This window comes from Lolium rigidum, unplaced genomic scaffold (genome assembly GCF_022539505.1).
Source record: "Lolium rigidum isolate FL_2022 unplaced genomic scaffold, APGP_CSIRO_Lrig_0.1 contig_5526_1, whole genome shotgun sequence".
Lineage (NCBI taxonomy): Eukaryota > Viridiplantae > Streptophyta > Magnoliopsida > Poales > Poaceae > Lolium > Lolium rigidum.
In genome coordinates this window covers 189,174-261,262 of record NW_025900948.1, presented here as the reverse complement: position 1 = coordinate 261,262, position 72,089 = coordinate 189,174, and the positions used below count along the sequence as shown (strand labels likewise).

Below are 72,089 nucleotides of genomic sequence, written 5' to 3'. Positions count from 1 at the left end.
AACTACATCCTTAGACATAGCATCAATGTTTTATCCCTAGTGGCAACGAGCACAACACAACCTTAGAACTTTACGTCACTTGTCCCAGGTGTCAATGCGGGCATGAACCCACTATCGAGCATAAATACTCCCTCTTGGAGTTACAAGCATCTACTTGGCCAGAGCATCTACTAGTAACGGAGAGCATGCAAGATCATAAACAACACATAAATATAACTTTGATAATCAACATAACAAGTATTCTCTATTCATCGGATCCCAACAAACGCAACATATAGAATTACAGATAGATGATCTTGATCATGTTAGGCAGCTCACAAGATCCGACAATGATAGCACAATGGGGAGAAGACAACCATCTAGCTACTGCTATGGACCCATAGTCCGGGGGTAGACTACTCACACATCACTCCGGAGGCGACCATGGCGGCGTAGAGTCCTCCGGGAGATGATTCCCCTCTCCGGCGGGGTGCCGGAGGCGATCTCTGGATCCCCGAGATGGGATCGGCGGCGGCGGCGTCTCCGGAAGGTTTTCCGTATCGTGGCTCTCGGTGCGGGGGTTTCGCAACGGAGGCTTTAAGTAGGCGGAAGGGCAGGTCAGGAGGCGGCACGAGGGCCCCACACCACAGGGCCGCGCGGCCAAGTGGGGGCCGCGCCGCCCTAGGGTGTGGCCCCCTCGTGGCCCCTCTTCATCTCCTCTTCGGACTTCTGGAAGCTTCGTGGCAAAATAGGACCCTGGGCATTGATTTCGTCCAATTCCGAGAATATTTCGTTACTAGGATTTCGAAACCAAAAACAGCAGAAAACAGACAAGCGGCACTTCGGCATCTTGTTAATAGGTTAGTTCCGGAAAATGCACGAATATGACATAAAGTGTGCATAAAACATGTAGATAACATCAATAATGTGGCATGGAACATAAGAAATTATCGATACGTTGGAGACGTATCGGCATCCCCAAGCTTAGTTACTGCTCGTCCCGAGCGGGTAAAACGATAACACAGATAATTTCTGGAGTGACATGCCATCATAACCTTGATCATAGTATTTGTAAAGCATATGTAGTGAATGCAGCGATCAAAACAATGTATATGACATGAGTAAACAAGTGAATCATATAGCAAAGACCTTTCATGAATAGCACTTCAAGACAAGCATCAATAAGTCTTGCATAAGAGTTAACTCATAAAGCAATAATTCAAAGTAAAGGCATTGAAGCAACACAAAGGAAGATTAAGTTTCAGCGGTTGCTTTCAACTTATAACATGTATATCTCATTGATATTGTCAACATAGAGTAATATAATAAGTGCAATAAGCAAGTATGTAGGAATCAATGCACAGTTCACACAAGTGTTTGCTTCTTGAGGTGGAGAGAAATAGGTGAACTGACTCAACATTGAAAGTAAAAGAATGGTCCTTCAAAGAGGAAAAGCATCGATTGCTATATTTGTGCTAGAGCTTTGATTTTGAAAACATGAAACAATTTTTTCAACGGTAGAAATAAAGCATATGTATCATGTAAATTATATCTTACAAGTTGCAAGCCTCATGCATAGTATACTAATAGTGCCCGCACCTTGTCCTAATTAGCTTGGACTATCGGATCATCACAATGCACATGTTTTAACCAAGTGTCACAAAGGGGTACCTCTATGCCGCCTGTACAAAGGTCTAAGGAGAAAGCTCGCATTGGATTTCTCGCTATTGATTATTCTCAACTTAGACATCCATACCGGGACAACATAGACAACGAGATAATGGACTCCTCTTTTATGCATAAGCATGTAACAACAATTAATAATTTTCTCATTTGAGATTGAGGATATATGTCCAAAACTGAAACTTCCACCATGGATCATGGCTTTAGTTAGCGGCCCAATGTTCTTCTCTAACAATATGCATGCTTAATCATAAGGTGGTAGATCGCTCTTACTTCAGACAAGACGAACATGCATAGCAACTCACATGAAATTCAACAAAGAGTAGTTGATGGCGTCCCCAGTGAACATGGTTATCGCACAACAAGCAACTTAATAAGAGATAAAGTGCATAATTACATATTCAATACCACGATAGTTTTTAAGCTATTTGTCCCATGAGCTATATATTGTAAAGGTGAATGATGGAATTTTAAAGGTAGCACTCAAGCAATTTACTTTGGAATGGCGGAAAATACCATGTAATAGGTAGGTATGGTGGACACAAATGGCATAGTGGTTGGCTCAAGTATTTTGGATGCATGAGAAGTAATCCCTCTCGATACAAGGTTTAGGCTAGCAAGGCTTATTTGAAACAAACACAAGGATGAACCGGTGCAGCAAAACTCACATAAAAGACATATTGAAAACATTATAAGACTCTACACCGTCTTCCTTGTTGTTCAAACTCAATACTAGAAATTATCTAGACCTTAGAGAGACCAAATATGCAAACCAAATTTTAGCATGCTCTATGTATTTCTTCATTAATGGGTGCAAAGCATATGATGCAAGAGCTTAAACATGAGCACAACAATTGCCAAGTATCACATTACCCAAGACATTAATAGCAATTACTACATGTATCATTTTCCAATTCCAACCATATAACAATTTAACGAAGAAGAAACTTCGCCATGAATACTATGAGTAGAAACCAAGGACATACTTGTCCATATGCTACAGCGGAGCGTGTCTCTCTCCCACAAAGTGAATGCTAGGATCCATTTTATTCAAACAAAACAAAAAAAACAAAAACAAACCGACGCTCCAAGCAAAGTACATAAGATGTGATGGAATAAAAATATAGTTTCAGGGGAGGAACCTGATAATGTTGTCGATGAAGAAGGGGATGCCTTGTGCATCCCCAAGCTTAGACGCTTGAGTCTTCTTAGAATATGCAGGGGTGAACCACCGGGGCATCCCCAAGCTTAGAGCTTTCACTCTCCTTGATCATGTTGCATCATACTCCTCTCTTGATCCTTGAAAACTTCCTCCACACCAAACTTAGAACAACTCATTAGAGGGTTAGCGACAATAAAAATTAACATATTCAGAGGTGACACAATCATTCTTAATACTTCTGGACATTGCATAAAGCTACTGGACATTAATGGATCAAAGAAATTCATCCAACATAGCAAAAGAGGCAATGCGAAATAAAAGGCAGAATCTGTCAAAACAGAACAGTTCGTATTGACGAATTTTATCGAGGCACCAGACTTGCTCAAATGAAAATGCTCAAATTGAATGAAAGTTGCGTACATATCTGTGGATCACTCACGTAAATTGGCATAATTTTCTGAGTTACCTACAGGGAAAACAGCCCAGATTTGTGACAGCAAAGAAATCTGTTTCTGCGCAGTAATCCAAATCTAGTATGAACTTTTCTATCAATGACTTTACTTGGCACAACAAAACACTAAACTAAGATAAGGAGAGGTTGCTACAGTAGTAAACAACTTCCAAGACACAAAATAAAAACAAAGTACTGTAGGTAAAAACATGGGTTATCTCCCAAGAAGTTCTTTCTTTATAGCCATTAAGGTGGGCTCAGCAGTTTTGATGATGCACTCGCAAGAAATAGTATTTGAAGCAAAAGAGAGCTTCAAGAGGCAAATTCAAAACACATTTAAGTCTAACATGCTTCCTATGAAGAGGAATCTTGTAAATAAACAAGTTCAAGAAGCATAATGCAACAAGCGTAGAAAGATAAAACAAGTGTAGCTTCAAAAATTTCAGCACATAGAGAGGTGTTTTAGTAACATGAAAATTTCTACAACCATATTTTCCTCTCTCATAATAACTTTCAGTAGCATCATGAGCAAACTCAACAATATAACTATCACATAAAGCATTCTTATCATGAGTCTCATGCATAAAAAAATTATTACTCTCCACATAAGCATAATCAATTTTATTAGTTGTAGTGGGAGCAAATTCAACAAAGTGGCTATCATCATATATAGGAGGCATATTGTAATCATAAAAGAAAATTTTCTCCTCAATGCTTGGGGGACTAAAAAGATCATGCTCATCAAAGCCAGCTTCCCCAAGCTTAGAATTTTCCATAGCATTAGCAACAATGGTGTTCAAAGCATTCATAGTAATAACATTCCCATTAGCATGCATATAAAGTTCCATGGGTTTTTTAATTCTCTCTTCAAACACATCATGTTCTAATTCAAGATAAAGTTCATAAAGATCTCTCATATTTTTGTTGTTTTCCATTATGCTTAACTAGTGAAATAAAAACATGCATGATATTAAGTAAAGTAAAACAAGTAACTAATTTTTTTGTATTTTGATTTAGTGCAGCAAACAAAGTAGTAAATAAAACTAAGCAAGACAAAAACAAAGTAAAGAGATTGAGAAGTGGAGACTCCCCTTGCAGCGTGTCTTGATCTCCCCGGCAACGGCTCCAGAAAAAGAGCTTGATGGCGTGTAACTCACACGTTCGTTGGGAACCCCAAGAGGAAGGTATGATGCGCACAGCAGCAAGTTTTCCCTCGGAAAGAAACCAAGGTTTATCGAACCGGGAGGAGCCAAGAAGCACGTTGAAGGTTGATGGCGGCGGGATGTAGTGCGGCGCAACACCGGGGATTCCGGCGCCAACGTGGAACCTGCACAACACAACCAAAGTACTTTGCCCCAACGAAACGAGTGAGGTTGTCAATCTCACCAGCTTGCTGTAACAAAGGATTAACCGTATTGTGTGGAAGATGATTGTTTGCAGAAAACGAGTAGAACAAGTATTGCAGTAGATTGTATTTCGGTAAAGAGAATTGGACCGGGGTCCACAGTTCACTAGAGGTGTCTCTCCCATAAGATAAACGAGCATGTTGGGTGAACAAATTACAGTTGGGCAATTGACAAATAAAGAGGGCATGACCATGCACATACATATCATGATGAGTATAGTGAGATTTAATTGGGCATTACGACAAAGTACATAGACCGCCATCCAACCGCATCTATGCCTAAAAAGTCCACCTTCGAGGTTATCATCCGAACCCCTCCGAGTGTTAAGTTGCAAAGCAACGAGACAATTGCATTAAGTATGGTGCGTAATGTAATCAACAACTACATCCTTAGACATAGCATCAATATTTTATCCCTAGTGGCAACAACACAACACAACCTTAGAACTTTACGTCACTCGTCCCGGTGTCAATGCGGGCATGAACCCACTATCGAGCATAAATACTCCCTCTTGGAGTTACAAGCATCTACTTGGCCGGAGCATCTACTAGTAACGGAGAGCATGCAAGATCATAAACAACACATAGATATAACTTTGATAATCAACATAACAAGTATTCTCTATTCATCGGATCCCAACAAACGCAACATATAGAATTACAGATAGATGATCTTGATCATGTTAGGCAGCTCACAAGATCCGACAATGATAGCACAAATGGGGAGAAGACAACCATCTAGCTACTGCTATGGACCCATAGTCCAGGGGTAGACTACTCACACATCACTCCGGAGGCGACCATGGTGGCGTAGAGTCCTCCGGCAGATGATTCCCCTCTCCGGCAGGGTGCCGGAGGCGATCTCCTGGATCCCCCGAGATGGGATCGGCGGCCGCGGCGTCTCTGGAAGGTTTTCCGTATCGTGGCTCTCGGTACTGGGGGTTTCGCGACGGAGGCTTTAAGTAGGCGGAAGGGCAAGTCAGGAGGCGGCACGAGGGCCCCACACCACAGGGCCGCGCCGCCCTAGGGTGTGGCCCCCTCGTGGCCCCTCTTCGTCTCCTCTTCGGACTTCTGGAAGCTTCGTGGCAAAATAGGACCCTGGGCGTTGATTTCGTCCAATTCCGAGAATATTTCGTTACTAGGATTTCTGAAACCAAAAACAGCGAGAACAACGACAGCGGCACTTCGGCATCTTGTTAATAGGTTAGTTCCAGAAAATGCACGAATATGACATAAAGTGTGCATAAAACATGTAGATAACATCAATAATGTGGCATGGAACATAAGAAATTATCGATACGTTGGAGACGTATCACCTACTTAAGGTCTCCGTCGCGAAAACCCTATCACGTTCGACGAAACCAGAGAAAACCTTCCAGAGCCGCCGCCATCGCGAAGCCAAGATCTGGGGGACAGGAGTCTCTGTTCCGGCACGCCGCCGGGACGGGGAAGTGCCCCCGGAAGGCTTCTCCATCGACATCACCACCATCTTCATCAACGCTGCTGTCTCCCATGAGGAGGGAGTAGTTCTCCATCGAGGCTCGGGGCTGTACCGGTAGCTATGTGGTTCATCTCTCTCCTATGTGCTTCAATACAATAATCTCATGAGCTGCCTTACATGATTGAGATTCAGATGATGATGCTTGTAATCTAGATGTCATTGTGCTAGTCAAGTGGGTTTTACTTATGTGATCTCCGGAGACTCCTTGTCCCACGTGTGTAAAGGTGACAGTGTGTGCACCGTGTGGGTCTCTTAGGCTATATTTCATACTTATTCACTGTTATGAATGGCATAGTGAAGTGCTTATTTATATCTCTTTATGATTGCAATGTGTTTTGTATCACAATATATCTGTGTGCTACTCTAGTGATGTTATTGAAGTAGTTTATTCCTCCTGCACGGTGTAATGGTGACGAGTGTGTGCATCGTGTAGTACTTGGCGTAGGCTATGATTGTGATCTCTTGTAGATTATGAAGTTAACTATTGCTATGATAGTATTGATGTGATCTATTCCTCCTTTCGTAGTGTGAAGGTGACAGTGTGCATGCTATGTTAGTACTTGGTTTGGTTATGTTGATCTGTCATGCACTCTAAGGTTATTTAAATATGAACATTGAATATTGTGGAGCTTGTTAACTCCGGCATTGAGGGTTCGTGTAATCCTACACAGTTAGTGGTGTTCATCATCCAACAAGAGGGTGTAGAGTCTAGCATCTATCTATTTATTCTGTTATGTGATCAATGTTGAGGGTGTCCACTAGTGAAAGTATGATCCCTAGGCCTTGTTCCTAAATATCGCTATCGCTGCTTGTTTACTCGTTTCTATCGCATCTTTACTTCCTGCAATATTACTACCATCAACTCGCACGCCGACAAGCACTTTTACGGCGCCGTTACTACTGCTCATATTCATTCATACCACTTGTATTTCACTATCTCTTCGCCGAACTAGTGCACCTATTAGGTGTGTTGGGGACACAAGAGACTTCTTGCTTTGTGGTTGCAGGGTTGCATGAGAGGGATATCTTTGACCTCTTCCTCCCTGAGTTCGATAAACCTTGGGTAATCCACTGAAGGGAAACTTGCTGCTGTTCTACAAACCTCTGCTCTTGGAGGCCCAACACTGTCTACAAGAATAGAAGCACCCGTAGACATCAAGCTACTTTTCTGGCGCCGTTCCCGGGGAGGAAAGGTAAAAGGCACTCATACTCCGGTCCCAGGTAAAGTACTTTTCTGTTGCCGTTGTGTGTGTGCTCGAAGCTATTTCCTTTAGATCCTGCAATTGCATCTTTTTGTTTCTTGTTTACACTAGTTTGGCATAATGGACAACAATGAGCTTCTTATTCTATTTCCTGATTTAAGACATGGATGGTTTGATGCGAAAATTAAAAAACCTATGAAACATATTAGTATGAACGCTTTGAACACCATTGTTGCTAATGATATGGAAAATTCTAAGCTTGGGGAAGCTGGCTTTGATGAGCATGATATTTTTAGTCCTCCAAGCATTGAGGAGAAAATTTACTTTGACGATACTATGCCTCCTATATTTGATGATGAGAATAATAATGATAGCTACTTTGTTGAATTTGCTCCCACTACAACTAATAAAATTGATTATGCTTGTGTGGAGAGTAATGATACTTTTATGTATGTGAATAAAGATGTTTTATGTGATACTTATATTGTTGAGTTTGCTCATGATGCTACTGAAAGTTATTATGAGAGAGGAAAATATGGTTGTAGAAATTTTCATGTTACTAAAACACCTCTCTATATGCTGAAATTTTTGAAGTTACACTTGTTTTATCTTCCTATGCTTGTTGCATTATGCTTCATGAACTTGTTTATTTACAAGATTCCTATGCATAGGAAGCATGTTAGACTTAAATTTGTTTTGAATTTGCCTCTTGATGCTCTCTTTTGCTTCAACTACTATTTCTTGCGAGTGCATCATTAAAACGCCCATCTTAATGGCTATAAAGAAAGCACTTCTTGGGAGATAACCCATGTGTTTATTTTACTACAGCAATTTTTGTTTTGTTGAGTCTTGGAAGTTGTTTACTACTGTAGCAACCTCTCCTTATCATGTTTTTGTGCCAAGTAAAGTCTCTATGGTAAAGTTGATGCTAGATTTGGATTGCTGCGCAGAAACAGCATTGCTGTCTGTCACGAATTCGCGCAGAAGTCTCTGTAAAAAAATCAAAAAAATCTGCAAATTTACGTGTGTGATCCTCAGATATGTACGCAACTTTCATTAGTTTTGAGTTTTTCCGTTTGAGCAAGTTAAGTGCCCCTTCCAGGTTCGTCTTTACGGACTGTTCTGTTTTTTGACAGATTCTGCCTTTTATTTCACATTGCCGCTTTTGTTAAGTTGAATGAGTTTCTTTGTTCCATTAACTTTCAGAAGTTTTGTGCAATGTCCAGAAGTGTTAAGAATGATTGTGTTACCTCTGAACATGTGAATTTTTGATTGTGCACTAACCCTCTAATGAGTTTGCTTAAAGTTTGGTGTGGAGGAAGTTTTCAAGGGTCAAGAGAGGAGGATGATATACTATGATCAAGAAGAGTGAAAAGTCTAAGCTTGGGGATGCCCCGGTGGTTCATTGATACGTCTCCGACGTATCAAGAGAGGAGGATGATATACTATGATGGCATGTCACTCCAGAAATTATCTTTGTTATCGTTTACCTGCTCGGGACGAGCAGGAACTAAGCTTGGGGATGCTGATACGTCTCCGACGTATCGATAATTTCTTATGTTCCATGCCACATTATTGATGATATCTACATGTTTTATACACATTATATGTCGTATTTATGCATTTTCCGGCACTAACCTATTAACAAGATGCTGAAGAGCCGATTCGTTGTTTTCTCGCTGTTTTTGGTTTCGAAATCCTAGTAAAGAAATATTCTCGGAATTGGACGAAATCAACGCCCGGGGTCCTATTTTTGCACGAAGCTTCCGGAAGACCGAGGGGGAAAGGAAGTGGGGCCACGAGGCGCCGCCACAACGGGCGGCGCGGCCAAGGTCTTGGCCGCGCGGCCTCGGCGTGTGGGGCCCTCGTGTGGCCCCCGCGTTGCCCTTCCGCCTACTTAAAGCCTTCGTCGCGAAACCCCCGATACCGAGAGCCACGATACGGAAAACCTTACCGAGACGCCGCCGCCGCCAATCCCATCTCGGGGGATTCCGGAGATCACCTCCGGCACCCTGCCGGAGAGGGGAATCATCTCCCGGAGGACTCTTCACCGCCATGGTCGCCTCCGGAGTGATGAGTGAGTAGTTCACCCCTGAACTATGGGTCCATAGCAGTAGCTAGATGGTCGTCTTCTCCTTATGTGCTTCATTGTTGGATCTTGTGACCTGCCTAACATGATCAAGATCATCTATCTGTAATGCTATATGTTGTGTTTGTCGAGATCCGATGGATAGAGAATACTATGTTATGTTAATTATCAATCTATTACCTATGTGTTGTTTATGATCTTGCATGCTCTCCGTTATTAGTAGAGGCTCGGCCAAGTTTTTACTCTTAACTCCAAGAGGGAGTATTTATGCTCGATAGTGGGTTCATGCCTCCATTAAATGCGGGATAGTGACGGAAAGTTCTAAGGTTGTGGATGTGTTGTTGCCACTAGGGATAAAACATTGATGCTATGTCCGAGGATGTAGTTATTGATTACATTACGCACCATACTTAATGCAATTGTCCGTTGTTTTGCAACTTAATACTGGAAGGGGTTCGGATGATAACCTCGAAGGTGGACTTTTTAGGCATAGATGCATGCTGGATAGCGGTCTATGTACTTTGTCGTAATGCCCAATTAAATCTCACAATACTTATCATATCATGTATGTGCATTGTTATGCCCTCTCTATTTGTCAATTGCCCGACTGTAATTTGTTCACCCAACATGCTATTTATCTTATGGGAGGGACACCTCTAGTGAACTGTGGACCCCGGTCCTATTCTTTACATCGCATACAATCTACTGCAATACTTGTTCTACTATTTTCTGCAAACAATCATCTTCCACACAATACGGTTAATCCTTTGTTACAGCAAGCCGGTGAGATTGACAACCTCACTGTTTCGTTGGGGCAAAGTACTTTGGTTGTGTTGTGCAGGTTCCACGTTGGCGCCGGAATCCCTGGTGTTGCGCCGCACTACATCCCGCCGCCATCAACCTTCAACGTGCTTCTTGGCTCCTCCTGGTTCGATAAACCTTGGTTTCTTTCTGAGGGAAAACTTGCTGCTGTGCGCATCATACCTTCCTCTTGGGGTTCCCAACGAACGTGTGAGTTACACGCCATCAAACATATTTTCTGGCGCCGTTGCCGGGGACCTGAAGAAAAGTTACACCACAAAGATTTCTAACTCCCACGTCAACTGCACGCCAGCAACATATTTTCTGACGCCGTTGCCGGGGAAATCAAGACACGCTGCAAGGGGAGTCTCCACAATCCAATCTCTTTACTTTGTTTTTGTCTTGCTTTATTTTATTTACTTTCTTGTTTGCTGCATTATATCAAAACACAAAAAAAATTAGTTGCTAGCTTTACTTTATTTACTACCTTGTTCTCTATATCAAAAACACACAAAAATTAGTTACTTATATTTGCTTACTTATTTCAACATGTTTCCTTTTAATTTTACCGTAAAATACATACCGGTAGGACGTGGGTCTATAGTTGGGAGAAATAATATAGAAGAATTTTTCAATCATGTTAGTACCGTTGAAAATTTTGAAGATAGACACTTGGTAGAACTTGCTCCTACTTATGAAATTGCTGCGGCTGCTTTAGTTCGCATGTTGGAAACTAAATTTGTTAATCTCAATCCTATAATCCAACACATGTTTCTTACGCTCGGTGATATGGAAGAAGGGGAAAAGAAAGATTTTGTTTTAGAAACCCTTCTTAGAGAATTTGGTAGTATAGCAAGAGAGGCTAGAAAGGTCTTTATTAAATATAAGATGCTTGGTTCTTGCACCAATTTTGTTAGTATCCTTGAAAAGATGGACATGGAGAGAGTAAGGTACACTAATAATATTAATGATGGTGGGGAGATCAAAGCACCAATACCATGTAAGCTCCTAGCGATGAATGAAGCGCTAGAAAATAACTATGCTTGGCTTGTTCCCGAAAATTTGTTTGATGAGAGTAGCAAGCCCAAGACAAATGAAAAGGGAGCCGCTGAAACTTATGTATCCAATATACTATGCATGGTTGAGAAAACTCCAAACCCCGCTGAAGATGCATCATCTTTCGATAATACTTGATATACACTTTCTGCGTCTAGCTGAAAGGCGTTAAAGAAAAGCGCTTATGGGAGACAACCCATATTTTTACTACAGTAATTTTGTTTTATATTTGAGTCTTGGAAGTTGTTTACTACTGTAGCAACCTCTCCTTATCTTATTTTTGTTTTTTTTTGTTGTGCCAAGTAAAGTCTTTGATAATAAGGTTCATACTAGATTTGGATTACTGCGTAGTTACAGATTTCTTTGCTGTCACGAATTTCGACCTGCCTCTCTGTAGGTAGCTCAGAAAAATATGCCAATTTACGTGCGTGATCCTCAGATATGTACGCAACTTTCATTCAATTTGGGCATTTTCATTTGAGCAAGTCTGGTGCCATTTTAAAATTCGTCTTTACGAACTGTTCTGTTTTGACAGATTCTGCCTTTTATTTCGCATTGCCTCTTTTGCTATGTTGGATGAATTTCTTTGATCTATTAATGTCTAGTAGCTTTATGCAATGTCTAGAAGTGTTAAGAATGATTATGTCACCTCTGAACATGTTAATTTTTATTGTGCACTAACCCTCTAATGAGTTGTTTTGAAGTTTGGTGTGAAGGAAGTTTTCAAGGGTCAAGAGAGGAGTATGATATACTAAGATCAAGAGGAGTGAAAGCTCTAAGCTTGGGGATGCCCCGGTGGTTCACCCCTGCATATTCTAAGAAGACTCAAGCGTCTAAGCTTGGGGATGCCCAAGGCATCCCCTTCTTCATCGACAACATCATCAGGTTCCTCCCCTGAAACTATATTTTTATTCAGTCACATCTTATGTACTTTGCTTGGAGCGTCTGTTTGTTTTTGTTTTTTGTTTTGTTTGAATAAAATGGATCCTAGCATTCATTGTGTGGGAGAGAGACATGCTCCGCTGTTGCATATGGACAAATATGTCCTTAGGCTTTACTCATAGTATTCATGGCAAAGGTTGAATCTTCTTCGTTAAATTGTTATATGGTTGGAATCGGGAAATGCTACATGTAGTAATTCTAAAATGTCTTGAATAATTTGATACTTGGCAATTGTTGTGCTCATGTTTAAGCTCTTGCATCATATACTTTGCACCCATTAATGAAGAAATACATAGAGCTTGCTAAAATTTGGTTTGCATATTTGGTCTCTCTAAAGTCTAGACAATTTCTAGTATTGAGTTTTGAACAACAAGGAAGACGGTGTAGAGTCTTATAATGTTTACAATATGTCTTTTATGTGAGTTTTGCTGCACCGGTTCATCCTTGTGTTTGTTTCAAATAACCTTGCTAGCCTAAACCTTGTATCGAGAGGGAATACTTCTCATGCATCCAAAATCCTTGAGCCAACCACTATGCCATTTGTGTCCACCATACCTACCTACTACATGGTATTTCTCCGCCATTCCAAAGTAAATTGCTTGAGTGCTACCTTTAAAATTTCCATCATTCGTCTTTGCAATATATAGCTCATGGGACAAAATAGCCTTAAAAACTATTGTGGTATTGAATATGTACTTATGCACTTTATCTCTTATTAAGTTGCTTGTTGTGCGATAACCATGTTCCTGGGGACGCCATCAACTCTTTGTTGAATATCATGTGAGTTGCTATGCATGTCCGTCTTGTCTGAAGTAAGAGAGATCTACCACTTTAATGGTTAGAGCATGCATATTGTTAGAGAAGAACATTGGGCCGCTAACTAAAGCCATGAATCATGGTGGAAGTTTCAGTTTTGGACATATATCCTCAATCTCATATGAGAACACTAATTGTTGCTACATGCTTATGCATTAAAGAGGAGTCCATTATCCGTTGTCCATGTTGTCCCGGTATGGATGTCTAAGTTGAGAATAATCAAAAGCGAGAAATCCAAAATGCGAGCTTTCTCCTTAGACCTTTGTACAGTGCGGCATGGAGGTACCCCTTTGTGACATTTGGTTAAAACATGTGTATTGCGATGATCCGGTAGTCCAAGCTAATTAGGACAAGGTGCGGGCACTATTAGTATACTATGCATGAGGCTTGCAACTTGTAAGATATAACTTACATAATACATATGCTTTATTACTACCGTTGACAAAATTGTTTCATGTTTTCAAAATAAAAGCTCTAGCACAAATATAGCAATCGATGCTTTCCTCTTTGAAGGACCTTTCTTTTACTTTTATGTTGAGTCAGTTCACCTATCTCTCTCCACCTCAAGAAGCAAACACTTGTGTGAACTGTGCATTGATTCCTACATACTTGCATATTGCACTTGTTATATTACTCTATGTTGACAATTATCCATGAGATATACATGTTATAAGTTGAAAGCAACCGCTGAAACTTAATCTTCCTTTGTGTTGCTTCAATACCTTTACTTTGATTTATTGCTTTATGAGTTAACTCTTATGTAAGACTTATTGATGCTTGTCTTGAAGTACTATTCATGAAAAGTCTTTGCTTTATGATTCATTTGTTTACTCATGTCATTACCATTGTTTTGATCGCTGCATTCATTACATATGCTTACAATAGTATGATCAAGGTTATGATGGCATGTCACTCCGAAATTATCTTTGTTATCGTTTACCTGCTCGGGACGAGCAGGAACTAAGCTTGGGGATGTTGATACGTCTCCGACGTATCGATAATTTCTTATGTTCCATGCCACATTATTGATGATATCTACATGTTTTATACACATTATATGTCGTATTTATGCATTTTCCGGCACTAACCTATTAACAAGATGCCGAAGAGCCGATTCTGTCGTTTTCTGCTGTTTTTGGTTTCAGAAATCCTAGTAAAGAAATATTCTCGAAATTGGACGAAATCAACGCCCAGGGTCCTATTTTTGCACGAAGCTTCCAGAAGACCGAGGGGGAAAGGAAGTGGGACCACGAGGCGCCGCCACAACAGGGCGGCGTGGCCTAGGTCTTGGCTGCGCGGCCCTGGCGTGTGGGGCCCTCGTGTGGCCCCCCGCGTTGCCCTTCCGCCTACTTAAAGCCTTCGTCGCGAAACCCCCAGTACCGAGAGCCACGATACGGAAAACCTTACTGAGACGCCGCCGCCGCCAATCCCATCTCGGGGGATTCGGAGATCACCTCCGGCACCCTGCCGGAGAGGGGAATCATCTCCCGGAGGACTCTTCACCGCCATGGTCGCCTCCGGAGTGATGAGTGAGTAGTTCACCCCTGGACTATGGGTCCATAGCAGTAGCTAGATGGTCGTCTTCTCCTTATGTGCTTCATTGTTGGATCTTGTGAGCTGCCTAACATGATCAAGATCATCTATCCGTAATGCTATATGTTGTGTTTGTCGGGATCCGATGGATAGAGAATACTATGTTATGTTAATTATCAATCTATTACCTATGTGTTGTTTATGATCTTGCATGCTCTCCGTTATTAGTAGAGGCTCTGGCCAAGTTTTTACTCTTAACTCCAAGAGGGAGTATTTATGCTCGATAGTGGGTTCATGCCTCCATTAAATGCGGGACGAGTGACGGAAAGTTCTAAGGTTGTGGATGTGCTGTTGCCACTAGGGATAAAACATTGATGCTATGTCCGAGGATGTAGTTATTGATTACATTACGCACCATACTTAATGCAATTGTCTGTTGTTTTGCAACTTAATACTGGAAGGGGTTCGGATGATAACCAGAAGGTGGACTTTTTAGGCATAGATGCATGCTGGATAGCGGTCTATGTACTTTGTCGTAATGCCCAATTAAATCTCACAATACTTATCATATCATGTATGTGCATTGTTATGCCCTCTCTATTTGTCAATTGCCCGACTATAATTTGTTCACCCAACATGCTATTTATCTTATGGGAGAGACACCTCTAGTGAACTGTGGACCCCGGTCCTATTCTTTACATCGCATACAATCTACTGCAATACTTGTTCTCATCGTTTTCTCGCAAACAATCATCTTCCACACAATACGGTTAATCCTTTGTTACGGCAAGTCTGGTGAGATTGACAACCTCACTGTTTCGTTGGGGCAAAGTACTTTGGTTGTGTTGTGCAGGTTCCACGTTGGCGCCGGAATCCCTGGTGTTGCGCCGCACTACATCCCGCCGCCATCAACCTTCAACGTGCTTCTTGGCTCCTCCTGCTTCGATAAACCTTGGTTTCTTTCTGAGGGAAAACTTGCTGCTGTGCGCATCATACCTTCCTCTTGGGGTTCCCAACGAACGTGTGAGTTACACGCCATCAAGCATATTTTCTGGCGCCGTTGCCGGGGACCTGAAGAAAAGTTACACCACAAAGATTTCTAACTCCCACGTCAACTGCACGCCAGCATTCATCCCTGCATATTTCAAGAAGACTCAAGCGTCTAAGCTTGGGGTTGCCCAAGGCATCCCCTTCTTCATCGACAACTTATCAGGTTTCTTCTCTTGAAACTATATTTTTATTCGGTCACATCTTATGTACTTTACTTGGAGCGTCTGTTTGTTTTTGTTTTTGTTTTTGTTTTTGTTTTTGTTTGAATAAATGCTTGTGTGGGAGAGAGACACGCTCCGCTGGTTCATATGAACACATGTGTTCTTAGCTTTTAATGTTCATGGCAAAGGTTGAAACTGCTTCGTTAATTGTTATATGGATGGAAACGGGAAATGCTACATGTAGTAATTGATAAAATGTCTTGAATAATTTGATACTTGGCAATTGTTGTGCTCATGTTTAAGCTCTTGCATCATATACTTTGCACCTATTAATGAAGAAATGCATAGAGCTTGCTAAAATTTGGTTTGCATAATTGGTCTCTCTAAGGTCTAGATAATTTCTAGTAAAGAGTTTGAACAACAAGGAAGACGGTGTAGAGTCTTATAATGTTTACAATATGTCTTTTATGTGAGTTTTGCTGCACCGGTTCATCCTTGTGTTTGTTTCAAATAACCTTGCTAGCCTAAACCTTGTATCGAGAGGGAATACTTCTCATGCATCCAAAATCCTTGAGCCAACCACTATGCCATTTGTGTCCACCATACCTACCTACTACATGGTATTTCTCCGCCATTCCAAAGTAAATTGCTTGAGTGCTACCTTTAAATTTCCATCATTCGCCTTTGCAATATATAGCTCATGGGACAAAATAGCCTTAAAAACTATTGTGGTATTGAATATGTACTTATGCACTTTATCTCTTATTAAGTTGCTTGTTGTGCGATAACCATGTTCTCGGGGACGCCATCAACTCTTTGTTGAATATCATGTGAGTTGCTATGCATGTTCGTCTTGTCCGAAGTAAGGGCGGTTTTCACAATCAAATGGTTTGAGTATGCATACCGTTAGAGAAGAACATTGGGCCGCTAACTAAAGCCATGAATCATGGTGGAAGTTTCGGTTTGGACATAAAACCTCAATCTCTTATGAGAATATTATCTCGTTGTTGAATGCTTAAGCATTAAAAGAGGAGTCCATTATCCGTTGTCTATGTTGTCCCGGTATGGGTGTCTAAGTTGAAGAATGATCAAAAGCGAGAAATCCAATGCGAACCTTCTCCTTAGACCCTTGTACAGGCGGCATAGAGGTACCCCTTTGTGACACTTGGTTGAAACATATGTTATGCAATGATAATCCGTGTTAACCCAAGCTAATTAGGACAAGGTGCGGGCACTATTAGTACACTATGCATGAGGCTTGCAACTTGTAAGATATAATTTACATAACACATATGCTTTATTACTACCGTTGACAAAATTGTTTCATGTTTTCAAAATAAAAGCTCTAGCACAAATATAGCAATCGATGCTTTCCTCTCTGAAGGACCTTTCTTTTACTTTTATGTTGAGTCAGTTTACCCACTTCTCTCTACCTCAAGAAGCAAACACTTGTGTGAACTGTGCATTGATTCCTACATACTTGCATATTGCACTTGTTATATTACTTTACATTGACAATATCCATGAGATATACATGTTATAAGTTGAAAGCAACCGCTGAAACTCAATCTTCCTTTGTGTTGCTTCAATACCTTTACTATGAATTTATTGCTTTATGAGTTAACTCTTATGCAAGACTTATTGATGCTTGTCTTGAAAGTACTATTCATGAAAAGTCTTTGCTTTATGATTCATTTGTTTACTCATGTCATTACCATTGTTTTGATCGTTGCATTCATTACATATGCTTACAATAGTATGATCAAGGTTATGATGGCATGTCACTCCAGAAATTATTTTGTTATCGTTTACCTGCTCGGGACGAGCAGGAACTAAGCTTGGGGATGTGATGGCGTGTAACTCACACGTTCGTTGGGAACCCCAAGAGGAAGGTATGATGCGCACAGCAGCAAGTTTTCCCTCAGAAAGAAACCAAGGTTTATTGAACCAGGAGGAGCCAAGAAGCACGTTGAAGGTTGATGGCGGCAGGATGTAGTGCGGCGCAACACCAGGGATTCCGGCGCCAACGTGGAACCTGCACAACACAACCAAAGTACTTTGCCCCAACGAAACAGTGAGGTTGTCAATCTCACCGGCTTGCTGTAACAAAGGATTAACCGTATGGTGTGGAAGATGATTGTTTGCAGAAAACAGTAGAACAAGTATTGCAGTAGATTGTATGCGATGTAAAGAATAGGACCGGGGTCCACAGTTCACTAGAGGTGTCTCTCCCATAAGATAAAAGCATGTTGGGTGAACAAATTACAGTCGGGCAATTGACAAATAGAGAGGGCATAACAATGCACATACATGTCATGATAAATATAGTGAGATTTAATTGGGCATTACGACAAAGTACATAGACCGCTATCCAGCATGCATCTATGCCTAAAAAGTCTACCTTCAGGTTATCATCCGAACCCCTTCCAGTATTAAGTTGCAAAACAATAGACAATTGCATTAAGTATGGTGCGTAATGTAATCAATAACTACATCCTTAGACATAGCATCAATGTTTTATCCCTAGTGGCAACAGCACATCCATAATCTTAGAGGTTTCTGTCACTCCCCCCATTCACGGAGACATGAACCCACTATCGAGCATAAATACTCCCTCTTGGAGTTAAGAGCAAAAACTTGGCCAGAGCCTCTACTAATAACGGAGAGCATGCAAGATCATAAACAACACATAGGTAATAACTTGATAATCAACATAACAAGTATTCTCTATTCATCGGATCCCAACAAACACAACATATATAATTACAGATAGATGATCTTGATCATGTTAGGCAGCTCACAAGACCCGACAATTAAGCACAATGGGGAGAAGACAACCATCTAGCTACTGCTATGGACCCATAGTCCAGGGGTAGACTACTCACTCATCACTCCGGAGGCGACCATGGCGGCGTAGAGTCCTCCGGGAGATGAATCCCCTCTCCGGCAGGGTGCCGGAGGAGATCTCCAGAATCCCCCGAGATGGGATTGGCGGCGGCGGCGTCTCGCAAGGTTTTCCGTATCGTGGCTCTCGCATCGGGGGTTTCGCGACGGAGGCTATTTGTAGGCGGAAGGGCAGGTAAGGGGTTTCACGAGGGGCCCACACTATAGGTCGGCGCGGCCAGGGCTTGGGCCGCGCCGCCCTATAGTCCGGCCACCTCGTGGCCCCACTTCGTCTCCTCTTCGGTCTTCCGGAAGCTTCGTGGCAAAATAGGACCCCGGGCGTTGATTTCGTCCAATTCCGAGAATATTTCTTTACTAGGATTTCTGAAACCAAAAACAGCAGAAAACGACAGTGGCACTTCAGACATCTTGTTAATAGGTTAGTTCCGGAAAATGCACGAATATGACATAAAGTGTGCATAAAACATGTAGATATCATCAATAATGTGGCATGGAACACAAGAAATTATCGATACGTCGGAGACGTATCAGCATCCCCAAGCTTAGTTCTGCTCGTCCCGAGCAGGTAAAACGATAACAAAGATAATTTCTGGAGTGACATGCCATCATAACCTTGATCATACTATTTGTAAACATATGTAATGAATGCAACGATCAAAACAATGGAAATGACATGAGTAAACAAGTGAATCATAAATCAAAGACTTTTCATGAATAGTACTTCAAGACAAGCATCAATAAGTATTGCATAAGAGTTAACTCATAAAGCAATAAATCAAAGTAAAGGTATTGAAGCAACACAAAGGAAGATTAAGTTTCAGCGGTTGCTTTCAACTTATAACATGCATATCTCATGGATAATTGTCAACATAGAGTAATATAATAAGTGCAATATGCAAGTATGTAGGAATCAATGCACAGTTCACACAAGTGTTTGCTTCTTGAGGTGGAGAGAAATAGGTGAACTGACTCAACATAAAAGTAAAAAGAATGGTCCTTCAAAGAGGAAAACATCGATTGCTATATTTGTGTTAGAGCTTTTTATTTTGAAAACATGAAACAATTTTGTCAACGGTAGTAATAAAGCATATGAGTTATGTAAATTATATCTTACAAGTTGCAAGCCTCATGCATAGTATACTAATAGTGCCCGCACCTTGTCCTAATTAGCTTGGACTACCGGATCATTGCAATACACATGTTTTAACTAAGTGTCACAATGGGGTACCTCCATGCCGCCTCTACAAAGGTCTAAGGAGAAAGCTCGCATTTTGGATTTCTCGCTTTTGATTATTCTCAACTTAGACATTCATACCGGGACAACATGGACAACAGATAATGGACTCCTCTTTAATGCATAAGCATGTGGCAACAATTATTATTCTCATATGAGATTGAGGATATATGTCCAAAACTGAAACTTCCACCATGAATCATGGCTTTAGTTAGCGGCCCAATGTTCTTCTCTAACAATATGTATGCTCCAACCATTAAGGTGGTAGATCTCTCTTACTTCAGACAAGACGAACATGCATAGCAACTCACATGATATTCAACAAAGAATAGTTGATGGCGTCCCCAGAAACATGGTTATCGCACAACAAGCAACTTAATAAGAGATAAAGTGCATAAGTACATATTCGATACCACAATAGTTTTTAAGCTATTTGTCCCATGAGCTATATATTGCAAAGGTGAATGATGGAATTTTAAAGGTAGCACTCAAGCAATTTACTTTGGAATGGCGGAGAAATACCATGTAGTAGGTAGGTATGGTGGACACAAATGGCATAGTGGTTGGCTCAAGGATTTTGGATGCATGAGAAGTATTCCCTCTCGATACAAGGTTTAGGCTAGCAAGGTTGTTTGAAACAAATACAAGGATGAACCGGTGCAGCAAAACTCACATAAAAGACATATTGTAAACATTATAAGATTCTACACCGTCTTCCTTGTTGTTCAAAACTCAATACTAGATATTATCTAGACTTTAGAGAGACCAAATATGCAAACCAAATTAGCAAGCTCTAGGTGTTTCTTCATTAATGGGTGCAAAGTATATGATGCAAGAGCTTAAACATGAGCACAACAATTGCCAAGTATCAAATTATTCAAGACATTTTAGAATTACTACATGTATCATTTTCCAATTCCAACCATATAACAATTTAACGAAGAAGAAACTTCGCCATGAATATTATGAGTAGAGCCTAAAGACATACTTGTCCATATGCAACAGCGGAGCGTGTCTCTCTCCCATACAATGAATTCTAGGATCCATTTATTCAAACAAAAACAAAAACAAAAAACAAACCGACGCTCCAAGCAAAGCACATAAGATGTGACGGAATAAAAATATAGTTTCAGGGGAGGAACATGATAATGTTGTCGATGAAGAAGGGGATGCCTTGGGCATTCCCAAGCTTAGACGCTTGAGTCTTCTTAGAATATGCAGGGGTGAACCACCGGGGCATCCCCAAGCTTAGAGCTTTCACTCTCCTTGATCATATTGCATCATACTCCTCTCTTGATCCTTGAAAACTTCCTCCACACCAAACTTAGAACAACTCATTAGAGGGTTAGTGCACAATCAAAATATACATGTTCAGAGGTGACATAATCATTCTTAACACTTCTGGACATTGCACAAAGCTACTGAAAGTCAATGGAATCGAAATATCCATCGAACATAACAAAACTGGCAATGCGAAATAAAAGGCAGAATCTGTCAAAAACAGACCAGTTCGTATTGACAAATTTATTGGGGCCCCAGACTTGCTCAAATGAAAATTCTCATATTGAATGAAAGTTGCGTACATATCTGAGGATCACTCACGTAAATTGGCATAATTTTCTGAGTTACCTACAGAGAATTTTGCCCAGATTCGTGACAGCAAAGAAATCTGTTTCTGCGCAGTAATCCAAATCTAGTATGAACTTTACTATCAACGACTTTACTTGGCACAACAAAACACTAAACTAAGATAAGGAGAGGTTGCTACAGTAGTAAACAACTTCCAAGACACAAATATAAAACAAAATACTGTAGTAAAAACATGGGTTGTCTCCCATAAGCGCTTTTCTTTAACGCCTTTCAGCTAGGCGCAGAAAGTGTATATTAAGTATTATCGAGAGACGGTGAATTTTCAGCGGGGTTGGGAGTTTTCTCAACCATGCATAGTATATTGGATACATAAGTTTCAGCGGCTCCCTTTTCATTAGTCTTGGGTGTTGTGGGTATACTTCATGGGTGTACCATCGACAGTGCCTAGATCCGGCAAGCCCGGGTGGCCCACAGATGGTGATGAGGCATGTGGCCCATCGGGCGGCCCAGTTGCTGTTGATCATGAAGGAAGAAGTCCGGCCCAGGATCAGTAAGCCAGATCCGTACCGACATTAGGAGTAACCCGGATCCACGGAGGCCCATGAGGAACCCGGATCCGGTACGATGTATATGGAAGGCGGATCCGTGACGTGCACGGCAAGATATTGTGCCGTAGTTAGGCTATCTGTAATCCGGCTAGGACTCTCCATGTAAACCCTAGATCCGTGCGCCTTTATAAGCCGGATCCCGGGAGCCCTAGAGGGACAACCACAACTCATTGTAACAACGCGAAAGCGCCCAGATAATTCCAGACAAGCAGCAGTAGGCCCTGTCATCGTGCAGGTGTTCCGAAGCTGGGTACTCGCGTACCACCGTCCCGTGTGCACTCCGCCCTATGGCCCCTACTTCTTCTCCCCCTCGTGAGGATCCCTCCTCCGGGGTACCGTCGATTAGGCAACGACAGTTGGCGCCCACCGTGGGGCCTGTGGCGTCTGGAGGCCGGAACCGGGAGGGTTCCGCCATGGGAAGCTACGACGACACCATCGCTGTGGGGCGCGTCCTCTATGCCGGAAATCTGCCGATCGTCCCTCCGGATGAGTGTTGGATTCCGGCTAGGACAAACCCCGTCAAGCTCTCCATCGTCCCAATTGGCGGCATACACATCTTCATCGGGGAAACCGTCGATTCCGACGGAAACCCACTGGTAAGTAACGCAGACGCGACCGCCGCAGAGCCGGACGCTCGTCGCGAAAATCCGATCCGAGACGCAGGAGCTTCCTAAGGAAGATTCCGCCTCGGATCTGGAAATTTCAAAGCCCACCCAATCCGCCCTCGTGCAGGAAACAACGGTGGAAGACCAATGCAGATCCGCCTGGGTCTCCCAGGTGTTAGAAAAGCAGAGGTGCCACTTCGTACACTTCTTGGCCCACACCGCCGGAACCGCCCCTCAAGAAGACGGAGCTGGTCCTGAGCAGGTAGAGGCACCGGAAAACGGTGCAGATCCGGATCAGGCTGAGCCTGTCGGAGAAAGCGAAGCTCCGGTTGAAGAGTCGATTTTGGGCAATTTGAGCCCAATTTCCGGAGATACCCCCTCCATGGATACTGACGAGTTTAACCGCAAGCTAGGGGAGTACGGTTTCGGTGATCAGCCTGAAGTCGACTCCGCCCAGCCTAAGCAGGTTCTCGCAACGAGTAGCAGCTGGGACAAACTGGATCTGAAGACCCAACCAGCCAATCCGACCCTCAACCATCCCAACAAGGATCTCCAATGTCTCGGGTGCGACCCCACAGGGATTCTTCCTCGGAGGAAATCCTGTCAGCTGAGGAGATGGTGGCGCGAGCAGTTCTTAACAAACCTATAACCCCGGGCGACGCCGCAGATCTGGAGGCTCTAGAGGCCACCAGACAGGAAATGCTGGCCACAGCCAAGAAGCTCGCCGATACCGAAGCCGCATTATGGGAAGAAAGGGAGCAAGCTGCAGGTCTGGCGGAAACTTTCGACAGACAGGATCGCGAGATTACTGCCACACTCGAGCAGGTCAAGAGCATGGCGAAAGAGTGGGAAGTAAAGATGACTTATGCGCAGGCGGAGGCCGATCGAATTGTTAGAGAAGCAATTCCGCCTCGCAGAATCAACTTCGCCACACCCACAGAGCACCGGCCGCTGGAAACCCCAAAGGACAACATGCAAAAAGCTGCGGAGCTGTTGAAGAAGAAGGATGAAGAGGTTGATATCAACTACCTCCGCACACTTGTAGCTTCAGCAATGCAGCAGCAAAGCAAGGCCGATACTTCGCGCAGGTTGGAATCCAATCCGGATAACTGTGTATCTACCGCGCAGAAGGACGCCCGCGCCGATCGCCATCCCGATGATGAATCACACACCGGATCCTCGGAGCGCAGAAGAAGAACCAGGGAACACCCAAATCCGATCCCTGTTCCGTCAAAAACGCCTTCATCAGATCCAAGAAAGGGAAAGGATGCAATGTACTCTGGACGAGACAAATATCGCAACCCCTCTCCTCCGCCCAACGGTTACCCGCGACCCCCTCGCCGCCGTAGTCCAGCCGGAAACACCAGGCCCCCAGGGCATGGTGGAATTATTATCCGCGACAACGTGCTGCCAAGAAACAGAAACAGGGAGCGCTCGCCGGAACCTCGCCGGAACCAGAACAATATTCATGAGCCCGAGCCCAGGAGGAGTCGGAATGAGGAGCGCGACCCAGAGCCTCGCCGGAGCCGCGACCCAGAGCCTCGCCGGAGCCGCGACCCGGAGCCTCGCCGGAACGACCAGGGCAGCCAGCGCCATGGCGAAGGCAGCCACAGGAGCCGGAGCAAGAAATCGGACCGCCCACCTCGCAGGTCTCCCTCACCACCACCCAGCGGTGGCGGCGGAGGTGGAGGCGGAGGCAATGGCCGGAGATCTCGCTCTCGCTCAAAGTCCCCTCGCCACGGCCCGCGCGACGCACGGGATCGCCTTAACGAATACAGAACCGACTATATTGGTCCGAAGTGCTTTGGCAGGATGATTCGAGAGGAACCAAAGCCAAGGATGAACCTCAAGCTACCCGGAAATCTGAAACATTATGATGGCACCGAAAGGCCGGATACCTGGATTGAGGATTACTATAATGATGTAACCTTCGCCGGAGGAACCCCTAACATCGCCTGCCGCATGCTTCAGTTGTACCTTGTAGGTCCAGCCCGGATCTGGCTCAGCGACCTCGAGAAGAATTCCATCTTTTGCTGGTTTGACCTGAAGAACGCCTTCGAGAAACACTTCAGGGACACCTACAAGAGACCTGCCACAACAAGCGACCTGCAGGCATGCATCCAGAAGAAGGGCGAAACATCGAGGAATTTCCTCACCCGATGGTTGGCATGCAGAAATGAGTGCGAGAACGTCGACAACCGCACAGCAATGCACGCTTTCATTGGGGGCTTGCAACGAGGAGGATTGCTGCGACACAAGCTAACTTGCTTGGTCAATGCAAACAAACTGACGTTGGATGACATGATCACCATCGCCAGCGATCACACTGCCGCCGATGATGACGCAGGCGGTGATCTCGCAGCTACAGCAATCCCACTGCATCAACAAAAGAAGAACCGTGACAACGGTAGCAGCAGCAGTCATAAGCGCAAGAATCCTGATGACCAGAAGAGTGGCGGATCCGAGATGGTCGCCATGGCGTTTCAACGCGGAGGTTCAGGAGGCGGAAGAGGACGCGGACGCGGAGGCGGAGCCGGCAGGGGTCAGCAGCATACCTCCGAGGTCACAGCTGGCGGATCCCGCGCCCCGCAAACCTACAAGGAGTACAGAGACATGCCCTGCCTGGCCCATCTGGATCCGGTTACAGGGAAGTCCACTCACACCAACCGCAACTGCAAGTGGGTCAATGATCTAAAGAACGACCCGGAGGCAGGTTACAAGCGCGCCCGGAAGCACCGCCCACGCGGCAAAGGTGGCAAGGGCAAGAACAAGGACAAAGAGGAAGATAGTTCCGAGGCGATGGATGAGGATGATAACTCGCCGGATCCCAAGGCAGGATCCGCAGGTAAATCCAATCCATTCGATAAAAAGAGCGTGGGGGCTTACCACACTTTCCTCGGGACACCAACGGTACGCGCCTCCAAGTCAGCCACCCGGATCCTGAACGCCATAGTTCCGGCTGTGCCGCAGTACGTCAGGTGGTCGGAAATCCCGTGCACATTTGACAGGAAGGATCACCCTGCCATTGTGCCAAAAGAATGCTATGCCTTGGTTGTAAGTCCCCGCATAGACGGGTATGACTTCTCCAAGTGCCTCATGGATGGCGGAGCCAGCCTGAACATCATGTACCTGGAGACTCTAGAGCGGATGAACCTCACCAAGGAACAGCTCAAACACAACACCACTGAGTTTCATGGCGTGGTTCCGGGTAAGAAGGCGAACTCCCTCGGTAGCATCACACTTCCCGTGGCTTTTGGCGATGTTCATAATTTCCGCGAAGAAAAGATCACGTTTGAAGTTGTGCCCTTCAAGAGCTCCTACCACGTCATCTTCGGCAGGCCCACCTACCACAAGTTCCACGCAAGAGCGTGCTACATCTACAACAAGCTCAAGATTCCGGGTCCTAAAGGTATGATTACCGTATCCGGAGACTACAAAAAGCTCATGAGTGCGAGTTAGGCGAAGCCGCCTTCGCGAATCTGTGATATCCGGAGAAGAGCCGAAAGGCTACGGAGCCGCGGTGGATCCGACTGAGATGCAGACCACCAAGAAGCAGATCTCCGAGCAGAAAACCTCCTTCAAGGCCGCGATAGAAACCAAGAAGCACGACCTGATCAAAGGCGACTCTTCCAAACAGGTTTCAGTCGGAGCCAACATGGACCCCAAATAGGAAGACGCGCTCGTCGAGTTCCTCCGCGCTAACATGGATATCTTCGCATGGCAACCCTCTGACATGTCCGGAGTACCTAGGGAACTCGCCGAGCACTACCTCAATATAAATCCGGGGGCTAAACCGGTGAAGCAAGCTATGCGACGCTTTGGAGATAAGAAGCGCCCCGCCATAGGAATGGAACTAGCAAAGTTACTAGAAGCAGGTTTTGTAATAGAAGTTATCCACACCGATTGGGTCGCAAATCCCGTCCTTGTACCCAAAAAGAACACTGAAATACTAAGAATGTGCATCGATTACTCTGGCTTGAACAAGCATTGCCCGAAGGATCCGTTCCCCTTGCCGCGCATTGACCAAGTCATTGATTCGACGGCGGGGCGGAACTTCGTGTTTTCTTGATGCGTATTCCGGGTATCATCAGATCCGGATGAAGGAATCCGACCAAAAGGTGACTTCATTCATTACCCCGTTTGGTACTTACTGCTATGTTACTATGCCTTTTGGTTTGAAAAATGCAGGTGCCACCTATCAACGTACGATGCAGCGGTGCCTGAAGGACCAAATTGGTCGGAACGTGCACGCTTACGTCGACGACATCGCGGTCATGACCCGGAAAGGATCCGACTTGATCAGCGACCTCATAGAAACCTTCGACAACCTCCGCAGGTACAAGATGATGTTGAATCCGCTGAAGTGCGTCTTTGGCGTGCCAGCCGGAAAACTCCTTGGCTTCATAGTCTCTCACAGAGGCATTGAGGTTAACCCGGAAAAGATCAAGGCAATCCTGTGTATCAAACGGCCAACTTGTCTCAAAGATGTGCAACGACTAACTGGTTGCGTCGCAGCAATTAGTAGGTTTGTTAGCCGTCTTGGCGAGAAGGCGCTACCTCTGTACAAGCTGCTGAAGAAAACAGACAACTTCGTCTGGGACGACGCAGCCGATGCAGCTCTTCGGGGGTTGAAGGAAATACTCACCTCCCCACCTATCTTGGCAGCCCCAGCAGAGTCAGAGCCAATGCTCCTCTATCTGGCAGCTACCAACAAAGTCATCAGCCTCGTCATCGTGGTAGAGCGAAAGGAAGAAGGTCATGAATATGACGTCCAGAGACCTGTCTACTACATTAGCGAGGTGCTGACGGAGTCAAAGCAAAGATACCCTCACTTTCAGAAGCTAGCCTACGGAGTGTTCCTAGGCAGCCGGAAGCTGAGACACTACTTCCAAGAGCACCCAGTAACAGTTGTGAGCAAGGCTCCGCTGTCAACAATTCTCAACAACGCTGACGCAACAGGACGTACGGCTAAATGGGGCATCGAATTATCCGCCTTCGACATCGCTTACAAGCCTAGGACTGCGGTAAAATCCCAAGTCTTGGCAGATTTCGTTGCAGATTGGACGAAGCTCCGGATGCAAGTCCGGAGCCTGGAACCGAAACATGGGTCATGCACTTCGATGGATCCAAGCAGCATCAAGGCTCGGGAGCCGGAGTCACCCCGAAGTCCCCTACCGGAGAAGAACTGCAGTACGTTCGCGCGATCCACTTCGAAGCTACAAATAACATGGCGGAATACGAGGCTCTACTACACGGTCCGCGCATCGCTAAGGAAATCGGGATCAAGCACATCATATGCTCGTGGAGATTCCGACCTGGTGGCACAACAAGTAGCCGGAACCCGGAACGCCGTAAACTCCGTCATGGCGGCCTACGGAGACGAAGTTGATGAGATCGCCAAGTGCTTCCTCGGATACGAAGTCAAGTACGTCGGAGAGACGATAACACAGCGGCAGACATGCTATCCAAGCTCGGATCCGGCAGGAAGCAAATTCCGCCTGGCATTTTCCTGGAGCATCTCCGGATACCCTCAGTTAAGGGCGCTAACCCGAAAAACCCAGAGGTGGCAGTGTCTCCGGCTAGGGAGGTGATGGCTATCATTCCGGCTTGGACACAGCCTTTCCTGGACTACCTCATCGATCAGAAGTTGCCAGAGGACGAGGTCCTCGCGCGACAGATCGTCAGACGAGCGAGAACCTACACAATTGTTGATGGACAGCTCTACAAACAAAGTGCAGCAGGGGTGTTTCTCAAATGCGTCTCCAATCAAGATGGCATTGAAATCCTCAGAGAGATCCACACAGGGGATTGCGGGCATCATGCCGCTCCTAGGTCACTCGTTGCTAAAGCTTTTCGGTTAGGGTTCTATTGGCTCACAGCTAAAGAAGATGCTGACAAAATAGTCAAGACCTGCCGAGGTTGTCAGTACTACGCTACTCAACCAAACGCTCCAGCCCAAGAGCTGAAGACCATACCTATCACCTGGCCATTTGCGGTCTGGGGGCTCGATATGGTTGGTAAGTTAAAAAGATCATCTCCTGGCGGTTTTGAATACCTCTTGGTCGCTGTTGACAAGTTCAGCAAGTGGATCGAGGCAAAGCCAGTGAGAAAAGCCGATGGTGCTACGGCACTAAAATTCGTCTGCAGCCTCGTGATGAGATTCGGCATCCCACACAGCATAATCACAGATAATGGCACAAACTTCGCTCAAGGAGAGTTGAGGGATTATTGTGACACAATGGGGATTCGACTGGACCTTGCATCTGTGGCTCATCCACAATCCAACGGTCAAGTTGAAAGGGCTAACGGTCTAATATTATCAGGAATTAAGCCGCGCCTTGAAGAACCGCTGCGACGAGCAGCCGGAGCTTGGGCTGACGAGTTGGAAGCTGTTTTGTGGAGTTTACGAACTACCCCTAACAGATCAACAGGGTTCACCCCATTTTTCCTGGTATACGGATCCGAAGCCGTGCTTCCCTCCGACATCATCCACGATTCGCCGTGAGTTTCCGCCTACAATGAAGAAACAGCTGATGAGGCCAGACAGCTATCTGTGGACCTGATCGAGGAAGCTCGGAACTTAGCTGACCAGCGCTCCGCCATCTACCAGCAGAAGCTCCGACGCTATCACAGCCGTCGAGTTCGGAATCGCTCCTTCATGGCAGGAGACCTGGTCCTCCGCCTTCGACAGGTGAAAGACCATAAGCTGCAATCTCCATGGGAAGGACCCTTCGTCGTTAGCAAAGTGCTTCATAACGGGTCGTACTACCTTGTTGATTTCCGTGAGCTGAAGGATAGACCTGCTAATTGGCACCGGAAACGCAAGCGTGAGGATCCGGATGACATCTACGATGAGACAGATCGCCCTTGGAACATCGCACAGCTACGTCCTTTCTACACTTAGCATATATTTTCCGAGTTACAAACTGTAATAGTTATACATGATCAATGAAATAAAGCTTATGGTTCACTCTTCGAGTCTTTTACCTCCTTTACTTGTTCATTTTAGATCGTGTATGTTTTTTCCGACTAAAACCGCAGAGCTGGATGTTTCCGCCTAGGCGTGTATGAAAGTTGTGATTTCCAAAACCGTCCTTTACGACGTAAGCTTAAGTTTTCTGATTAAGTTGTTATCTGTTGCGAACTCGTGGATTCCTAGTAGCGATTTCCGGCACCTATGCCTGGGGGCTTGTTTCCGCGGTTATGGACGGATTGCCATTGGGCTTCGTCGCCGCTGGCGAGCGTTTCCGGCTAAGGTCTTCCGGCTCGCGGAAGGTCAAGCGGGCAAGCCGGAAAACAACGAAGTCAGCACTTGCTTTCCGACACAAAACGAAACATGCACATAACATTAACGGATAGCAGGATAAGTGTTTCCGCCCCATGCATAATCGTTTCGTCCCTAGCTACTTAAGAATTTAAGTCTTATTACAAACTCACTTTGGGGCCAAAATGATGCAACTTGTCTCATTGTTTAAACAGGAACTCTACTCGGAGTCCTCTTCTTCAGATTCCTGGTAGGTGGAGCCGTCGTCGCTGTCACCGGATCCGGCTTCGGAGTCGTCGCCAGAGTTTCCTCCGGAATGCTCGCCGCTTGACCCGGAGCCTTCCCCATAATACTCCGGCTCGCCTGCTTCCTCCTCCTCTGCATCGGAAAATCCCTCGAGCAGATCGTGTTTGTTATACCAGAACGAGTGATCCACTCGCCTGACAAACAACTGCTCATAGCCTTGGGTTTCCGCGAGGAGGGCACCCATGTCGGAACCCTTGGGGGCTCCGCGTGCAACTTCCGCCAGGTTGAGCGAGGGGAAGTGAGCCTTGCAGGTGGCCAAGACTAGGGAGGCGACTCCGCGTGCTGAAGACTTTTGCCAGTCCTTGATGAAATCCGGCACCTGTCGCATAAGTTTGGTCATCGTATCGATGACTGTGGTTTTGGCCTTCTTCAGAGACAGAGCCGTGGCGATTCCGCGACAGGCTTCAAATAACGCGTCAATTGAAATCCGCGCTTCATCGTACGCCTCCGTCCTCTTCAGGTTTGACTCTTTTGACCATTCAAGGCCAAGGCTTGCTGTGGAAGGAGGTTCAGTTCCGTTAGAGAGAAAGCATACAAGATAGTCGGAGCAACGACACGGAAAAACGCTTACGGAAGATAAGTTTGTCAATGGCCTCCACCTCCGCTTCCAGAACTTTGTTCTTGGACACCACGGAAATCACGCGGCCCTGGCTTCTCTCCAGTTTTTCATTCAGCTCCGCCAGGTCGCGGGCATGCTTTTCGGAGAGCTCTTTCCTCGCCTCAGTCTCCTTACTCGAAGATTCTTGGATGAAGGCTTTGAGGGACTCGTTCTCCGCCTCAAGCACCTTGACCTTGGCGGAAAGCTCATCAAACGAGGAGTGCTTGGCAGTTTCTTCTGAAGGCAGAAAGTTGCACATATTATGCATCCTGAACAACTATGTCAGCACAAAAAGTAAAGACCCGGATCTCGTACCTTGAAGGCGGGTCTCAAGCAGCTGGATATCTTTTTTGCTATTTTCCGCGTGCTGGCGCAGCACCTCGATTTCCGCGATTTGTTCCAGCACGTGCACGCGAAGATCTTCGTGCAGTTTCCGCGTGGTCTGCGAAGCAGCAAAGAGTTAGTCGGATATTAAAATCTGGGGGGCTAGCGAGGAATTCAGAGTCTTGGGATAAAAATTTCAAATTTCCGCCTAAAAGTACATTTTGGGAAAAAGCATCGGCTAATACATGTTACACGGAAATATATCACCCAATGCTTGGGGGATAGTATCACCTGCCGTACTTCCTTGTGCTTGGCGAAAAACTCCTTCAGGCTGTCCTCCAGGTCGGTGAGCTCTCGCATCTCCTCGTCCGGTTTTCCCCACACTTTGTTCAGCATGGCGGAAACCTCCGCGTGACGCTGTGCAAGGGTAAGCTTTTGAAGGGACGGAGTTGGTTGGAGGTTGACCCGAGTCGCGTTGGCGACCTGAAGGAGCTTTACCTTTTGCTCCTGTTGTTCTTCTGTGGGCTCCGCGAAAGCGGCGCCTGGTTGATCTTGCGGAGGAACAGATGAGGAGGTCCCCTGGGCGGAGTCGCCATGATGAGTGGGATCTTCAGGAAGGTCATCGAGGTTGATGACATCTTTCGGATCCGGCTTGGAGGCGGATGAAGCCTTGGGCGGAACTTCAACCTCAGGAGTAATAGGAATGGAAGCCGGAGATGGCCTGGCTCTTTTCTTTGGGACCCTTGGGGCCTTGGGGGGCTGGCTTCCGGAGCTTCAGAAATAACATAAAAGCATAAGTAAGAGTTTAAGCGTAAAACCAGAACTTGGATCTCGGAAATAGGCGCTTACCCGGAAGGCTTGAAGAAATGCTGGATGGCAGGCTGCCCCTTGTTGCTGGTATTAATCAGCGAGAGGCGCTTCTTTTCCGCCTCCGCTTTCCGGGTAGCCGCAGTGCTAAGCACTTCGCGGGGGCGTTTCGCATGGGGGCTGGAAGGGGCTGGCTTCTTCCTCTTAGCAGGGCGTGGGGCTTCAGGAGCTTCCGCCTCCGATGCAGCTTCCGGATCTGTGTTGCCGGTGGAAGGAACCCGGAGGAGAGTTCCGAGTTCGTTTTCTTCAAGCGCCTCGAGAAACTCTCTCGTTTTGATGGTGAACTTCTGTACCCAGCTGATGCTACAAGGTACAGAAGTGTCGTGGGCGCCTTGCAGTATCTCACCTTAACTCGACCAGATATTTCCTTCAGTGTAAACAAAGTCTGCCAATTCTTGGCGACACCTACAGAGGTACACTGGACAGCTGTGAAATGAATTCTTCGTTATCTCAAGCAGATACATTCTTTTGGACTACTTCTGCAGAAGTCTTCGTCCTTGCTACTTAGCGGATTTGCTGATGCAGATTGGGCGGGGTGCCCAGACGACCGTCGATCAACAGGTGGGCATGCAGTGTTCGTTGGATCCAATCTTGTGGCATGGAGTTCCAGGAAGCAGCCCACAGTATCGCGATCAAGCACGGAAGCCCAATACAAGTCAGTGGCAAACGCGACCGCTGAAATCATGTGGGTACAGGCATTGTTGAAAGAACTTGGGATTTTCTTGAGGCGAGCTCCCAGTCTCTGGTGTGACAACCTGAGTGCGACGTATTTGGCTATCAATCCAATCTTTCATGCCCGTACTAAGCATATCGAAGTCGACTACCACTTTGTTCGAGAAAGGGTGGCGCGCAAGGCTCTTGATGTGCGGTTTGTTTCAACACATGATCAGCTAGCAGATATACTGACTAAACCTCTTGCTGTACAATCCTTTGTAAAATTCAGAAACAATCTCAATCTGATAGTACCACGATGAGATTGCGGGAGGCTGTTAACACGTTAGGATTGTTAGACTAGATAACTACAGGTTGTTAGTATCTAGGATTTGTTATGAGGTTGTTGAGCTCGGTTGTTGTAAACCCTAGCCGGCCAAGGCTTCCTATATAAAGTGCACGGCATGGACCTATTGGCCATCGCCTCATCGCATCTCTCTCTCCCTTTGATCTCGTTAAGTTTACAGGTTCCTACGCGCGCGCGGCTTGATCCAATCTTCTCCTCCGATCGACAGCACATCATCCACTTCCTCACGTCACCTCGTAGCTCCAACTGTTTACTCCGGCATTAATATTTTTTTCCAATGCACGAAAAACACCAACTGCTCCCTCCCGAAAAACTCAACTCAACTCGGAGTCTCCCAAATCACGCTAAATCATGTCGCACCACGCCAGCTGCCTGCATACTTTAGATCGACGATCAATCCATCGATTGAAAACATTATACTCCTGCTCAAGTAGCAACCCACTCCATTTTCAACCTAGGCAAATTGCTTTGCTTTAGGCCCAACCATATTACACTCCTTCAAACCGTAAATCCAAACTCTGAAAATAAAGAATAAGAGGACAGAAAGTGTCTTTGATACATAAACACCAGTGCTCCCTCCAATTTCAGATTTTTAAAAGTTTTAAAACCTCACACTTCTATGTCTCTAAAAATTATGGTGTTAAACTATATAGATAGATATGTATAATAAGGGTGTATGCAAAAAATTCCCGTTAAAAAATACGTTGTATTTTGGGAAATATAAAAAAGACAAATCTGTGATAGTAAATGGTAGTACAATAGTATTAAAATAGTATATCTTTTTGTCAGAAATTTGTTTATTTTGTATTTCTAAAAATTTAAAGTATTTTTTACCGGGACTTTTTTGCGTAGACTCCTCCTGTACATATTTATCTACATATTTAACGCTATAAGTTTTTAGAGAAATAGAAGTGTGAGGTTTTAAAAAAATTTAAAATCTGAAAGTGGAGGGAGCACTGTGCCCATGTGAGGATCCATATAGTAAGATATATGCTATGAATTTCTCCTATAAAAGCTCCTAGATGACCCGGCCAACCAGGCCATCTGAGAGGGGCAAATCCATCCGGATCGCACGTTTGACCATGCACAGTAAAACCCACCTCCCGCTTTCTACCTCAACCGTCCGATTTAGTAATTTCTTTCTCACCGTTCGCTGCTCATTCTGAGTTTGTGAAGCCTGGGCCCGTGCGTGCTTGGGGCCACTCGTCTGGGACTGCTCGCGTCCGTGCTCGCGTCCGTGAGAAAACCACAAACGGTGAAACCCTAGCCAACCAGAGCCTCTCTCTCCTCTCCAATCCCGTGCACACTCTTCTCCCCCAATCCCCGCTCCTCTCCTCCTCCCGAATCCGCCGCCTCCTCTGGCTTTCTCTCCCGCGTGCTGGTCGCGGACGGTGAGCGGCGGGCGCGGTCGACTTCCTGAAGGAGGCTAGCGGCGGGCGGCGAGGAGACCGGCGCGGGCGGCGAGGAGACCGGCTCAGAGGTCGAGCTCGCGCCGTCTCACCCTCTCAGCCGTGTATGAGGGCACAACGGCATCGGCTGCCTCGGGAGAGGAGGATGTGGTGGCGGCGGTCCTTGGTGCGGGACATCCGCTCGAACTGGCGCGGGGGAGACCGGATGAGGCAACGGCGGCGAGGCTCGAGATCTCCGGTCGCCACCATCTCCGCGCCGGTGGGGCTCGAGATCCCCCGCCTCATCCTCTCCTGCCTCTGCTTGGGCGAGGAGGCAACAGATCGGGAGGCAGCGAGATGAAGCCTTCGATCCTTCTTCTATGGCGCCACCTCGACCTCCCGTTTCTTCCTCCTCCGCGTACGCTCTTTTCTTCTTTGTCTTCACCCTCTCTTTCTCTCCATCTCAGGCAGCAGCAAGCATGACGAGGATGGAGACGAACCAGTGGTGACACACGAGGAGGGCGGCATACCACGATGGTGGATCTAGAGTGCTGGGAAGGTTATATTCTTCAAAATTCCCCTGAATACAAATGCTCATTTTGCAACGATCTGTTGACATGTGCCTTCCTATACGGGTTTAGTGACACATAGCCAGTTTTATTGGGCATGATTCTGCAGATGTAGCAAATTTCTAGCACACGGATTCATGAGTGCTGCAAATTTATATACTGCAAATTTATATATAGTGCTTGTGTACTGGTGCGTCAGGGGAGAATTTCTTCATTGGACTAGGTGATCATATTTTTCTGCAAGTAGCTTATTCATGTGGTCTTAATAATGCCAATAAACTGATGAATATTTTTCTTGTGATTTGAAGATTTGGTTTGCAAGCATAGCATATATGCATGTGCGTAAGCAAGTGAAATGTCACTTGAAAACAACTCTTGTTGATGAAAACTATTTCTATTGTTACTTATGATGCAGAGAATGCCCATGGTGTGCTTACTGGTCCCATGGTATGGTGGCGTTGAGAAATATGTATACTTTCATTGAGTATGTCCGCACCAGAGTCCAAGACCACGGGTGAAAGGTAATATAATCAATCTTTGTTTTGGTATATTTCTTGCATTCTCAGGATTTTTTAAAATGCGAGGACTGTATAGTTCATTGTGTCTAGGCATATCTTGCGTAGGTGCACATACGCATCTCTGTTCAATGTACCATGGACATGCTCTCATGTTGCCCAAACTGATACTGATTTATTTTTTTATGTTAGTGTTGTTTTCTGATGTTGGTTCGAAGCTAAAAGTGGAAGTGATGAGCTGACGTGTATTTGGTGTGACATATTGGATCGCTCTGTCATTGAAGCTTTACTCAGAATGCAGCATTATGTTTGTTAGGTTAATGCAACTCCACTCTATAGATTGGTTTTAGTGGGTTGCTTTGTTTTAGTTAGGTGTTTTCTACACTACTATTTGATCTTCTAACGCATACATGGTATATGCCGACTAATGGAAAATATGAGCTATATGTTCCAAATAATGATTTTTTCCACAGATCTGACAAAAAAGGGAGAACACCAAGAAGAGTGTGTTCAGGGATAGAGGACGGCCGAGGAATCATCTAGCTTACTGAAGCAAAGGTAGTTATCTTGAATAAGATATGCATTTTCCTGCTTAATTATTTTTATTTCCTCTTATAAACCTGTTGAATGAATGTGGTCCAATTATTTAATCCTACAATTTTTAGGGATGATTCCTTGAAAAGTGCAACGGCAGTGCCTTATGTTCAAGTATTCCTAGCTACATCGCTTCAGCTTGGTCCATATGTTCACTGAATGGGAATGTCTCTTCAGATTAAGGTAATAAGTACCATGTTCAGCAATTTCGGTTTGTCCCCGGTCATTTCATACAATGTTTCCTAAATCAAAATATATACTGGCCTTGGAGTGTCCAGTTGCATGAAACAAGTGTGCCTCATGTATTTTGTTCTTCTACAGTTTGGGGATATGACTATTTTCTTTGCAGTCGCTTACTAGCCTCCATTAAATCTCTTTTCAATCGTGAGCTCCTTGGCAGCAGAGGCAGACGACGTTGCTTGATGGCCCCCATTCTATCCCCTTTCCGATGCATATGCAAATTCTATTGTGCATTGTTTTTAGTTAAAATCGTGAGCTCCTCTGCTCAGCTTTATTCCGTTACCCCATTTACATTATTGATTTCATTATGTAAGCATGCGAGAGGGAGGCTTGAGCATGTGCAAAGAAGTTATTACTTATTAAGATCAGTTGTGCCACTGGTGCGAAGGGAATTGGAGCACCTGGACACTTATGGCAAGCAAAAGTCTAGCCTTCTGCCAATCTACCTTTTTTGCTGACATTTTTTTTATCTTTAACACGTGATGTAGTTACAGTGAAATTAGAGTTATATGATCATTTTGCACTACACCAATGTCTCATATCTCCTTAGTTTAGCCAGTAAAAGATTCAGATATGTATTCTAGCAGAATATCTTTCCATGTGGCATCTGCATGTAGATAATGTACTCCAATAAACGCTTCTATGTAGCTTTGTCTTATTGAGGTTTAATTTTCTCAGCACCACTGTATATTTTGTTTGGTGCCTTGGTCTCGGAGAACCTAATGAATTTACTTGATGTCAAAGGTATTTAGGATAGAAGAATCGTTTGTATACACCTTCGTGCTTATTATTGAGTGGGTTTAAAATGCATACAATGCGTGCTTTTTCATGTATATAGACACCATCGACATGGTTATGTACCTGATCTGTATTGTTTCCAAAATTAGGTTGGCCCAATTTATTTGTTCATTTTCAATATAAGTTCAGCTACTTATTTCTAAATTTTCCTATTTATTTAGGCTGCTAATGCTTCGCTCTGCTCGCTATGGATATGTCGGCCGGCGCCAGCTTCTTCCTCCCCATCGGCCAGGTGACCATGTTTACTCCTCCCTCTTCACCGGCCAGGCCAACTCGCCGGCACCTCTCACCTCACCGGCCCAGGAGAGATCCCCTCCTTCAAAGTCGCCGCGTCCTATGCTCGCCGCCGTCCATGAGCCGATTCCGCAGTGCAGATGAGCCTGAAGGTAAATTTGCTTTCAGTTGCTTATTCATCCTTATTGGATCTTGTTTATAGCACATATACTTGCTTTCAGTTGCTTATGATCAACTCAAGCTAGCAAATTTCTTTTGTTGTACAGTTGGCCACTATTGGCATATGTGATAATATGCATATTTGTCAGTGTTCATGGTACTACCTCCCTATCACTCGCACACCTAGATATTTTCTTGCGAGCTATAACCTAAATTAAGGTTTGACACTTTCTGTTAACTGCAGATCTTAATATATATTTCAGACTACCATTTAACCCTTATTGTAAATTTTACCCACATTTTTTAACCAACGTTTCTAAACCCATTTAATGGTTTTCGTTTTATGTGTTGGCCTAATTACCCGACTTCAAAATGTTCAGATCGAGGTTGTCCTACTTCAGGGTAGTGAGCTGCAGCATTTTGGCGCTCAGTTGGCGCTGGAGGTTATTCAGGCACCATCCACAAATTAAGTAAGATATAGCTCTCTTCACCGTAATTTTGTCAAGGGGTCCGCAATGAAATGGACAATTACGCCAAGATAGGCACATAAGAAGGTGGGGTTTGGGGTATGCTTGACTATACCTTTGTATCAATTGTTCTGTTGCACTTTTATTCTTCTAAAAAATAGCGGATATCCCTTCTTCAGTAATTTTCCAGTGTTAATATACATGCTGGTTTTGCTGCCATAATAGATCCTCAAGATCAGCGATGGCGATCGCGACGGTGCATCGACGAGCTTGATGAGATGGCGCATTGACAAGCAAAAATTCATGGGGATTCCCGCTGTTCGTGAGGGGTTGTGTGATGCGGCTATGGGGCGGCGGAGGTCCACACATCAGACGTATCTAGGCTGTGCGCACAGATGATGTTGAGGCTCCGTGACCTCTACAACCCGAGCAAAGACAGCAGCAGTTCGCCACTTCAACTGTTACTCTACTCCATCCACTAAATTTTCTTCAGTTCAATATCTGCATATATATGGTGATAATTTTAGTGGGCCACAAGGTGTTGGCAATCGTTGGGTTCTGTATTCTACAAAATATCAGCAGCTTGTTTAATCTTCAGTTGCGGTGCTTTCATGTTATCATGAATTGTGGGAAAACAGTATATTGTGTGTTCCTTCTTGCATCCAGCTTGACTGTTTACTCTGGAAGGAGCAGTTCGTGGAGTGGGTCTGAAGCAATTGGGTAGCAGTCATAATATTAGGTGAGAGTTGCTTAATGTGTAGGTGGGTAGAATATTAGTTTCATGGTCTACTTTACAAGAGAAAGCAAGTAGAATATTACGTAGGAGTTGCTTCATATTTACTGTCTCTAATTTTCCGTACCATTTTACGGTAGGATTGCATACAGTGGCATTAATATATTTTATTACATTCTCTTTTCAGAAAAACTGCACTAAGATCCTTATGCTTTTAGTCAGACATACATTCTGTTGTTGCTCAAGGGTTTAACATTGTTGTTAAATAAAATTTTACAACTAACTTGACATGTAAATGGTGCGACATTACAGAGGGGGTGGACTTTGATGTCAGCATGACACACTATACTTATTGTACTCCATAAATATTTTCAGCAGAGAAATAGAATCCTACAAGATCAACATGTTTTCTGTATTTGCCTCTAATGATTAAATTATCTCTTTTCCGTGTTCGAATTAGTTATTCCGTTGTGTTTCCATTTTCCATGTTGGCTAACTATAATAATAAATAAAAATTTAGAGTAGTGGATTTTTATGTGCCATTTGGTGTTAGCCTCCCTAATTCTCTTATGGATTTCTGTTCGGCAGGCTGCTACAGAGGGGGTGGACTTTGATGTCAGTATGCTACAAAGGATGTTGAAGAAATTGGTGATTTTCTTTATTTAATTAAAGAAACAGATTATATGAATGCATGGTGATTTGAAAAAATGTGGTTTATTTATTTCAAGTGTTCTAAATTACTCATTAATCCGATATAAATTAAGGCTGCAAAGGGGGTCATGCAATGACTATGAACTAAGGGTGATATGTATTTTTTGGTGTTTATTCTTCTATGAGCTACCAACCATATATGTTGCAAGCTGATAAGGTGCCTTTTTAGGTTATGAGAAGCGATTATCTTTGTGCCTCCATGGCGAGCAGCACCGGCTGCATCTGGCCCCAGCGCATCTTTGGAAATTTGGAATGATAAAAGGAATTGGTCAAACTACAGAAATTGTGACCCTGGGGAGCCGCCCTGGGCCTGACCACCGTTGGTTCAGCGTTCTTCTCTGCCTGCGGAGTTTCCTGTCGTGCATGCGTACGGTTGAGGTTGGTTCGTCGTTCTTCTCTCCTCTCTTTCGCGCTGGCTTACTGTGTTCGTTGCCCTCCATGCCATGTTCTTGTTAATTGGCTTGCCTAATTTTCCTTTTTGCATCCAGGTCTAGGATGTTCATCCACATCTCGTTTAACTTGTTTTTCTGACTGAAGTTAGGAAAATTATATAGCTACCATGATATATTGCATTCAGTAGCATAAACCAGAGTTTATGCATTGTATTGATTGTGCCAACTTGTGCACACTGGCCCCAGAGGCAAGATGCCAATACCATCAGGTTCCTTACCTTCTTTGCTTGGATATATGTTTGCTAGGTTAGTGATTGATCATTTTTTTCTATAATTCTTTTAGCTAGCCAATTGCCTGCTTCATCATGAGTTCTTGTCCATTGCGCTAATGGTGATTATCCACTGCATTTAACGAGTATTTAATCTGCTAAAATTTCATACAACCTTAAATTTTAACGAGCAAATATTTCTAATAATTTCTGGTTCCGGTAGTATCAGTTAAGGGGCTAAAAATCTCGAACCAAACTCTCTCTGGTCACGGTTTATTTCGCTTATTCTAGCTTTTGTTATTTGTCGTTAACAGGTTAGTATTTTCAATCGTTGTTAATTTTTCCATCTGCTCAATTCTTCTTGTGTTCTAATGTTACAGTGTAGTAGAATTAAAAAAGTGATGTTAGTATATGCTCAATTCTCATTTAGACCATATAAAAACATGCATTTGGTCGAGTTTACCATATTCTAGGAATGGTTGACTGACCAACCTAGGGTGAAAATACTTGGTTGCACTTGAATGTGCTAATGCTAGGGTGAAAATGCTGAACCTGCTGAGCCTAAGGTAGCAGCACGTAGTAGTAGCTATATTCAGCGGATAGTTGTTATTTTCCAGGTAAAGTATAGATGCGAGATATGATATGCCTCCTTTTTATGATCGTTATAGTCACTTTATTTTTCTTTTTGTTGGGACTTTGGTTTGTAAGGGGAAAGGTTTTAAAGAGCGACCAGGGCATTATTAGGAACCATATGGTGATTTCGTGTTCAGGAAAAACAAATGCCATATATTATCAGAGTTAAATTTAAAAATGCTATGATGATGGCTCCCATATGGTGATTTAGTGCTCAGGAAAAACAATTGCCACGGTTGTTGATAGAAAGCTCAAACTTCTTAGGTTTTTTCGTTGCTTGGGGTTAACAGCTTGCTGCTGCCTTGGTGCTATTGTGATTCCCAGTACTTTCTAGAAGCTTACAGTATATTTATTTTGGATAGTTGGTTGTATTTTTCATCTGTTGCCAATAAATCATCTCGTTTATCCGTCACATGACCATGTCACTGCCTTCTAAACCATATTTCCACTCCAAAGCAGTCTTACCTATTTACTAACTGATCCTTGTTTCTACGAGGAAACCAAAAAGAATAGTTGGCAATACCACCCAAAAATTCAGCTGCCAATGTTTTGGTTCTCAGGGTCAATTGAGTTACTCATCTTGAAGTTGAGACAAACCTACAAGGCTATAGCGCGATGAAAAATATGAGGTGAATCACTTTTCTATTGTCTCTAGCATTTTTCTTGTTTACTGCACATCCATTTATTTGGTACGGTTAGCTAAGGTAACAGTGTAACACCCCCTTGATCCATCAGGTAATATATGCCTTCAAAAGTTGTTTGTGCAATAGTAATATCCTAGCAAGTATTCTGAAAGAGAGCCATAGTTTCCAATGTAACGACAGACTGGTTACTTTCTTCGGGCTCGGTATTAGAAAAGCTTTGGATTCACGGTGATCTTCAACTTAAAATTTATTTCAATTTTTGTGGTTTTGGATGTTCAGGTCAGATAGGTCATATTTTTCTTCTATATGTTGATGGAAAACGGAGCACCGCTGTGCTTCTCTGTTTGGAATCTTTTCGTCTCCGTTTTGAGCTGTAATTTGTAGTCTAGGAGTTAAATCAAGCTTTGCTGCTATAGAATGTTTATTTGCCTTTTCTTGAAGGAAATCATTTCATTGTCTGAGTTACTTGTTCTATACAACCTGATCTATATTTTATTTGTGCTTAGGTTGATGGGATATCGAATATCTAAAACCGGCATGATGTATCCTGGGGGCATAGTCCTGACCAGTGACTACCGCAGGAAAGCTGGGGAGCCATCAGAGGATTTTGCTACATACATCCAGCAGAGAGGCTATGACCTTCATGATTCAACCTACGGAAATTTTGCTTCTATGTTTGCAGTAAAATTTTCATGAAACCTGAAAGATTTGTTTCTAAAGTGGTGAACCATTCTAACATCTGTTTGCACATGATCCCAGATGCTCGAGGATGCCAATTTCCATAGTGTCATCGCCCAAGACCGCACCGACCAGGTTATCCAATTCCTCGTAAATTGCTTGGGAAACTGCACAAATTTCTTCAGAGGCTAACATGATCATCGTTGTCTACGTTGTTTCAGTTCCTGGGGTTCCTGGAGAGGTAGTTGCCTTTAACCGAGAAGACCAAACAGGCTTTCTGGGCACCTAGGTTAACGTTTTGAACCCTATTTATTTTGTGCCTTTCCTTTTTATCATCTCTGGTTACTCACTACATCCACCTATGCTCTATCATTGGGAGGACTACGACGACATCGCAAAGGGCTTGAGCTTGAAGCTGAAGCAGAGCTGCTTGAGTGATCCACTACTTGAGGTGATATTGCGAGCATCATCATGGTTTATTAATAGGAATATATTGTTGTGGCACTGCAGTGGCGTATTGGTAATTGATAGTGTTGATTCCGGATACATGTAAACTCCTTACAAATACTTTCATTTATACCGTGAATATGTTGTTGTGGTGCTGCAGTCGTGTATATATGTGTCACATGTTACTATTTGTAAGACAAGGCTTATGATTTCAATATGTATGGCTTTAGTGTTTGCGCCAGGGCGGAATGGGTCATCTTCCTTTGCAAATAAAAAGATCGAGTCTATTTACATGTAAATAAAAATATAGCATTATATTTAAATTAGTCTTTACCAAAATACCTTTGCTGCCACTACTATTTACTGAGTAAGAGAAATGTTTGAATGTATGTATATAAAATCGACATATGTTCTGTTACTTTGCTTGATAAATGTTTGCTGACATTGAGGTTTTCTTAATACTATAATAAACTAAAACTTATAAGTTAAATTCTAATTTAATTCTGCCATTTGCGCGATAGCGCAACCGGTCATCTAGTAAACAAAAGATAGCTAGACTTCTCTCCCTCCCTCCCTCCCTCCCTCCCTCTCCCTCCCTCCCTCCCTCCCTCCCTCCCTCTCTCTCCCTCTCTCTCTCTCTCTCTCTCTCTCTCTCTCTCGCACAAATACGCTCTAGGAGAGAAAAAAACCATCATGCAAATGAGAGTATATGTTTAACACTGCTGTCAAAAGCTTATCTATTTATTTTTTATTTTTGTACAAAGTTGTTCAGGGTTTTTTTAATCTTTTACAGCCTAGAAACAAAAACCTATCCATATTTCTCGACAGAGGACACACGAACTAGTTAAGATCAATTTATCAAATACATATCCATCCACTCAGAAAAGTTAAAAGTTTTAGAAATGCCGTACTGTTTTCAGCACATTAACGTCAAATGTTGTCAGATGAAAAGCGGCCGGTCTTCTCCAAAAGCATTCCCAGAACCCTGTCGGCGAGGCCGCGACATCCTCCTCTATCCGGTGTCACGACAACAATCCCATAGCCTGTTCATAACAATACACAAAAAAGATATTGCATTCAGACCATATTACGAAAATCCAACATGACTGGCGCTGACCATTACTGCGACGTACTGCGCACACACACACATACCGCCTACATTCAGATTCAAAAACAACCAGCAAGAAGCAACACTTGTAAACTTGATGACCACTAAGACACATGTGGTTAACATTGCTGCAACCTTCACATCTACTACTACTTGGGACACCCAGCAGCTACAACTTGATATCTATCAAGACAGTGTGCCAGCCAGCCTCTAGCAGCAGCGACACCTAGTTAACTGACACCAACTAGTGTCCACTCAATCATAAACAAGTTGCTACATCATCACAACACCAAGTTCCACAGTTCCAAAATAAACATGCGTGCTGGCCACTCGATTGAAAAGGCACAATATTCACTTCAAAACTATCCCATTGCACACCAATAGGACAAAATCATTAACTTTGAGGCGTTTGCTCAGGTACAACCTCTCCCCTAAACTCGGAGCAAACTTAAATAAAAAACGGTTAAGATCGCTTGATACCCCTTCGTTTAATATTAAACTTGTATACCTAACTCTATACAAAACCCGTATGACCCAACTTAATTGTATGAATATGCCGCATATGTATGTATACAATTATGTACGTATGTGGATTATTGGTGGCGATTCGTTCGCGCGGTGGCGGTCGTGGCCGCCTGGCGGGAGGGGCGACAAGGTGGTGATGGGCAGCCACGAGGCACTGTGAGGTGGCGCTTGGCGACACGAGCCTCGGCAATACCTCGTAGGACCGTACCGGTATGGTTCGGGAGGCGTGCAAGCTAGATGGCGGCGTGTTGACGCGATGAACGGCCGGACAGTCCGCCCCGGACAGTACGGTGCAATTCGGATGGACTGTCCATCGCGTTGGGAAAGAGACTAGCCAGACTGGAATTTTTGATAAAAAGGACCACCTATCTCAACGAATTGCCATAAAAGACCACTTGCAAAAAAAATTGTCAAAAAGAACCACCTTTCGGTGGCGGCAGTGTGTGTCAGGCAACACGTGGTGGTTGCCGCCATTGCCCGTGGCGGCAGGGCCTGCCGCCACTCTCCCGGGTGGCGCGTCAGGTTGTCGTCGTCGTGGCGTTAGCTGCCGTCCAGGCTGTGGGCCTTGCCGCCACCGCCTGGAGCGGCACCCCCTGTTGGTCCTACAGCTCGTCAGCGCACCTCAGCCGACGCGCGCGTGAATGATTGCCTCCGGCTTGGAAGACCACGCTGCAGCGATTTTGAGTCTATGTGGCTGCACTGTACGCGCATGCTCGCGCTTGATGAAGAGTTCTTTGCTTTCTCATGGTACATGCGGTCATGGACCTGCTATAACAGTTCGCGCATGAATCAGCGAGCGAGCGAGTGATTGGCCACGGACGGAGCCACGGCAGGGTGCCGCCTCTTGCCTTGGCGGCATGGCCCACCAGCTCCACTGCCGGCCGGCTAACGTGCCGCCAGTGCTGACGGCGGCAGGCCTGCCGCCACAGGCTACGGCGACAAGATGCCACACGTCGCTTGGCCGGCGCTGCCGCCACGGTAAGGTGGTCTCTTTTGACAATTATTCTCGTAGGTAGTCTTTTCTAGCAATTCGTTGGAGCAGGTGATTTTTTTTGCCAAAATTTCGCCAGACTGTGTTGTGGTGCTTGCACCGGACTGTCTTGCGGTGCTCGCGCCGGACTATCTTGCAGCGCCGAACTGCCTTACGGTACTCATCGGACTGTCTTGCGGTGACTGTATGCCTATACGTGGGAATACTGACTTTTGGATTTGGGTTTGGACATGGGGCCTAAACAATACGTGTTGGGTTTTTCGAGTTTGAGGAGGGGGTTGTACTGGAGCAAGCCTCTAACTTTGAACATAGGGTGGAGATTGGACATGGGGAAACCATGACCTCAGCTCAAGAGGTTGCAGCCTAGTTACTTGACCTCTTGATTCCTTCATCCCTTCTCCTACCCAAAAATAGCAAACACAAGAAAAATCCTAGTTATACAACTCAACCTAAAACAGCACTGTCATAGTCGGAGATCCGTGGTTTGCATTGTGCGGAGATGTACGTAATTCTTCCCGTCATATTGGCAAATGCAAATCAATTGATTAAACCATATTGCATAGTATTAATTTTTTCTCTCTCGTCTAACTCTATATGAAACACCAGGAAGGGAATGGATCAAATAAACAACTTAATGGGATGAATATTGATTATGTATAGCTGGTAATTTGTTTGGGCTGATAAGTAAATTTTGTTTTGGGAAATTTTTAATTTGTTAGATGCTTCATTTGTGAGACCCACCGTTATCTGGGTTGTTTAGAAAGTGAGTATGTATGCCTCTGGGGTTTATGTGTAAAGATATTATTGACACCGGGAGGCTGCTATGGCTTAGATCCAAGGGTCTAGATGCAGACCTTGTAAGTTACGTCCCATCGAATATTTCGCCGGAGAACCATTTACTCATCGCCAAGTGTAGGCCTTGATTGGGATAAGCAATTTGTGCGTCAACTATGAGGAAATTCGCAGGATTTTGTTGTAAAATGCTTTTGTGTTTATGAATATGGTCATGAAGATCATGGACTCCAAACCAAAGGGATTTTATCATAGAACATTGCGATGAACATTCAGGTTTTTGACGATGGAACATAGGAGTGACTCGCATAATTTAATATTTAAGAGGTTTATGGATGATATTGATGCTGTACTCATACAAAACTGTCTGGAAATTCCTCAAACGGGATGGTATGCTGCGGCAGACACTGATATGATAATGTTGATGGAGTTAAGTGAGTTGTACTGCGAGGTGAAAAGCGCTACTGCTAGCACTAGACAACTCACGATCATCCAAATTTCTTCCACACAACAAGGCGGTGGTTTCCATATCCACGCAAGTCATCTGGTTACATGTAGCCCAACTTGTCGTTTTTTAATTTTCGAGATGATCCAAATTTCAAAGCCATCTATGTCAAGCTCAATGCGACAACTACTTCCTACTCCCAATGTACATTAAAATTTCGCTTATTTATAATGAACATGTTTACTTCAAAAAAAAACTCATCTTGACACTAATTGCATGTCCTTTTGTTCTCATATGTCATTTGATACTATTTTAAGTTTTATGTTCAACTAGCACATCTGGCAATACAATCACACTCCGATATAAGCAGGATACATATTTTATTAGATACAAATATAATATTGATTAGTAGAGATACATGTCCCTGTCCTAAGTTTAGATTGTATCTTGTCGTTATCTTTTCATTTTATTAATTATCTTTGATTAGTTTAAGAAAAACTTATATTACATCGCAATGTTTTCCATAATATAGTTTATTAAAGCATCTCATTAATCAATAGGTTTATATGTGCCTCTTGGGTAACAAGGTTGTATATATAATTTGTGAAGGTTAAGTAGCTCATTTCAATGTATATTTTGGGATATCTTCTCATGTGAAAGACAATCTCATGGTATAGACGTCAAAATGTACCCGGTTTAAGTTGCAAATAGCTTGTGCAACATTGTTTCCCCAAGTGTTTACACATGGCATTCTAAGCTTTTAACCAAGAGTGGTGATTCCCCTATGCCCGGCACGCAGGCCGTCATCGTGTCTTCTAGTTACTCCATGTCTAAAGAACACCTCGCAACACCGACACAGAATTATCACTCATGTAAATGGGAAGCCTAAAACCATTAATTTAGGTAAGCCGAGGATCTCCAACATTCAAAAATATGTGTGTACCAATCAGTCTAGTGGACAAATCACATAAAAAAGTTAAATCATTTAATGAAATACCGCTCGTTAACAAACCTTGCGATTTGTATAAAAAAAACATGGGGCGCTAAGGTGCACACACACACACACACACATGACTTGCATAAAAACCATAGGGTAAGTACAATGTCATTTTATACTATAACCATGTTCGAAGACCAACATGACCACATATACTCCATATACCATCAACACTTTAGGCTTCTGACATACCGTGCAGAGTTGATTGGCATCAGAGACCCTCTATGTAGTTGTGATTCTAGGGCAATCCGTCTATTCTCCTTTAGTTTTTTATCTATCTAGAATTGGAATAGAATAATCCGGTTGAAGGGTAATGGGCCCTGCCACTGCACAAGTGAAAAGGTAAACTATTAACCTGAAAATTACATGACAAACTAAAATCAGAAGACTGAATTATACACAAGCTAATAGGTCTGTCTAAGATTGCAATAATGCAGGGACCATTCAATCAAGTATCATGCCTAAGAGAACTGTTTACATGACAGCTATTTCAAGTCTACATCTGAAACATGGTGAATGCTACTAAGTACTAAAGGACATGAGATGAGTGCTGCAGGAGGTGCGGTACTGGTTGATACTCTTCTAGTTATGCCTGCCGCTGCTTCTTTGACTTGCTGAAGTTTCGTGAAGGTGGGACATGAGAAGCATTTCGCGTGCCTCCCCGAGCTCCATCTATTGCACATAGAGCTGAAATCCATTAGATTCATGACCACTCACTACTCTGTAGATATAACAGCAATAATGTCATAGAAACTACCCGTCTGAATTTGGCCCCATATTAGAAGAAATATTTACCAGCTGATTGATCATACTGATTTAAAACACAAGGGCTAAAGTTAATCACCTTTAATCATACCCAACCATTCCTGATCGATGCAATTCCAAAAATACGCACAAAAAATGTCTATTTTGATTCAGGTCTTAACTATTACTGTCAGACACCACAACTGATGAATGGGCCAGACGGTTCAGACTATCGATGCCAGGCCAGAGCATAATCTATGTTTCAGGTAACAATGCTCATTTGAGTGTCATATGTTAAACAAGTGACAGTATGATTACCTGATTTAGCATCAAGATATTTGGTCAGCACACATGGAATGAATGATGGATCGTAAATTCTCGAGGGCTCGATCTGCAGAAAACGACACAACCTCTCCAAGTGACTTCGTCCTAGTGTCAATTGTGACAATCCATGTTGTTTGGTCATTCTCGCCCAGCATGGACACGAGGTAAACAACATCGGCATCGGCAGACTCGGCGACGACTAGGTGTGTTCCTGGGTGAAGAAGCTAGGGCCGGGGACCATCGACGTGGTGCCGGATGCGATCATCTGCTACATTAGCGTCTCGTCCGACATTCCGGCAAACATGCTACGTGCATCGAAAGGGCGACAGGAGGGGGGGGGGGCTTCATCCCTCCAAGGTAAGGATTTTTCTGCTATCGTGCATTGTTGGGGTGGTAGGAGCGGCGCCCGAGAAAATAAATCTGCCTCAACTCTATTCCCACATTGGCAGCGACCTTCACGGCGTCTCGGAGTTGATGCAACGTGTAGTTTGGTCTTCTCATTGTTATTCAGATCTGGCAAGGTCAATTTCTCGGCGTGTCTTTGTCTTTATCCATGGTGGTGTTGGGCGCCGGATCAAGATGGATGCTCTCGAGCAAAGATGTTGGTTCGTAAGTGGTGGATCTGGCGTTGTTCCCTGATCCAAGGTAACACAGATCAACCCCCGGTCGACGTGCCACAACAACATGTGCCTCGCTGGTTGCAACCATCGACTCAAAAAGACTCGGCGACGATGGTGCTTCTTTGGATTTGGCAATGGCGGAGGCTTGGTGCTTTTCCAACGTGTGTCTAGGCGGTGTTGGATTTTGGCGGTGACCGCCAGATTTGGCGAGTGCGGGATACTCTAGAGATGGTTCTATATATATTTTTCTATCCTTTAGGGTTCTATCTGTAAATTATTCAGGCCTAGCATTTTGTCTTAGTTTGTCTTTTAGTTTCCAAACATAACTTGATTTTTTACTAATGAAATACGTGGGTGCTCTAAGAAAAGCCTCATGTTACGATTAATATAGGATTAATATAGGACACAGTCCTACACTCCAAGCATTTCCTCCCACATGACTTGCATAAAAATCATAGGGTAAGTGCAATGTCATTTTAGATCATAACCATATTCGAGGACCAACATGACCGCATAGCTCTATTTTCCTCTCGGTACTTAGATTTGTTTCTTATCTCTCATTCCTGTTTCCTTTGTTCTGCCGACTACATTGATTGGATACCGTTGGGCCTGCCTACGCACTAAGTATACCGATTATCCATTGAATTGCCTTTGGTTGTCCTACCCATTTTGGAGATCTTATTCTAACCTTGTTCTATTGCTCTTTCTCGATGGTATTTCGGAGTGCTAGACCTCATTCTCTTTGATACGCGGGTGGGCTCACCTACGACCACTCTTCTATTATTTAAGTTCATAATTTCTCCATACGCCATATACCATAACACTTTAGGCTTCAGACATAGCGTGCAGAGTTGACTGGCTTCATCCTGCCGCTGCACAAGTTAAAAGGAAAATCATCGCCCTGAAAATTACATGGCAGGCTAAAATCAGAAGATTAAATTATACATATGACTAGTAGGTCCGCCTTAGATAGTTAGATTGTAGTAATGCAGGGAGCATTCAATCAAGTATCATGTCTAATAGAACCGTTTATACAACTGCTATTTCAAGTACTACATCTAACACTTGGTGAATGCTACTAACTATTATCTGATGAGTGCTGCAGGAGGCGCAGTACTGGTTGCTGCTCTTCTAGTTCTGCTTGTGAAAGGTAGGAATGCAATAATGTAGGGAGCATTCAATAACGTATCATGCCTAAGAGAACTGTTTATACGACAGCTATTTCAAGTTTTACATTTAAAACTTGGCCAATGCTACTAACTATTATCTGATGAGTGCTGCAGAAGGCGCGGTACTGGTTGCTGCTCTTCTAGTTCTGCCTGCCGCTGCTTCTTCGACTCGCTGAAGTTTGGTGAAAGTGGGACATGGGAAGCATTTCACTTGCCTCTCCAAGCTCCATCTAATGCACGGAGAGCAGAAATCCATTAGATTCATTACCACTCATCATACTAAACCAAGAAAAGAAAGAAAAAACATTTATATGAGTGTCATATGATAAACAAGTGACAGTATGATTACCTGATTTAGTATCCAGATATTTGGTCAGCACACATGGAATGAATGATGGATCGTAAATTCTTGAGGGCTCTGCAGAAAACGGCATAACCTCTCCAAGTGACTTCGTCATAGTGTCAACGGTGACAATCCATGTTGTTTGGTCATTCTCGTCCAGCAGGGACATGAGGTAAACAACATCAGCATCGGCATGCAGAGTGGGAGAAGCTGTTTTCAGGTTCTTGAATGTCACATTTAGAGCAGCACCACCTCCTAGCTGCGGCAAGGACACAGTACCAAGCTCATCGGAGTGAACCAGGCTCCCCTTGCGCCACCTGTTCCAACTCAGTTCCCTATACCATGTTACGAGTCTCCAACCAACGACATCATATACTTCCTCCTCCTCCTCCTCGGGTGGACTGACGGCCAGTTCCGAGTCCAGGAGTTCATCCATGTCCCAGGGATCAACAACAGCTGGTATAGCCGTGGGTCTGAGTTCTACCAGTTCCTCAAACTCGACACACCTGATGTAACCACAACTGAAGGCGACGTCGCGAATCGACCGTGCCGAATACTGGTTGCCGAAGAGTTCGCTGTTGCTGGGCAGCAGCTTGGGCATAGGGGCGAAAGCCGCCGTCGCCGCTCGAGGATCGAGCACGTCGCAGATCACAATGCCCTTCCAGAGATTAACCCAGCCAAGCAGCCCGCCTCCAAGAGCGATCAGCTTTGTTGGTTGAACCGTTACCGATTTCGCGGTATGGCCGTTTGGAATCTCCACCTTCAACAGCTTCTTAGTCCATGTAGCATGCGGCTGGGAAGCGATGATGGTGTGGAGATTGTACTGCCCATGCTTTGGTCCGTAACTGAGAGCTGCCATGACGAATTGCTTGCCGTTGCCATGGGTGACGAAACCGAGGGATGGGAACAGACGCTCTGTTTTAGAGTACTGACGGATGTCTGGGAGCAGGTCGAGCGACGGCCCGCCGCTGGGCCCTCTGGTCCGGTAGAGGAAGTAGTGCGGCGAGTCTTTAGCGGTGATCATGACTTTGATGAGGGCCGTGTCCTCCACGGAGCAAACGACGCTGGGCGCGTTGACGAACGAGATCGCGTAGCTGTTGAGGCAGTAGACGCAGAAGTGGGAGAGGCGCGGCGGATGGGCGAACACGAAGGATGCCTGGATGGGGAGGCCCGCCCTAGTCAAGGTTCCCGCCGTGGTTTCGTTCTGGACATCGCTGACTAAGACCGTCGAGCTGAGGAGGACCCAGCCGGGATAGCGGGAGTTGCTGGTGGCCGGAGCTGGTGGAGGAGTTGCGAAGCTGTGGATGTTGGACATGGTTCCGTCAAGAGTTGGGGATTTTGGGTTCCTTCTCTTCTTCATATATATCCGCGTAGGCCGGGGGCGGTGGTTGCTTCTTGAATTCCACTTGATGTCGTACTGCCGTGTACTCCTAGCATGACAAGCTTGCCTAATCAGCTAGCTAAACCTGCATCGACTCCTACTATTACCGGCCGGTAAACGACTCGGACCCACATATATTTAGATACATTCCAACACGAGTTCGTGTCCAGATCCTCTACATACGTCCGAGTCGGATCAAGCGTCGTCCTCCGCCTATATGGTCTTCCTCGGACAAGTTCAATGGATACTAGCTCTCTACCTACGGCAGGGTAGCGTAGTGGGTTGGATTGGAGCAGCACGTATCGGCGGCGCGCGATGCCAACATCCATAGGCGCGGCTCTCAAGAGCCTGCCGGCACCGGCAGCCGCGGACGCCGAGAAGCTCCGATTCATCGAGGAGCTGACCCGCAACGTAGACTCGCAGCAGGAGCGCGTCCTCGCCGAGATCCTCGGGCGCAACGCCGGCGCAGAGTACCTCAGTACCTGCGGCCTCGACGCCGCCACCGCCGACCGCGCAACCTTCCGGTCCAAGGTCCCCGTTATGTCGTACGAGGATCTGCAGCCTTACATCCAACGCATCGCCAACGGCGACCGCTCGCCTGTCCTGTCGACGCGCCCCGTCTCCGAGTTCCTCACCAGCTCCGGCACGTCCGCCGGCGAGCAGAAGCTGTTCCCCAACGTCGAGGACGAGCTCGATCGCCGCCAACTTCTCAACAGCCTCGTTATGCCTGTCATCAACAGATGTTTTCCTAAGATGGCTAAAGGCGGAAAGGGGCTCTTCTTCCTCTTCATCATGTCGGAGACGAAGACGCCGGGCGGCCTGGTGGCGCAGCCGGTCCTCACAAGCTACTACAAGAGCGAGCAGTTCAAGAATGGGTCGGATGGCCCCTACTATCACAACACGAGCCCGCTGGCAGCCATTCTATGCGAGGACGCCTTCCAGAGCATGTACGCGCAGATGCTGTGCGGTCTGTGCCAGCGGCACGATGTCCTGCGCATCGGCGGCTCCTTCGCCTCCGGCCTCCTCCGCGCCATCACCTTCCTCCAGCTCAACTTCAAGCAGCTCGCCGACGACATCGAGGCGGGCACGCTCACCTCGCGCGTCACTGACATATGTGTGCGGGACGCGGTCGCTGACATCCTCCGAAGGCCAGATCCCGATCTGGCGCAGTTCGTGCGGGCCGAGTGCGCCAAGGATGACTGGGCCAGCGTCCTGACACGCATTTGGCCGAACACGCGCTACCTGGACGTCATAATCACGGGCGCCATGGCGCAGTACATCCCGGCCCTCCGGCACTACGGCGGCGGCCTGCCGCTGGTGTGCACCAGGTACGGGTCCTCCGAGTGCTTCTTCGGCATCAACCTCCGCCCGGCGTGCGACCCGTCGGAGGTGTCCTACACCATGATGCCCAACATGGCCTACTTCGAGTTCCTCCCCGTGGACGACGTGGCCGCCGGAGACGACGACGCGAGGAGCCGGCTCGTGGACCTGGCCCGCGTGGAGGCCGGGCGCGAGTACGAGCTGGTGGTGACCACCTACGCGGGGCTGAACCGGTTCCGCGTCGGCGACGTCCTCCGCGTGACCGGGTTCCACAACGCGGCGCCGCAGTTCCGGTTCGTGCGCCGCCGGAGCGTGCTGCTGTCCGTGGACTTCGACAAGACCGACGAGGCCGAGCTCCAGCGCGCCGTGGAGGTCGCGTCGGCGCTGCTCCGCCCGCACGGCGCGTCCGTGGCGGAGTACACCAGCCGCACGTGCACCGAGCGCGTCCCCGGTCACTACGTGGTCTACTGGGAGATGCTGCCGGTCACCACCACCGCCAAGTGCGCCGGCGGGGCGGTGGAGAATGAGGTGATGGGCATGTGCTGTCTGGAGATGGAGGAAGCCCTGAACGCGATGTACAGGCAGAGCAGGGTCGCGTTTCGCTCGATCGGGGCGCTGGAGATCCGTGTGGTGCAGGCAGGCACCTTCGAGGAAGTCATGGAGGACGCCGTCTCCCGCGGCGCGTCGGTGAACCAGTACAAGGTGCCGCGCTGCGTGACGCTCCCGCATGTCATCCAACTGCTCGACTCGCGCGTCCTGTCCACCCACTTCAGCCCGGGCCTGCCGCACTGGATCCCGCCCGAACTGTCCGACTAAATCGATATTTTCACCTTCAAAACATTAAACATACTAGCACGACTTATTACTGTCAGAGTTTGGATAGTTAAAAGGGCAGTAGCACGCTTAATCCAAGTTAATTTATATCATAGATTCGACACTTTAGTGTCTCGCGGAATATTTTTTTGTGAGAGACGACATTTTCTTCGACAGGAAGACGTTCGTGGTGACTTCATCAATCTCAAGACCATCGGATCAATTTCTTGGACAGTCTCTCGAAGGTGCTCATAGAGGTAGCGTGTGCATGCGTGCGTTTATAGGGGTGGGTGTATGTATGTATGTGTGAGCGTTTACGTTTCTACTGTGTTTCAAAAAAAATTATTACCATCATGTACATAATTTCCGCTCTCTTCATAACTTTGACAACTAATTTGGTTAATAAAATTTAATGAAGTTTTCAATGGTATAATGTGGTAATTTTTTTTAAGTCAAATATTTTCAAATTTAATTAAATTTTTACACAAAAATAGCAACATATGTGACATCAAATCACTATATTTATTCAACTACATGTCAAGATGAATCTAACGATATTAATGCAGTGCTATAAATAGTACTACATTTTTCTAGGCATTTGGTTAAAGTTAATAAAGTTTGACTTAAAACATACCCAAACGTACATTTATTAGAGCATGGAGAAAATATATCTTATATTTTATTGACCAAACTAACAGTAAAAGTTTTTATTTAAATAATAAATATTAATACCTTAATAAATCGGTATTGAGAGAGTTCACGGAAAATAGTCCGCGCGTATTGAAGAAACTTCGTTGCTTGGAGATCTCGCAAACATGTAACAATATCTCGCCGGGTTCGAATCCAGTGTGCAATAATTATCCAAAAAAAAGTGTGCAATTTATTTCAATAAGAATTCAGTGTGCATTTTATTTGTTTTGAAAACAAGAGCTTCCTCTCCGACTTTGATTAATACATACTCCATCTCAAAGCTTAAAGCTTATATTTAAAAAAGTTAAACTAAGTAAAGTTAGACCAAAATTTTAAAATAATCTATCAACAAATATGATACTGTGTACATACCATATGTGTACATACCATATGAAAATATATTCCATTATCTATCTAATTATATAAATTTTATATTTTGCATGTTAATGTTTTTTGCTAAAACTTAATCAAACTATATCACAAGTTTGACTTTTAAAAAATAATGTAAGTCTTGACCTTTGGAATGGAAGTCGTAGGAACCACCAGGAAAAAACGAAAAGGAAATTGAAAAACAAAGTATTGTTGGCTTTCCAGCTCGTGCAGTGCACGGCATGGAAGTTGCATGCCTTAAAGGCACCCGCGGTTATGATTCAGCTGGACATTACTAAGGTGCGGGTCTTCCTGCTAGAGGTTTTGGCAAAGTCTGGCTTTGGAGAGAGGTAGTTGAGCATGGTGTGCGGCCTCCTGAGTACAAGTTCTACTCGAGTGGTGGTCAACGGTGTGGTCGGAAACCTAATCTACAATTGATGCAGTCTTCGCCAAGGTGATCCGTTGTCATCCCTAGTCTTCAACGCGGTGATGGACGTTTTTCATCTTATGATCGAGAGGCGGTGGCGGATGGCCTACTCTCGGATCTTGCTCCTCGTGGTCTTCGGCATCGCACTTCCATGTACGCCGATGATGTTTTTACCTTCCTCAAGCCGACAAGGTTAGTTGTCCTAGCTTGTGCCACGATTGTGGAGGACTTCGTTGGAGCTTCTGAGCTATTCGGTGCTCACCAGAGCAAGTGGATCTCGCAAGGAACATTCTACATTGTGAGGTGGTGGACTGACTATGCAAGTACTTGGGGCCTTTGGGTCTGCGTAGGTCATCTGCAGCACAACTTCACCCGGTGGTGGATAACGCAGCGAGAAGGTTGCAGCCGTGGTGTGCCAAGTTACTAAACTATAGCGGTCGAACGATCCTAGTTCAAACTACTCTTTTTGCGATCCATGTGCATGACATTATGTCGCTTGACATCCCTCCCGAGACCATGCATGCACTTCTGAATATTTCACGTGGTTTCATGTGAAAAGCTAGACTCAATGTGATGAGTGGCCACTGCCTGGTCGCTTCGGATAGAGTGGCCTCGCCTAAAGGCAATGGCGGCCTCTGGTCTAGCCAATCTCCACCTCCTGAAACTGGCGCTAAGATGTTGATGGGCATGGTTGCAGCACACCAATCCAACGAAGATATGGGCAGAGTTGGAAGGATCGTTAGCTCAATGGAAGGTGGGTGCTTGACATTGCGCCTAATTGGGTGGCCAAGATCGCGGCGTGGTATGCTACATCCCGCTCGGTGAAGGAAGGACTAGCTGGTGAGTGGCTCTCAGGGACTGCGGTCCAGACCTAGGTGCAGCAGCTGTGCCAGAGTTCTTTCACCTTTGGTATGTGTTGTCCGAGGAACAGTTGATACTGGACCAGCATGATACTTTTGTTTGGCGGTGGAACAATGATTGGGAGTTCTCGGCCAACTCGGCGTATTCCGCCTTCTTTGCCGAAACAGTGAAGACCCCTACCTCGTAGCAGGAGTTCTTCTTGTGGCCCGTTTCGAGGAATCAGTGTTGGACTGTAGATAGGCTGCAGCGTCAAGGCCTCCCGAAAACCTCGGTTTACAGTGAATGGTAGTCACCCATGTGCTAACTCAGTTCACTCACAAAATTATGAAACCAAACTGGAATGTAACTGAAACACATATTTTTTGTGAAACATATTGAAGTGACGTCAGCGGTTCCACTTTTTAGCTAGAATGTTTCACAATGTTTTCCATGTATCAGTTTAGTTTCATAAAAGTTTCACTTGTGTTTTAATTGTTGGTTTATATTAGATAAATGTCAGAAGCCTCACCAATCTCAAAGCACTAGGTGAATGGTAGATATAGCTCATGTAGGTCAAGTTGTCTTTGAAAACGCCGGGTACGACCTCTTCATCAAGTTCTCCGTTTGCGGAGTTCCACTGCCAACTGGACTTGCCTTTTGTTGGCTCTCGCGACCGCGTCGTCCCCCGCGGGCGACGGGGCCGCGCCGCCACTCCCCCTCGTCCAGCTCCCCCCTCCTCCCCTTCTCCTCCGCCGTCGTCGGCGTGCGTCGCCGGGCAAGGCCCGGGCGGCGCGCGCGGCGGCGGCCCCTCGACTTTCCCTCTCGGCGCGGCGCTCGCGCGGGGTAGGTGCGGCCGGGAGGTGCTCCTCGGCCGGCGGCGGTCCGGCGTGGCGGGGTGAGATCCCCACGTCGGGTGGGAGGAGGGGTGGCGGCGCGGCCGTTGGCGGCGGAGCCGCACGGGCGGCGCCATGGCAGGGCCGCTCGGCCCGGATCCGGGCCCGGGCGGGGCCCGGAGGGGCACGGCGGTGGCTCGCTCTTGGCACGCCGGCGGCGCTCCCCGGAGGAAGAGAAGACAGGGCGGCGGTGGGTGGGCGGCGGCGGCACTCGGCCGGCCGAGCCGGCAGCGTAGCGGCGGGGCTTTACGGGCCCTTTTGGGTCCGGCCGGGCCGGTTCGGGCCTGGTCCGCCTCGTAGCCTCGTCCGGTCGGCTACCGCGAAAGCGGTGGAGGCGGTTCCCTCCCGCGTGGCTGCGGTGCTCGCTACCCCCGTCCCCGCTGCATCCCTTTTCTTCGTCTAGGCCTTGCTCCGGTGACCACGGTTAGGCGGCGAGGATGGCTACAAGACCGTGGTGGCGTGTGCGGGTGGGCGGCGTGTTAGGTGGAGCACGTCGGAGCGTCTGGGGGGGTCGGTCTGGTGGTCGGGAGAAATCCCTGTCGGCATGCTCGACACCGACGCGGTGACGCCTACGGGTGTCACCTTTCCTTCCTGAAGGGCGTCGGGTGTACCTCCTCCCCAATCCCCTCCGCATACCGGGGGAAACCCTAGGACTAGTCCGGGCAACAGCGGCGTCATCGTCGTCTCCTTGGTGAAGGTGTTGCTTGGTATAAGGTGCCTCGGCGTGCTAGGAGCGTGGTGGTACTTCTCCGGAGGGCGCAGCGGTTGCGGGTCATCTTCGTTTTCGTCGATCTGCCGGTGTCGGCATTTTTTCTTCTTTCCTTTCTTTTTCTTTTCTTTTGGGCTTGGTTGTGCTGCGGCCCCAGCGCGTTCGTTGTATCGGGTCGTTTGCTATATTAATATAGCGGGGCGCAAGCCTATTTCGAGGAGGAAAACGCCGGGTACCTCCCACACCTAGCGGCATGTTCTCTTTGCCATCAGGAGTCGAAGATGATTCAACGCCTGCTGGTTGGGTGTGTGGTGGCCGCGCTGGCAGGGACACAGAGTTATTTCAATGGTGGACCTCGCGGCCCTGCCCTAGGACAATGCGCAGCAGAAGTAGAACTTTCATACAGGAAACGAAAGGTATTGTTTTTCTACCAACGCTTGCGTCGATTCGGGTGTGGGATGGCGATCACTTGCATGGCAGAATTTTGCCAAATTCTTTAAATAAATGTTGCCGCTTGTGAATATTTCCATGTAAATATGCTTAGCTAGCATACGAGCCAATGTAGTCCTAGACTGCGACCATAACAACAACGAACACTAGGAAGAAAATGGAGAATAGCATTTCAACATACATACTGATTATGAACAATCATCGAAGACATGTTTTGTTCCCACTTCAAAATTACAGACTAGTTTTAACCAAAATAAAATGAAATCCGGCATGTGTTCAGTTCTCATGTGTTAGGACTTAGGAGGCTGTATTAAGTACAATCAATTATTATTAACGGTATTTTTAGCTTATAGCAGCCAAAATAATCCTTTAAATACAAAAGATCTTCCTCCCCCACACAATTACATTTGTTTGATCTAGCCACCACACTAAGACTCTTAACTTAACAACAATACATCTATACTTATTTTGACCCAAAATCCTCACATTGCCCCTCGCTCTAACAGCTCCCATCTGAAATTTGGTGCTGCGTAAACCTTGGGTAGGGTATGAAGGAGTATGCCGACACAAACACAGATCACGGCGACACCCATCACCGTGAACATTGCTGGTCTGTACAGGAAGGTCCTTGCAAACGAACTGGGGTACATCCGAGCCTGCCGACTGCAGATGTTGCACCTTGGGGCGGATGATGGCGACATTGTCCTGCTTTGGTAGATCTCGAGGCTAATATCACCGGGCTTCCCCACATCAGTTATTACAGGGCACATGCTGCTGGGAACACCAAGGACAACATGACCTTTGACAAGATGCTTATCAATCTTCTTCTGGACCAGATTCATGTATGCATCATTGCCTCTCTGGCGAGCGTAGTCTTCAGGGGTGAAGCCTGTCTCATCTCGCGCATTTCTCCAGGCATTGAGTCCAACCTACAAAAAGCAACAGTAGGGAGATTACACAGGATCTTCAAAATTAAATAAACAAACTAGACTTCATGTGGTACAGCATCATTAATTTGATATTCATCATTTAATTGTGATAAAAGATCAAAAAGAATGTGTTCAATAATAAGCTGCTATTGGTGTATGCTGTATGGTTATAGCTTAAACGTCTGGTCAATGAAACTTTGAGGTTGAGAAAATAAGCAAAATAGAACACAAACAAGTATTTTAATCGTATTCCACAAAGTAGACGAAGGAATACCAGTCCAGGGTCATCAGTCAATGCATCCAATACATCATCTGCATCACTAGTAGAGGCTGCTATATGCAGTGGTGTAAATGTAGAAGGGCCCCGAGCATCAGGTCTGAATAGGTATGTCTCAGCAGTTTCCTGTAGATTTTTGTTTGGCTTGTATCTCAGCAAAAATCTAACCATTCGGGCATATTTCCCTCGCACAGCACTGTGCAGCAAATTTTCTGATAATACCACCTCTTTTGGAGATTGCAACCCAGTATCAACAAATCCATCAAATAATAAATCTAACAGCATTTTGGTCACAGCACACCACTCCTGCTCCATGGCAAATATACCAAGATTCCTGAATCTCAACAGGTTAAAGGTCGCTGCAGGCAGCTCTGCTTTGTCATGCTTAGAAATCATGTTTACTCTATGAAGAAGCCAGCCCAGCTCATTTAGAAACTCAAAAGCTTGGCTCCTGGCATTGTCATCATCTGCCTGTTCATGACTAGATAAATTAAATATGCTCTCCAGCCCACAAACCTCAGAGCATACATCCTGCTCGGCAATTATGAAAGGGAAGAAACCATTACTAAATCCACTATCTTCAACCTGAAAATGCCAATGATATTCAATGAATTTAAAATAAGTTGTTATGATTGAAAACAAAAACTACATCAAAACAAAAGCTGACAAGTCATATTTGTACCTCTATGAATCCTCTTCCTCTTGAACCAGGGAGAGAACAAGAGAAGCTGAGATATTCATTATCTTCATGATCAGTGTCATCAGCCACAACAGCTGTGTCTTCCTCAAATATACAACGTCCCTCGACTGAGCATATTAGCCTGCAAACATGACATGGTGTATTTTTACATAATAGCATATCGGCTGAATTAAACATCAAGAGGTATTCGTCTTCTGCAATAATGAGTATATCTAAATTGAATATGATAAAAGTACCTCGAGGAAGTACTGACTAAGTTATAGCCTTCTACCCTGAAATTAACTGTCGCTGAATAAGGAACAGCAACTGGACTAACACATAAAACCTTGCAGTAATGATGAGAATTAGGTGCCAGTGGTCTGTCCAACATAACTTGACCTGCAATAATATGACTATAAGGTGTGGAATTAACAAAATCAGACGTAAAGCCTAAACAAAACGTGATAAGCTATGCAAGAATATATAGAAGAGATTGGACTCACCATTGTGCATAAAAGCAAGTTGATGCCGTACCATCACAAATACCAAACCAGATGCCCAAAAGTTATCAGTGGAACTACTCAAAAGATTATCCAGGTATAAGCTCATATTCTCAGAGAGCTGTAGAAAAGAAATATCAAGACACGAGATGATCACTATCATCACACAAAATGATTATATGAAAGAAAGGTACCTCTCTCCATGTCGACTCAACTAACCGAACATATACTGTCAGGATAATACAGCCAGGTCTAATATAGCTCTCTATATCAGTAGGGCTAGTGGACAACCAACCAAGAATCTGAAATTCAGGTTTAAGTGTTAGATTCAAGATACGCTCCCTTGTCATTTGCAGAAGGAATACAAATTTACCTGTGATCGCAAAATTGGAGGTAAATCGCTAGGAACTTTCTCAAAAAGCTTGAATACAATTTTATCAGTCCGACACTGGAAGCAAAACAGTAATAATGTATGTCAGAGAGAGGTAGACAGACGTTCTGTGAGAAAGAAAAAACGTTTAGGCAGGTGTAAAGCCACATTGAGCATTAAGATGTCACTGCCATTTCGGATGGCAGCAAGTATACACCAATAAGACTATTGTTGTCAACATACCTTATGTACAAGTTCAACGGCTGCTCAGTTAGCTTTGAGGATTTGGAGTATTCATGTGGCATAATATTTATTTTGCTGGGTTGTGGCCACCATGAGTGGCTTTTTATTTTGCTGCCACCAAGAGTGGTTCTGTACCCAGGCACCTTCTTTGGTAATTTCTTCTAATACAAATTTTTTCAAGTAATTTTTACAAACGAAGTAAACTTTGACCAAGTAATTAAGAAAAAACTATCATCCTCTATCATGCCAAATCAATGTCATTAGATGCATACAAGCATTTTCATATTATATCTATATAACTCCCTCCGTTATGGAACAGAGGAAGTATCATATTTCTCAATATAATTTTCAATAAGCTTGGTCTGACTTCAGGAAAAAAAATATGCGTCTTCTTTTATGGAACGGAGGTAGTATTTAAAAGAATATATAATAGCAAATTGGCAGGTACTGAGTTGCTATCCCTTTAAAAATCATTATGTAGGTTGATGAATAGTTGAATACTGTTATCAATAGATAAGGTTGCTGCTATATGGACTGTCATACAATAGTTGGAAATTAACCCTTCAGATTTCGTTTATAAGCACACTGAAAGGAGAAAAATGGTAAACCTGAGCATCTCCATTTGAGCTTGACAGTGACTGAGCCGACGTTGAATCTGAATTACCACTAGTCTGTGGTGGGCTTTGGGTCGAATCTTGCCGTATCCATGATGGGCAATTCGAACCATCCTCAAAGCCTTCCACATCATTGCAAGTGTCATTCAAATCAAAATTCTTCAACTTGCAAGCTGGAGTCTCTGTAAACACACATAATACATATGTAAGCCAAAACATTTAATGAGCAAACATTTTCTGGGGGTTAAAAATGCTTATATGCCTTACCAGGACTTGCCACCATGATAGCCTTTGACTGTACTGGTACAACCGCAGATGGAGTCTGCCCACATTGACCACCATTCGCGAAAGGCACCTTGGAGTTAGATGGTCCTGCAGTCTCTGCTGCAGCAGTATTCACCAACGCATTAGCTGCTCCAGAGGTCCCAGTATTTGATCCGTTTTGCATGCTCTGACATGCCTCCAGAAGTTTACAAAGTTCTTTTGGATCCAATGATTTGGCAACAGTCCCCAGGTTTCTCAAGAGGTTGGATAGCAACTCCTGACCTTGTAAATGCTCAGCATTCTCAGCTGCAAATAGAATGTTAAGTGTCATGTCTTTTCCTGAGTATTACTATCAGAGTTGTTTTGAAGGGCATTAAGTATGCTGCTAATAATTCAGTTTAGGCATAGATAGTGTTCCTAAATTATATTTAAGAGACAAGTTATCATAGACAACAAATGGTAGCCAGTAAAGTACAAAGATTCTAAACTCTCCTAAAATTGTAACATTATACCACTGCAAATTTAATGGACATCATAGTCATACTCATACTACACCGCTGGTGGCGGAGCCTCCTGTTAGAATTTCAGAAATTGGGCATCAAGCGATAGTAAGCTTAAAGTACACCAGCACCTTATTATATAGCCTTTACGGTCCTAGAAATTCTAGTATTTCAATCCAAATGTCCGATAAATCAACAATAACATTAACTTCCATATTGCAACTACATCTACAAGAGAACAATTAAGAACACTGTCACAAGTCCTATTTTAAATCAATGCCAAGCAAACTTCAGTCAAAGCTATGAGTCAGCACTTTTTTTCGTGATTTAAGGGAAAATAAACTATGCAGGTACCAATACCTTAGTATGGAGAATAGTTAACTAAATATTTTACACTAGCAAGTTTAAAACTTTCAAAACATAACTTACCATTCAAATTGGCACATATTCCAAGAAGACTCAGCAACAAATAACTGCTAACTTTGTCTTCAATAGGACTCCCGCCAACAGCAATTTCAGGGCGGGTTTTCCTCCTCCGTTTATTATGGCCTGCTAGACGCCGACGACAACTTCGCTTTCCTTCATCAAATTCTTGAAGAAGGTGAAATCTGCACAGCATGTAGAATAGTCAAGACAATTTGCCAGTATTTTAAAAGACACAAGCAGTGTGCTCTATAATTATACCAGAAAAAAGATCATGTAAATCAGTTCTCGCAACACCCAGGCCAGAATGAATTCAGTAAAAGTGCATGGGGTCTTCAGACGAATAAGTTGTACAAGAACAGGAAATAATGAACTATAGAATGCCATTATTCTTGGCCATGTGCTGTCCAAAATATGTTTACATTTAGGTTCTGATTATATATTTACATTTTACGAAAAAACTATATGAACCTTAGTCCTTACTCCTTGATATAGTTGGATGGACGGCTTGGTTGCTAGAACAGCGTATGAATTTTTTTAGAAAATTCTTCATTTTTTTTAATATCTGAGTAGCACATAGGTTTCCAAGTTCATCCACATACATTGGGGAGTAATGAAACCATATTGATTCTTTTGAACTGAAAAGAGGAAACTAATGTAATGAGTACAACAATGCATATGTAATTAGCCAATTGGTTATAACTAATAATTCATGCAAACTTGTTAACCAAGATCTCGAAGCCAAGTCATGGTTCCGGAACATGGATAGCTAACTTCCACGCACCCCTGTCCATGGCTAAAGTTGGGTGTTCAGGTTTTTTACTATTTCTATTTCATTTTTTGTTGAAAGCAACCTCTACGTGCAGTTGGTATGTCAGCCTACAAATGAGAGCTTGCGAGAGCTTGCTTTAGTATAGCTGACAGATTATGGTGACTATCAGATATGAGCATGGCTAGAAGCTTGTGATGCTCTAAAAATCTATTTGGCGACACAAAACAAAACTTGCATCGCATATTCTACCTATACATTCCAACAAGAACAAATAATTACATGTTAACAAAAGGTACTAGCAGCTGAATCGTAAAACTGACCTGCTACATTGCTGGCAGAAGCGCTGGACAGTGTTTCCGACAACCGCGGTGTTGGCCTTAGCATGCATCTCGCAGACCTTGTGCCGCCGATGGTAATCCTTGGCCGCACTAAGGTCCGCCCAGCATCCCTCCACCTGGCAAGCCGGACCATTCGAGCTTCCCCCCTGCGCCCTGATCTTCTTACCATTTCTGTCCTCCTCATTAACAGCGCCATCCTCCACCGCACCCCCGCCCCCGATTCTCAAGCTGAGCGCCTCGCGACTGTTCGCCACCGGGTACTCATCCTTCTCGTCGTCGTCATCATCAATGACCACCACTCGCTTCCTCTTATCAAAGCCAGCTATCACGCCACCGTTCGTAACCACCCCGGCCTCCTCGGAGGAAGAAGGCGAGCTGTTGAGCGAGAGGCCGTGCGCCGCCACTGCCGCGGGCACCGGCGTGGCGACGAAGCGGTCGCTGTCCCAGCTCCAGTCGTTGAGGTCCCAGCCGAACACCCTCTTCTCGCGCCTGGCCTGGTCAAGCTCGCCGCCGTACAAGTGGCGGCTCTGCGCCCCGACCCTGGCCGCCTCCATACGAGACCCTAGCGGAAGCTGGCTCTGGAACCAACCTTACTGAACTCGCCGAAATGCGCGCGCGGCAACCGCTGGGGCCGGGAGATCTAGGCGCCTTCCCTCCCGCCCAAGCAGTCGACGAAGGTGACGCCGACGCAGCCGCGGATCCAGACCAGCGAAATCCACATGCCCGCGGCGGGAATCACCGCGAACCCGAGCTCATGCAGCTCGGACCGCCGTGGGCGGCCCAAGAGGGAGCGGATCAGCGGAGCTCGCGGACGGGTCGAATTGGCGGCGGGGGCGGCGGGTTCGGGGCCCGAATCGGGCTCCGGGAGGGTCCGGCCGGGCGAATTCCGGCGGCGCGGCGGCGAATTTGGGGTGCGGGATTCTGGTGGGAATGGAGGACTGGGGAGGACTGGTGAGGAGGGAGGGGAAAGAGCGGGGCAAAGAGATGGTGGTAGAGTTGATGGGGAAAAAAATCCTATGAGACCGGGTCTAATACCCCAGCATGATAGACCCACCCTGATGGATGACACCTGGCTTATCCGAATCTTCATGCACGTAAATCCCCATTAATTTCAATCCCGATTTTTCAGCCTTTGTTTCCATCTGCTAATCCCGATTTTTCAATCTAACTAGCTGGGTAATAGACTGCCAAGTGTCAGCCATCGGGGTGGGTCTATCATGCTGGGTAATAGACTGCCAGGTCTCATAGGATTTTTTTCCAGTTGATGGGGACGCGTAGAGCGACGGCTCAGTGCAAATAGGCCCGCCGAACTGGTATGGCTACACGACATTTGTCACCACAGCCATGTCATTTTGGTTTGATCAAAATCTTCAAGCAAACCCGGTTTTATTGTTTATGTGTTATATGTAAATATGTAAATGTAGCATGGCAGAATATTTGCATTTTGCCTCTTTTTTATTGTATAGGCTTAGGGGCTCTGAAGGTTTCTCATTTTCATCTTTTTGTTGTCTTGGTATATGTTTTTGGACATTTTCATAGCACATAGGAGGGCCACGATGTTAAATGCTAACTAAGATCACAGATTAAAGAAGCATCAAGGTGTTGATGATACATTGTCATACCCATGCCAAAGCATGCAGCCCATGAAAAATGGATCCAGCGAACAGTGCGTCATTCCGGCTATTGAATGAATCGAAGCCCGTCCAAACGGGTTATGCAAAATGCAAGAGGGGTAGAGACATCCAACTCTACACGTAAAGTGATACTAAGTACTCATTACTTCGTATTCTATGTTTTGACAGATATCTAACCGGGTAACGCCAGCCACGACGTTCTATGTTGCAGATATCATCTTGGACATATGTTACTCAAGGGACGGTGTGCGTATGCAGGTCAAAACTTTGAGTCCGGGTTTACAAACAATTGTATTCTAAATATTGTAGTAAAATTGAGATAAGAAAATATGACATATGATGTGAGGACACGGATTAAAGAAGCATCCAGATGTACATGACACTTGGGCATACCTACGCCAAAGTATACCGCCCATGAAAGATGGATCTTGTAGATGGTCAAACTTAGGTCATTTTGCCGGAAACCTTCAACTACACACATAATATGATAAGTATTCATTGTGTCGCACATGATGGTTTGGTAGATATCCAACGGGCAACGTCTGCCACAAGGCTTTATGGTGCTGATATCATCTTGAAACTCACGCTATTAAAGGTATCATAGACGTAAGCAAGCCAAAATTTGAGTCTTCGGTTTCTACATGATATTAGGTATATAATATATCGTACTCCCGCCATTCCTACTTATAATATGCACACATTTTCAAGACCCGTTTGACCAAGAATTAGTACAAGTGGATGAGGATTTTTTTGACAAATAATATACATCATTAGAACGTATTTTTAATATGAATCTAACAATATCAAATTGTGTAAAGTAATCGATATACTATTGATCTATTATTTTGGTTAAAAAATTTGTCTTGAAAAACATGTGCACCTTATGACTAGGAATGGAGGGAGTAGAGAAACTAGGGGAAAGTATGATCTATCACAATTACATGCATTGTACTCTATGTGACATTTTACTATCTGATAAGTATGCATTTCATGGATATATTTGAATATGTGATACGTATGTATTTTTTGAATATATTTGTTAATTATGTGAAATGTAATGTATGGTTTTTCATTTAATATTGGTATAAATCAATAGTAGTTAGTTAATTTTACATATAGAAAAACTGAATTGATGGCTATATATACTTAGATACGTCAGCAGAAAATGAGAGTTCCCATAAAGAAGGAAGAGTAAATGTCAAGATATTGAAGAAACAAACCTATATGATAAATGTTATTTAAACATTATCATGTTTATCAATAACTCCTTGTCAAATAGTGGATCAATATTTTTGATACTTCTCATAACCGTGACTTCACCACAACTATAATATTGTCACAACAGCGGGAACAATATCCTTATAACATGCAATGCGACTATGTTGCTGCCTACATGGGGCACTAACATCTCGTGGAAAACATACCCATGTGGTGGAAAATGTGTGGTTTTTGTATAAGTACTTCGGAAAAAATTGTACCATATTGGAAAGAGATTTTGCTCAAAAGATTGACTAGCTATGTGTAGATTACCCAAAATGTCGAGCTATAAATAAAAGAGCGACTCTCAAATTAACCCCATGTAAAATGGCAAAAAATTAACCTATTATATTCGCAGACATAATGCATGCTTCTTTGTTTCTAAGATTAATTTTTAGGAGGTGGTTCTATTAAAAACTCATGTATTGTTGAAGAATTTTTTACCTTATTTTCTCAAGTGGTGATTATTTGAGGATATTTTGTTCACAATGGCTACGATATTAAATGAAAAGCGAGGACATAGATAAAAGAATCTTCCAAGTGTACGCGACACTTGGACATGCCCATGCCAAAGTACGCGGTCCATGAAAGATGGATCTTGTGAATAGTCAAACTTATGTCATTCTAATCTTTGAGCTGAGATCCATCCAAATCAAGTTATGCACATGTAATGTGGTTAATGGTCATTAAATAATATGATGATTTAGATCTAATGGCCAGGGTGACGCCAGCTACATCGCTCTATGTTACAAAGATCATCTTAAATCATGTGTTCAAGGGCTAAGTGAGTGAAACTTTGAGTCTTGGGTTTCCACACAACATTAGCTATGCAATGTATTACGTTAAGATTGTAAGAATGGAAAACATGACAAGTACATGACTATGTATACTCCACTAAATTATATGTAACGTTAACTATGTGATAAGTATATTTTTGATGGATGAATAAAAATATTAGAATCAAATTATTTGGTGTATATTACTACAACACTAGCAACGTGTGCTCCCCAGAAAAGAAGGAAGTATAATTTGAAAAATCGCCTTCATTGTAAGTTCCATGAATAGTTCATCACATTATCGACAATGCTTCTCATATGGACGAATCACACTTTCATCGCTTTATAATTTGTGGCCAATGACTTCAACAACCATAGTGTCGTCATTACACCTGAGCAAGATAGTCATTGCATTCGACGTTGCTATGTTACTAACGCACGGGGGTGCGGATACCTTGTCGCAACCATACTGAGGGGCAGGCAACCCGAACAAGGTTCTCACCTTGGGGATCAAGACAATTATGAAGTCGCTAAAGCCATCTGGAATATCAGAGCCCAAGAGAAATCCTTTGACTGCAGAACATATATGTCTTCTTCCAATAAATCCCAATGATTTTGATAAAAAAGGGCTGGGAAGCCATCCGATCCAGTTGCCTTGGTAGGGCCCATTTGAAAGAGTGCCTTTTTAATTTCATCGTTTGTGTAGTCTCGGTTAAGAGCTTCATTCATTTCAGCACTAACTTTAGTGGGAATGGCGTCAAAAATTGCATCCATGGACATGCATTGTTCCGAGGAGAAAAGATTTACATAGAAGTCTCGAACCAAGCCTTGGATTCCTTTTGGATCCTCACACTATGAACCATCAGCCTTTCGTAGGTAGCTGATCTTGTTTGTTCTCCTCCTTGTTGATGCTCTAGCGTGAAAAAAACGGAAGTGTTTCGATCACCTTCTCAAAGCCAATCTACTCTTGAGCGTTGACGGGCCATGATCTCCTCCCTTTGAAATAGTTCACACAGTTTTTTCTCAAGTTGTCTCTCCTCTTGATAATTATTAGTCCCATACCTACGGCTTCGAAGACAAGCAAGTTGTTTCTCCACTCTCTGAACATCTTTTCTTGTTGATCCAAAGGTGTCTCTGCTCCAAGCTCGAAGTGTGCTGGACATTTTATTTAGTGTTTTCCATGTGTTATCAAGGATGGGGATTGTTGTTTATGTGCCTCCCATGTCTTCTCAACCACTTCCATGTAATCTGGAGCTCGCATCCATGCAGCCTCAAACATGAAAGAGCTATGTACTGGTTGGCGGACCTTCAGATCTCCTCTTTTGGCTAAGTTGATTAATAATGCGTAGTGATCAGAGGAGGTGGTGAAGATGTTTTCCACTCTACACTCATCATATAAATTTAAGAAATCACCATTTCCAACTGCTCTGTCCAGCCTTACTCTGATGTTGTTGGCACCTGCTTGTCTATTGGACCACGTGTACTTTGGACCTGTGAACCCCATATCCATCAAGCCACGGTCATCTAGGCAGTCTCTAAAAAGAGACATCTGATTATCATCTCTATCTCTAGGTACCATGTGCTCATCTCCACTTAGTGCTTCGTTAAAGTCGCTTGCGCAAATCCATGGACCCCTCCACTGAGAACTTAAAAATCTTAATCTATCCCAAAATTGATGTCTTAATTCCTTACGTGGTTCTCCATAAACTAAAGTAGCTCTCCATTCATTGCCATCTTCTGGAACCACTGCAAAGTCAATCAGCTGTGAGGAATAGCCTTTTAAGGTCACTGACGGAGGAGAGGACCAAAAGAGAACCAAACCCCCACTCAAGTCGTCGCTGCTGACTCCAAGGGAACCTGCATATCCCAAAGACCACATAAAGTTCCGAGCTCTTTTGTCCCTCATCTTCGTCTCGGATAAGAAGAGGAGGGAGGGACGTTGTTTCTGTACGAGCCATCACAGCTCGCCCACTGTCGCGTCTGTCCCTAGACCGCGACAGTTCCACACCATGAGAATCATTGCGTGTGGTGGGGCTGCTCTTGTGCAGCCTCCACCTGATCCGCCGATCATGTATAAACCAAGGTGATTTCCTTTTTCTGCTTCTTGTTTGAATCAATTTCTACTACACCAGATGGACCCAAGACTTGCATGGGTTCGCCTACAGGTGAAATATTTCCTCTAAGTACCATGGCCGAGCTCTGAATTTGTTGACAAAGATAGGCTCCGGTATTAACAGATTGCACTTTCGGCCTGTACATTTTGATCTGCTTCCTTTTCTGACCAGCAACACGAGCATCATTAAAATTGAGTGGGAAAGTTTCTTTGCCTACATCTCCATGCGTAGAAGTAGCAGCCTCATTCTGACACTGCTCTTTTTGCTTGCTTTTTAGTGTAGGGATCGCTTCATTTTGTCCTTCAGCTCCTACTGACTTCCTTTCCTTGAACGTATCAGTTGGAGGGACCTGTGGTTCAGCTCTCTTCTCATCACAGTGTGAACTCCTTCCGCTAGAATGAGAGCCCTGTCCATATTTTGATGTGGATGTAGAGAAGTTTCTCCTCTTATCTTCCTTCACACAAACATTTTCAGCACACCATGGTAATTTTCCCTCCTCATCTCTTTCACCTGGTGTAGGGCACTCCATTGAGGAGTGAACAATCAGGCCACATGAGAAACAATAATGAGGGAGTTTTTCGTATCTCACTTCAAACTCCTCAAACTTCTTATGATTTCTGGAATACGTTGTTATAACTCTCAAAAGTGGTTTAGTAATGTCAACCGTTACTCTCACTCTGAGAAAACTCCCCCATGCCTTGTCATCATTATCCACATCAACCTAGCTTCTCCACTTTTCCCAGCTTTGGCCCAAGGTTTTCTCCCCAAAGTTTGTTCATAAGCTCAAACCTGGGATTTTTAATCTGTGCCCAAATTGCTAATTTATCAAAGAAAACTTCTAAAGGCTTTAGTTTAGCATCAAAATCATTGAGAATCACGGCATGTTTGCCTACAGTCCATGGGGCTTCAGCAGTGATTCTATCTTTATCAGCCTTTGAAGCAAACTCCACTATGAACATATTATCTCCAACAGATTTTGTAGTCATACCTTTTGGGTTTCCCCATGCCGGACGCAGAGCCGCCATGATTGTTTGGATGTGAAGAATGGACGGTGATAACACCTTCCCAATCAGCGACAGGGCCACAACCCCTGCGGCCCTGCAGGTGCATTTGACTGTAGCTTAGAAAGCGTCCTCGGTACCGTTGCCGCAGATGGAGCATCTATCGTTCGGTTCTAGCTTTCTTCTTCACTCGTTCTAAACAGTGCAACTGCAACAAAAGAAAATAGAAATATACATCGCGTACCACGTGCACCTGGACGTCCGTTTGGATGACGTCATGCACGCTGATTTGATGTGTCGCGCGCCATTACCATCGCACACATGTTTGCGCCGTGGCATATCCCAAAAGACTAAATGGTATTGCATATTTATGAATGATTTCAGCGAGTGAAAATGCATGACAGACCTCACAATGTTCAGAGATGTTGTACCTCTCGTAGCTAGTTTTATGGACAAATTAATAAACCTAGTCTTCAGTGAAGAAGGTGCACCACTTGGTACATGTTCGCAGGGCGTTCATTTATCTTTTGCTTCAGATGTAGGTAGGTCAGATGTGCAGTTCATGAGCACCTCCACTTTTCGATGAACTCATGAGCATCTCTATCCAACCCAGTATGGAAGAGATGGTAACTTTTTTTTTTTTGCTAGGTTGGTCGGATGCTCAGTGTGTTGTTGGTTTTCGTCCAGTTTTCTTGTAAAAATTTGGCACTCTCTTCTTAATCAATGGAATGAGATAAGGCTTTTGCCCCCGTTTCAAAGAAAAAAGTTACATCATTTTGATATGCTAGAGCCAGGCAGCCATATATATTATGCATGTAGGATTTTTTT

At 44.7% G+C, this 72,089-nt stretch overlaps 2 protein-coding genes and 2 long non-coding RNA genes across 5 annotated transcripts; 3 read left to right on the top strand and 1 right to left on the bottom strand.

Moving 5' to 3' along the window:
* The first annotated feature begins 34,750 nt into the window (after positions 1-34,750).
* Positions 34,751-36,352, top strand: LOC124681771. The gene is made up of 4 exons (XR_006996014.1): positions 34,751-35,096; positions 35,522-35,627; positions 36,095-36,179; positions 36,287-36,352. It is a non-coding gene; the product is annotated as an uncharacterized LOC124681771 (long non-coding RNA).
* A 2,466-nt stretch (positions 36,353-38,818) lies between these two features.
* LOC124681770 lies at positions 38,819-39,635 on the top strand. Its single transcript, XR_006996013.1, has 2 exons — positions 38,819-38,852; positions 39,435-39,635. It is a non-coding gene; the product is annotated as an uncharacterized LOC124681770 (long non-coding RNA).
* A 12,739-nt stretch (positions 39,636-52,374) lies between these two features.
* Positions 52,375-54,195, top strand: LOC124681761 (indole-3-acetic acid-amido synthetase GH3.8-like). The gene has a single exon (XM_047216586.1). It carries the CDS (start codon positions 52,375-52,377, stop codon positions 54,193-54,195), a length of 1,821 nt encoding a protein of 606 aa, XP_047072542.1.
* Positions 54,196-58,876: 4,681 nt separating this feature from the next.
* Positions 58,877-65,261, bottom strand: LOC124681753 (squamosa promoter-binding-like protein 6). 2 transcript variants are annotated; one of them, XM_047216580.1, is made up of 11 exons: positions 64,462-65,258; positions 63,376-63,554; positions 62,450-62,752; positions 62,177-62,364; positions 61,329-61,403; positions 61,150-61,257; positions 60,959-61,076; positions 60,713-60,854; positions 60,459-60,597; positions 59,774-60,361; positions 58,877-59,499 (listed from the first exon to the last, which is right to left on the bottom strand). In XM_047216580.1, the coding sequence occupies exons 1-11, from the start codon at positions 65,031-65,033 to the stop codon at positions 59,053-59,055; spliced, it is 2,859 nt and encodes a 952-aa protein (XP_047072536.1). In that variant the 5' UTR covers positions 65,034-65,258; the 3' UTR covers positions 58,877-59,052. The 2 variants fall into 2 exon arrangements, with proteins under 2 accessions (XP_047072536.1, XP_047072537.1); XM_047216581.1 differs by having other exon boundaries at positions 59,301-59,520; positions 59,691-60,361; positions 64,462-65,261.
* Positions 65,262-72,089: the final 6,828 nt, after the last annotated feature.

What these genes read in the sequence shown, in the direction of transcription:
- LOC124681761 (XM_047216586.1), top strand. Translation starts at nt 52,375, where the DNA reads ATGCCAACATCCATAGGCGCGGCTCTCAAGAGCCTGCCGGCACCGGCA.
- LOC124681753 (XM_047216580.1), bottom strand. Translation starts at nt 65,033, where the DNA reads ATGGAGGCGGCCAGGGTCGGGGCGCAGAGCCGCCACTTGTACGGCGGC. An exon ending in CTCCAATTTTGCGATCACAG is followed by an intron (nt 61,258 to 61,328) that starts GTAAATTTGTAT and finishes CCTGAATTTCAG; the next exon opens with ATTCTTGGTTGGTTGTCCAC. An exon ending in TTGAGTCGACATGGAGAGAG is followed by an intron (nt 61,077 to 61,149) that starts GTACCTTTCTTT and finishes TCTTTTCTACAG; the next exon opens with CTCTCTGAGAATATGAGCTT.